This window comes from Chroicocephalus ridibundus, chromosome 14 (genome assembly GCF_963924245.1).
Source record: "Chroicocephalus ridibundus chromosome 14, bChrRid1.1, whole genome shotgun sequence".
NCBI classification, from domain to species: Eukaryota; Metazoa; Chordata; class Aves; order Charadriiformes; family Laridae; genus Chroicocephalus; species Chroicocephalus ridibundus.
Window position 1 is genome coordinate 1,985,970 of NC_086297.1, and position 67,750 is coordinate 2,053,719.

The window sequence follows — 67,750 nt, forward strand, 5'->3', positions numbered from 1 at the left end:
AACATCTGAAGGGAAGCGTTAAAGCATTTGAGCTGTTTTGTAAGCACCTACTTTACTTTTTTCCAAAACCAGTTTAGCTATTTTTAAAGATTCATTTGTCCTGTTAAGTACCTGATGTCGGCTTATCTAAAATAAGTGAAAAAGAACAGGAGGTTGCCCTTCCTTTTAATTTCAAATGGAAAAATGGTTTTGTTGTTGGGTTGTTGTTTGTTTTTTTTTAAAAAAAAGACCCCAAAACAACAAACAAACCCACTGTACAGCTTCCTTTCTGCTCCAGAAAGGACATATACCTACGGTCTGAGGGCTTTTTGTCCTTCTGCAAGCTGACCTTGTGCAATTTCCTTTATTTACATTTGGCTGGCACTGGCCTCATTGACTGCCAGAGTTTAGTCAACCACTTTTGAGAGGAATACCGAGGCTTGCAGAAGTGAGTTCTGCCCCACGTTGTCCTCTGATTTACTGGGACAAAGTAGATATACGATGCTACTGAATAAAAATAAGTATTCTTATCCTATTCTGTTCCGGCCTTGACGCCTTTGTACCAGGGTAACAGAGGAGGTCGTGGGCAATTAATTTAAACCAGGTGGGAAAAATGACTCAAAATTGTTTCTGCACCGGGAGAGATCTGATAGCATTGCAGTTTTATGTGCTTTTATTTATGCGAACAGTGTGCAGCCTTTGTAATGCTTTTCTTTTTTTTTTCTCTGGGGTTGTTTTTGAGGAAGTTGTTGCAAATAGTGTTTGTTCACTGCTGTAATTGAGCCAGAGTCAAATTTGGAGACAGATTAGCTTCCCAGGACTTTGGTATTTGCGTTAAGTCTGCGCCACTTGCATGCGCCATCACCTCTGTTCTCGGACTTTTGCAACAGGAATGAAAACAAATTGCACTTAATTACGTATCAGTGGCGTGATGATTCCTTCAAGTGGTTCATCTGCAAACCTGATACGTGCATTGATGTTTGGGATTAAGCTGCGTTTCTCCTCGGAGGGTTTGGCGATACAAAAGTTAGGGGCTAAGGAGGGAAGGGCGTATCTCAGCTGGTGTAAAAAGACATGAAGTTTGAGGGAGAGAAAATTGCCCTTCACTGGGACTACCCTGCTATTTAGTAGCTTGATTTCTGATACATGAGCTGCCTAGCCTGGCACGGAGAAAGTATTCTGCAATTCCGAGATGATAAAATAATTACATGATTGCACTGCTTCTTGAAGACGCGAGGAGAATGTTCCAAAGTGCCACCAGTTCCGTTCCCACTCAGCAGAAGAAAAGGCTCCTCCTAATCAGCCCTCCCCGGGTAAGGGTTTACGAGAGGACCCTCGAGGTCAGCACTAAGCCACCAGCTTCCAAGCAACTCCTTTAAAAGAACGCGGGGATTGCCCAATTCGCAGGGTAAACACGCTCCTCGGGGCTGAGGAAGCGGCGTGTGACGGCCAGGCTGGCGGGAGCCCCGCGGGGAGGGCAAGCGGCAGCCGGATCCTGCCACCACCCCACGGGGCCAAGGGTGGCCCAGGCCGGTCCCGGGGATGGCACAGAGGGAGAGGAGGGAAGCGCCTTCCTTGTCTTTATTGAAGAAAAAAAAAAAACACACAAAACCAAACCCCCAAAAAAAACAAAAAAAAAGTTTATTGCAAAACTCAGTGTTTTAGAGTATTTCCAGAGTCCACTAGGTACGTTACAAACAAATCAGTAAATCCCGCGTTGAACGCATTAAAGCCTGCTTCTGGGGCTCCCGCACACACACATTCGCACTCGCTCCCCTGCTCGTGCCGCGACACAGACAGGAACAGAAACGTACTGTGAGGTCAGTGACAAACGTATTATTGGATCTGTACTGGAAATCGTGGTATAAAAAAAAAAAAGTTAAATTACAGTAGAACCTCGCAAATCTGCAGAGCAGGGAGCTTCCACACACACGCAAAACCTGGAGGCCTTATTCCACTTCCAAGCAGAGTTGTAATAGCAAAGTGCTGTAGTGAGGTCTCGTATCACAAAGACTTCGATAATCTTACAATTATAGTCTACAGAACATTTACCAAAATGCTTGAAGTATCATAAATTAACAATAAATAAAAAAAAAGAAGTACATCTTAATGCAACATCGTTATTTGTTCATTTACTCACTGATTTCACAAAACTCTAGTTGTCTGTAAGGGGTCTTCCAGTCCTGGGTGCAACGCAGCGAGGTTCTGCTGGCCGTGATAAAGTGCTGAGGCAGAGGAAGGACGCGAGACCGCAGGTCCCGGGCAGTGAGGATGAATTGCTCTAGCCACTTGGTTGCAAGAGTGCCTGGTTTTCTATCTTTTTTTTTTTTTTTTTGGACATCTAAGACAGAAAAAAACAAATCAAGCACCTTCCCAGAAAGAGGGTTGTTGGGTTTTTGTTGTTTGTTTGTTTTGTTTTTTTGAAAAGATTGTCCCACATTTCTATGGCTGGTAAAATACAGACAGGTCAGCGTTAGCAGTTAATGCGTGATGCCACTTCCACTTAAATACACAGAAACGTTGGTTTGGGTTTGGTTTTTTTTTTCCCCGCCCCCAAACCAAAACAGACTTGTTGTATTTGTCCCCCTGAGTTGCCTAGAGGCGTTAGGATGCATATAGGTGGGGTGAGCAAGCTTGTGTCACCGCGAGTGGGGATCTCTCCCATTAAGACTAAACGAAGAGCGAGGGTGGTGTCTTTTGTCACTCCCTTCACGCCGTGGCTGTGCACAGACTCCAGATCATTGCTCACTGAAGTCAGCAGCTAAAAAAAAAAAACCACACACAACAAAAAAACACACACATAAAAAATAAAAGAAGCCTTTTGCGGACTTTGGGGGAGCCGGGAAAGGGGGTATGGCTCCCAGGGGCCGGGTAACGTGGGGGTTCCACGCTCACCCCGGGATGCGGCAGAGGTTTCTTGTGCACCAGTAAGGGAAGGGTTTGGGTACATTAAGACATACTGGGCCAAATCCTCCCTGTGGGGTGGGCTGGTTACAGCAGCCGAGCTGGGTCCGCTGACACCAGCTGAGGCCTTATGGAAAGAGATGCTGGATCTGTAGTTTATTATTTTTTTTTTCCTTTTAAAATAAAAACTGGGTTACCTAAGACCTACCTATTAAAAACAGCTACACTCTATGCTGTAAGATTAAGTTTCCCCAACAATTTCACAAGCTAGCAATACAAGATAGGGATTTGATGTAAAGACAGCTTTCCGTTATGCAAAAGATCGTTTTTCCTCTCCTGTTATTTAAGCTAACCTCCGTTAACAATCTTAGAATAAATTAATAAATACTAGTTAAATTAGAAACAGTACGTCAGATCTGACTATCAATAGAAAACAGTTATGAGGATACCAGTCGGGAGGAGAAAAATGATCTCATGAAATACGTGCAGTAATGACTGGCCATAAAGACATACGGAGCCTCCGATTTCCCAGCATTTGTGATGTTCAAGTTAATTAGAAGAACACTAGCAATGGTTTAAGTCAGCTGTCTAGCCTAGCCTCCTCCTCACATCGAAAACGCGAGTCCATACTCTTCCCGAAGAGGATTCGGTTGGCTACTGGTGGCGTACAAAATGCTCGTCTCCAGCTCGTGTCACCGGTTTCTTGACTGCGTGGAATTTGCGGCAGGGGGTGGGTGAGGACAGCCAGAGGCTGAGCTGCTCTTGCTGTTGCTGTTCTCAGTTTTCCTGGGATGAGCTGAACCTTTACCTACGTTTGTTATCAGGAAAGCAGGAGTGCGCATCACATCTTCATGCTAGACAGAAGTTATTCTTATGTGGCTATCCATATTTTCTGTGGAGCTTTCCGTTGTTGGTTAAAAAAAGTTCTTCCTAATAATAATAAAAAAAAAAGTTGTTGGTAGCAACTGTTCACATTTAAAATTTCACATTCCCTTTAGAATGTAGTTTTAAAACGTGGAGCAGAGCTGATGTTTTCCCCAGTCTTACGCCGAGTACATTAGATGGAGGAGGAGCAGGTTGGTTTGCCTTTTTTTTTTTATGCCACGCCGTCACAGCCTTTTCCTGAATTTTCTGCTTTTCCGATATCCATTTCAATAAAGTCATCTGGGAGGTCTGGTAGGACCTCGGGCGCGCTCTCCTCCGCGCGCTGCTGCTGGCGCTGGCACAGCCCGGCCTTGCAGGGTCTCACCAGGGCCAGGAACACGGCACCCAGGACCATGCCAGCAGCGCAGGAGTAAAAGGCTGAGCTGTAGTTCTGTGTCGTATCCACTAAGACACCTACGGAAAACACATTTACAGCAGTTAGCCAGAACCGAGTCTCCCTCGCCCATCCATCCCTCCTACAGGATTTTTAATCCTGGTACCGCTGCACCTTTTTATTTGTAACCAGAAGATACTCAGTGGCAAACAGATGTGACCTTAAAGTAAAAGCATCGTGTTCGGGGGTGTGTAGTGTCGTCTTCAGGCAAGTCAGGAACCCTTTGGGCACCGCAGGGACGCTAAGCCCGAGATGCATCCATTTATTACAGTAGAGACTTCACCTTTCCGCAGGGTGCGGCAGAAACACACGCACAGCGAGAGCGATTCGTCTCTGCCGTTCGCTAGAGCCTGAGGTGATGCCAGTTCTGGGTTTCTAACAGGAGCAGGGGAGCACTGCAGTGTTTTCCTTCCCTCTGAGGTTCCTCGGTGGAGGCTGCCTCATCGGTGGGGCTCTGCAGAGCTGCATTGCAGCAGTCTTCTGGCTCCGAGAGCCTCCTAATACTAGTTGCAGGGCTTTTCGGGTAGTACTATGCTTAGGGCTGCCAGAACGCTTTCTAGACAGAGACTGGCTGTCAAACATACCAAAAAAATACAAGATGAAAGTTTTAGAGTTACCTGCAAGGGGTGGTCCGGCCAACCCAGCTAAGCTTTGAATGAAGACGTAGACTCCAGCCGCAGAAGACATCTTTGCGATGCCAACCACGTCGTCTTCTGCCAGGAGGGGAATATGGGTGCCCGCTACCGTTCCCAGCATGAACCCAAAAAATACGCTACATGTCATCAAGCCCCAGAATTCAGAGGCAAAAGGGAAGGCAAACAACGCTACAGAGAGCAGAACAACGCAGATGAGTTCGATGTAGATCTTGCGGATAGGCTTTTTGTTGAGAACCCAGCCAGCTGAAATTCTTCCAAAGACCTCTGCGATGGCCATGGCAGACAGTATGTACGCAGAGTGGTCTTTGCCGATGCCAAGGCTGAGGCTCAGGGGAATGATGTAGAGGGAGGGAGCGAAGAAGCCCAGGGTAGCGAACAGGCCAAAGAATGCATAACAGATAAAGCTATAGTCTCTCATCACAGAAAAGTCCAGTAGTTTGGTTTTTGGTTCTGGTGGGGTGCTGTTATTTTCAACAAGGATCTGTACGTGTTCCTTTGGTTCTTCACTTTTCGGCTCTGCTTTGGTTTTTCCAGGCACATTGCTGGGTGAGGTAGTTATTTCTACTCCTGAGTCTATGGACTCTATTGAGGTGCGTGTTTGCTCATTTTCAAGCATGTACTTTGTCTCCGCGGGCTCTTCTGGAGGCTGTGCTTTCACTTCTTCTTGCTCCTTGATGACAATGGGTCTCAGCAGCGATCCGCAGATGACGATGCTCAGCTGCAGCACCCCCACAGAAAGGAGGCTGTATCTCCAGCCAATCTGCTCCTTCAGAGCAGTAATCGCTGGGGGAAGAGGGCAGAAGAGGAAGAAAGTGTAACTAGAAAAGCCTGTAGTTACGCCAAGAAGCTCTTTGAATTTATGGCTAGGGAAGTAACTGAAGCTTCACCACCGGAGGGTCCCAAGCCCTCGGCTCTTGCAGGGGCTGAGCAGGGCTCCCTCCTGCCCAGGGCCACCCAGGGGTCTGGCGCCCACGTTCCTCCCATCAGCTGCACCAGACCAGAGCCAGAAGTTGCATTTAACATCTGGCTAGCGGAAGCCATCCTCTAGGTAGCCGCTTTTGAGGTCCCAGCGACTTTGGGATGCGCGAGAACGAAGGTGGTGTTATTTTTAGTGAATGGGAGCGAACTCAACGTTGGAGTTTCCTCTCTCTGCTGACCCCACCCTGAAACCAGCTACTAGAGGAAGTCTCTTAGCTCTCCCCAAAGGTGCATGTCACTGCTTAATTACAAGCCTTCATTTGCAATCAGAGCAGCTTTGCAACGGCTACAGGCTGACAGCGTGGAGAGCAGAAGACCACCTGAACTGCAGGGGACAGGCGGTGACAGGGATGTGCTGCCTGGGGACAGGTCCCCGTAAGGCTGGAGGGGTTTGGCAGCCCGTGCTGAGCACGAGCCCACTAACCTTTAGGAGCAGTGCTGTGTACTGCCTTGTGTTTTAAATAGCTGAAGTTTCTCGGTCTTATTTTTAGCCTGCAAGATCTATATAGGGAGCCCAGCGGGCTGCGTATCAGCGAGGCACGTCCCGCTCTGGCAGGCGATGCTGGGAGAGCTCAGCCATCCTCAGACCCGTCTCTAGGATTACATGTAACCCTGCCTGCAGGGCGGGAGTGCCACGGGCATGTGAGCAACCACCCGTGGGCTTTCGCTCATGGGAAGAGCCGCAAGCACCCGGTATCGATGGCTTTTGGCTCCCATTTGCTCGGGGAAAGGGCGGGAGCAGTGCCGTGCTTTAGGCGTGCGGGTAGGGACTCGCGGCATTCGGGCACTGTACCTGGTGCAAAGGAGAAGACAGCAAAACATTCCCCTGTAGATGCCACTGCTGTGACCAGCGAACGTCTTTTGTCAAAATACTGTGATAAAATGGTGACAGTCGGTAGGAAAGAGAGGCAGTATCCAAGGCCTGTGAATAAATGCCAAAAATTGCCATAACAACAAGTAAAGGAGGGGGAAACACCGATGCGAGAACACGTTAAGTCAGGTTTCCCGGTGGCGAGATTACAGTATCATTTCGGCCAACTCGGCAAGTCACCCTGGAAGAAAATCATTGGGGAAACCAGAATGTTATTTTTTTTTAACATTGGAGGGGGGAAAAGAAAAAAAGAATGAAAAGACAAAAAACAAGAGACCCAACCTCCCAAACCTGCTAGATAATGCCTTCTGTTCCCCAGCAGCCAGCGGGGTCCACTTTGAGGACCTCATCTGCTTAAAGACTTTGAGTCGCTCCCCTAAGCGAGGCAAGCTCCTGGCCACGGATGCGAGCAGGACACCCAGGCCAGGTGGGAGAGGGGGAAAGTACCAGAAAGAAGAAGGAAAAAAAAAAAAAAAGACGAGATAGAGGAGAGGTTAGAGGATTTGACCCCATGAACAGCTTTTATCTCCCCAGCGATCCCCGTCAATCGGAAGCAATCAGTGCAGCTGCGCTAGCGCAGTGGTCTGCAGGACCAAGTCCCAAGGTGGTCCCCAGGGTGACACGGGGCAGAAAGTCAAGCCTCGAGCCCAGGTCACCACCTCCACCAGAGGGTGAGCTCAGCCCAGAAGGGGCAGCAGCATTTCCCAAGCACTCCCCGTGTCCAGGCACGTAAAACCCCCCAGGCCAGAGCCACGCTTGCAGGAAGCTGCAGGAGCGAGCGAAGCATTCGGAAGGTATGGGAACAGGACGACTCACCAGAGATGATGCCGATGGTGACATACATGTCCACAACAGTACGGGCGAAGGAGGCGGTGACCATGCCAGTGCTGATCAGCACCCCTCCGGCCATCACCACGAAGCGGTGGCCGAAGCGATTGCTGAGGACCGTCGACAGCGGAGCTGGATGGGTGGGAGAGGAAGAGAGCCATGGTCAACACCCAAGTCAGCAGCTTCACCAGCTACCATCTCCTTCAGAGGCTCTTCTCGTACCCCTGCCCATGTCCCAGAGACATGCCACCTCCCCTGCTAGTTGGCCTCATGCAGTAGAGTGTCACCCCACAGCCATCCTTGGAGCTCTGCACAGCTCACAGCATTTAGGATGTGCTAAAATAAAAACATCAGAAGAGACTGAGGTGGGCACGTGGCAGCCTGGGACAGACCTGCAGCAACATCCACAGACACCGTGGATTTCAGCGAGGCTCAAGTTATTTCTGATCCTTTTCACTACAAAGTTAGCTTACAAAACTCTGGTTTTCACCCCTTGCTGATGAGGCTGGGCCAGGCTCAGTGACACGGACCGTGTCCTTGTACCACGCAGAAGGACATGAGTTGGGGCTCAAAGGCCTGAGACAGACATTTCTTGGTCTTTCAGGAGCACGCAGCACCTGGGCTCTATGGCTGTCACTTACAGCGGAGCTATTAGACACACAGAAGTCCCAGGTCCTCGTACGCTGGGTCAGCAGCACGACTGCCCCTCGCACACACGCCAAACACCTGCTCCTCTTACCTGTGAAGGTCTGTACAAACACACATATGGATATTATCCAGGATATCCTGCTGTTGGTTTCGTCAAAGCTTTCCATCAGGTCATTAAAGAAGACACCAAACGATTTTATAATGCCGTACGTTAGAGCTTCCACAAAGAAGAAAGCAAAAGCAACTGTCCAACCCCATCCTCCGTCAGGCACTTTAGTATAAACATTTGGAGCGGTGCACGGCATTTTTACAGCTTTGACCGTCATTTTTGATCTGGAAAAGAGGGGAGAAAGAGCCAGGCATCAGTTTAAGATGAATTTTGCTGAAAGAAGCACGGCCTGGCAACTGTAGCATCCCTAAGGCACCGCCAGCCGGTCCCTGTGCTGCCGAGGGATTAAATGCAGGAGTTGGGCTGAAGTTTCTGCCTCTGTGACCGCCCGGGCTCGTTTCTGCTGGTGCCCTTTGAGCCCAGGACAAGCACTCTCCGTTCGGCGGCCGGGTGAGCTGTTCCCATCTGCAAACCCCAGCGCCCGGGAGCTGTCATCTCTGTTTTGGTGCGCGGGGGTGGATGGATGCAGCTTGTGCAGGATCCGCCACAGGACCCAGCGCGGGCTGGCGGAGCCGCAGGAACTCCCCAGGAGCGCCCATCCTCCCCGCCGCACCCTCCTGCCTGGTACAGGGTGGCCGGTGACACCTTGGTGTCACCCATTTGCTGCAGGGTTGGTCAACCCCACAACTCACCATCGCACCCTGCAGCGTCCTAAACCCCTCCAGGGGCCGCTGGCCCTCGGGGTGACGGTAACTCCTCAGGAACCTGCCCGTTCCCCAAAATGGCTGCTCCAGGGCTGCAGCCTGACAACAGGGGGTGGGGACACCCCTGCTGCCACCAGCTCCCCGTGCTGTCCCCTGCAGCCCTCGGGGGTCACCCCCCAGGGCAGGAGAAGGCTGAAGCCCCCAAGGGCTGCCGGGGGGCTCCAGGGAGCCCCCCCTAAGGCACGAGGGGGTCTCTTCATCCCTGCCCCGTGTCACCCGGGGGCCGTGGGGACAGTTTTTGTCCCGCTCCTCGCCATACTCGAGCACTGCCACACCTGCGCGGGGAGGAGGGGAAGGACGGGACACAGTCCCGGGGTTGGGCCCAGCGGCCACCCCGGCAGGGGACCGCGAGGTGGCCGTGGGCTACCGCCCCGCGGGCTGCCGGCCCCCCGCCCCGCGGGCTGCCCCCGGCCCCGCGCCCGCCCCGTCCCGGGCACAGCCCGAACCTGCGGCTCTTGCGGGCGGCGTTTCCTCCCCGCGCCGCCGTCCCCGGCAGCCACCAGGCATTTCCCTCCTCCATTTTCTCCTCCAGCTCATCGGCACCACTTTCTCGGCGGAGGAAGCCCCGGCGGCTCCGGCCGCGCTCCCCCCAGCCCACCGGGGAACTTCCCACGGAGCGGCAGCAGGCGAGTGCGTGCGCGTTCCCGGTGGCCACCGGCGCCCACCGGGGACCCGTGAGCGGCCCCGCGGGAGCCTGGCTGGGGCGGGGGGGATGCAGGGACCCACCCGAGGGATGCCCTAAAAGGGGCAGGGGGGTGTCTCAGCTCACACACACACACCCCCCCCCGCGGACCCCTCTGCGGTGCTGCATGGTGGGTGCTCCCTGCGGGGCCGAGGGATGGAGCGAGGCGTGGGCTCCTGCATCCCTCCGGTGCTGCCTGCGCCCAGGCTCTGCTGCAGCCCGGGGGGGGGGGACGGGGACGAGGGGCAGCCCGGGGGGGTCGGGGGGGGCACAGGCAGGACCACCGCCGTGTGCCCAGGCGGGAGTTGAGCCTCTGCCCAAAGTTTGTGGGAAGTGCCTGGATACCCACCACCACCCACCCCCCTCTTCGAGAGAGGCACCGGGGCTGCAATGAATTCCTGTGTCACTGCACAAGGCATGGGGGAGATTAGATTAGAAGGAAGCACGCTGTTTAGAAGCGGAAAAAAAAAAAAACCAAAAAAAAAACAACAACCAAGCCACAAACCTTGGCGTACATTATGTGCATTTAAAAAGATAAAAATTACGATGGGGGGGGAAATAAAAATTAAAATGCCAGAGCTCAGGGGCCCGGCGCGGCCGCCCCTACTCCCCCCCCCCCCCCGTTTCCCTGCATCACTTTCCGAACATTTCAGACCTGATTTCTGCATCGCCACCGCCGCACCGGCTCCTCGGCGGGCGCCGCCAGCTAAAAATAAAAGGATGCGGAAAAAAAAGGGGAGGGAAGCAAAAAGGCAGGAAAAATAATAATAATTAAAAAAAAAATTAAAAAAAAAAAACAAAAAAAAAACAAAAAAAAAAGCGAACAAAGCCCCCCCACACACCTTCCCCCTCCCCAGTCCCCGGGTGGGAGCCCACTCACCGGGCGGCGCTGGCTGCTGCGGCGGGGCTAGGGGCTGCCCATGGCCGGGGCTGGGCGACCCGGGGCGGCGAGAGGAGGCGGCCCCGCTGCCCGCCGGCCTCCGGCCGCTGCTGCTCCCCGCTGCCCGCGGCGGCGGCTGCTCGGCGCTCGCTCCCAGCCCTTTATATACCGGCTGGAGCCGGTCTCCGCCGGCGGCTCCGCAGCGCCATGTGCGCGCTGGGCCCGGCTCGCCCCAGCGCCGGCACCGCGTGTGCGGGGAGGGGCGGTGCTGCCGGCGGGGGGGTGGGCGGACACCCCCCCTCCGGTCCTACTGCCAGCCCCCCCGCCCTCCCCCCGCCTTCCCCCGCCGGGACCGGCACCTGCCGGAGCGGTCCGGGCTCCCCCCCGGTGCGGGGGCGGCCGCGGCTGGAGCGGCGCTGGGTCCCCGCCGGTTCGGCGCGGCGGGGGTGGGCGCCGTTTTCTCCCGGGGTCGGCGGGGGACAAAAACTCGGCCTGTGCAAAGGGATGATGGGGGTGAGCCCTCCCCCCCGCCCGTGCTGCCGGCGCTGCCCTCGGTGAGCGGCGCCGCGGGCGGGTTTGGCGGCGTCCCCCGTCCCCCCCCACCTCACGGCGGGGGCTCTCGGAGCCCGCTCCGGTTTGGTGCCGAAGTTTTGAAGCCCGTCGTTTGCAGAAAAGGCCTCGATCTCCTGATGGGAAAAGGGATGAGGTGGTGCAAATTTGGGCGGGGGGGCGGGGGGGGGGGGGAAAGCAAAGGGTGTCCCCCGCACGCTTTAGGCCCTTTTTTTGGGCAGCGTGGCCAGGATCCGGACACCGGCTTCCCTCCGCCTCGCCCCGCAGCAGTGGGATGCAGTGCCGCGACCGTCTCGGGTCGGGATGCAGCGCTGATGATGTACCGGGAGCATCCCGGGGTCAGGCTGGCTGCGGTCCCGTTCGCCATGTGAGGTGCTGGGGATGGGACAGGAGCAACTGGGACGGAACAGGAGCAACTGGGACGGGGCTGAGCACATGCCGAAGTCCTGCACACCATTTCTGAGGACGCTGACGTGTGCTTGTCCCTCTGTGCTCCAGTATTGCACACAGTGCGTGTTGCATTTTTAGGGGAAAACGCTTCCTTTATGTAGGGAACTTAAAAAGTAGGGATTTTTGAGTCAAACTGGAAGCAGGCGAGACCGACTAACCACGTATATGGATGAGGGAGGAAAGGAGCAGGGGGAGTCAGACATCTGTCACAGAGAGCACGGGGCACGGGTCCTTCCCAGCAGTGCCTGGCAAAGGAGGATGGAGCTAAAGCGATGAGCTCTTTAGGGTTTCCCCTAAATTTCCCTGAAATGGGAAAAACAGAGGGAGAACACTGACAGCGCTGTGTTTCCCGGCTCGCTGTGCCACTGCATCCCGGTACTGGTGACGATGTGCTGGGTGCGGACGGACTTTGCTGGGGAAGTTTCGGAGCCTCGCACCGTTGCTCGTGGGCGAGGGACTGTTGCCCACAGGTAATAGCAGAGGGCTCGGAGTTGGGGGGGGTGACCAGTCCCCTCCTCACCTGCCCTCCCGCGCTGGCCCGGGACCTCACCGCCGTTCACTGGGTCAAAGTGCAACCTGTCGATCCTGGTTCGTACCCCTGGAAAAACTACCCGGGTTAAAATGTTCCTTCGGTGCCTCACCCACCAGCAAGGGCTGCCACGTTTGATTTGGCAGGAGTCCCTTCTCGTGGGTTCATTTTTTTCTTCTTTTTTTGTTCACAATAGGAGTTGGAATTGGGGTGGCGCAGGTAAGGGTAGCGGGCAGCGGGAGTGAAATTCTGCCGACTTCTGACAAACCAGGAAAATTAGTTATTGCTTTTGCTTGGTAACTTGGAGAAAGCTGCCGCTGGTTTCTCATGGCAATGCTGGTCCAACGGCCGCTGCCTCCAGCAAGCCACTGGTGCTCTTGTCCTCACAGGGAGGTTTTGGAAGCTTCACCCCTCGCAGTCCTGTCCTAAAACAGCTAAAATCCAGGTGCTGGGCCATGGGGAGCGATGGGGACTGTGTCCTGTGTGTCCTTGGGGAGCCCCGTATCGCCCTGTCCCATGGGAAACCCCTTCCTCCGAGGGGTTATGCCTTTCCTGGGTACGGATTAAAAGGCGACCACCTTGTCTGGCCTCAAAGAGCCCATATCCCGTTACACAAGCTTTTTCTTGAGAATGGGTCACCCTCCCCGAGCTGTAATTCTTTCTGGCAGCGACAGTGCAAGTGGTTATGGGACAACAAAAGAGGTTTGTGCCTCCAGGGGAGAAATAAGAATGCAAATATCTTTGGCATGAAAAAACAAAGGCGATTTACTCCTTGGTATTTCTTGTCAGTACTTTGCATCTGTCTCTGCTTCACCTTCTCGTTCCTTTCCTTTGGGCTTTCCGATAAGGCTTTGGGGAGCGATGTGGGGCCGGAGGGGGCCCGTGGGAGGGACGGGGCTGATGGCTGGGGGCTGCAGCCTCTCTGGCCCAGCGCTTTGCAGCTCTGCTCTGAAATGCTTTTTCCCCCCATGTCGTTTGCCCATTTCAGGGGGGTTTTCCCTCGGAGAGGGTTTGGCCACGTCTGGCTGGGACGCTTTGCCCCGACACATCCGACGTGGGTCCGTCCCGTGCCTGGCAGCGACTTACACCAGGTCCTTCTTCTCCGTCTTCCCGAGAACTTTTGCACCGTTCCCAGCCCGGGTGCGTGGCCGGTGTTTGAGGGCTCTGTAAACCATAGCGAAGGAGAGCGAGCGTCCCGTCAGCGGGCATAAATCAGCCGGGAGCTGGAAAACAGGGCAGGCTGCAAACAGAAAGGGAGCGCGGGCCCCCGCTCTCCGCCGCCGGATGGGTCAGGGACTTCCAGTTCATTTATTCTGCTGGGGTTCGCCCAGCCCTGCTCGGCATGTGTAATGTTTTTTCTGAAAGACCTAGCAGTTAGATGGGTGAAAAACATTCTCCTGTCTCAGGAGCTGGCAGAAATCCTAGTAAATCTGCAGAAGTATGTTTTTGTCGGTGCTGCTTATTCTGTTAGGGGAACTAGTATAAACTATTCCAGTAGAAAACCTTTTCCTGGAATAAAGTCTTGACTCTGTTCAGAGCATTGTCAGGACAGTTGTACCGGGAATGGAGCTTTGCTGGTAAACATGCTGGGACCGAGGAGTCCTAACGGGGCAGATGCAGAGCTTGTCCACCCTCTGCCCCACGGAAAAAGCCCTCAGGAGGCACCTGCTGCCCGTTGCTGTGCTCAAATCGAAAATAAAAATCTGTGCGTGGTTAGTTTGGAAACAAAAGGAGGATTTTTTTTTTCTGTTTTTCTGTTTTCAGCTGCGCCTGCCGGGATGTGCCACCGTCCATCCCCTCCAGGCTGTGGGTCCCCGCTGGGGTTGGGGTCAGTGCCGCGGGCCATGCCATGGGGACATGTCCCCATCCAGCGTCACTCGGCAGCGTGGGGTCAGCACACAGCTCGAGTGATGGCTTCTGCCTGCCTGCCTCAGTTTCCCTGACCCCAGCTGGCAGGAGGGGTGACGCTGGGAGCCCCCAGGGTGCTGCGGGGATAACAGCGGGTGCCTGCTCCGGTTTGAATTTCCCATCCCCTGCTGTGTGTCCTTATCTCCCCGCTCCTGGCAGCCGGGACAGGGATGCCTGCCGAGGCTTTCGGCAGGAGAGCAGGGCCGGCGGCGCGGGTTTGGGCCGGAGATGAGAGCTGTGACGCCCCGGGTGGGGTGCGAGCCCCGGGTGCTGGCAGGGGACGGCTCGGCACAGCCGGCCGTGCTTCAAAGGGCGGCAGGTTTTTCTGGGCTCCGGCTGCTGCTTTGCTCTCCAGGCAGGCGTGAAAATGTGAAAGAATGTGAAAAATGTGAAAATGATCGTGCTGGCCCCAAGATTTGTAAACTTCTGGTTAATGTGTAATGAATACATGACAGATACTCCCAGCGCTGGGCTGTGGCCACTCGGTGGTGGCATGGCCCGTGGTGGCATCCCCGAGGCCAGGAGGCATCTCCCCTGCCCTGGGACCAGCCCCGAGCAGCACTGGTTGAAGAGGCTTTGGGGCTTTTCTAAACTGGTTTATCTGGTTTCGACTTATCCCTTGTCTTTCTGCAAACCGCCTTGTCTGGCTTGCAAAAATGCACTGTATTTTATTTATTTAATTGTGCCACGAAGCCCGGGTGCACAGGGTCCAGCCCGAGCGAAGCCGGTGCCCACAGCCCATCGCGGTGAGGAGCGCGGTGCCGGTGCCGGTTCTCCAGAAGCCTTGGTTCTTGGATGAGATTCTGCCCAGGCAGCTCATGGGGCTGGAACCACCGGTGCAGCATTTCCTGCTTGGCACGAAACAAGGTGCCGCAACAACCATAGGCAGTCTGGGGGAATCTCTTCTGAGTCATTTATTATTTTGGCAAAAATAGTTATAAGATGGCAGCCTCGTGCTCCGCCGTGCATCCGCTGTGGATGAGGACGGTTCTGCAGGAGCCTGGCAAGAGCCGCGCCAGCACATCCCACCTTCCGCGGGCTGTGTTCCACCTCTCCTTCAAATGGCCTCTGAGCATCAGAGATCAAGAAGTTTCGCCTGACGCTAATGCATAAATTTCAGCCCTGGGTGACTTTCCCCTGTAATTCAGAGAGAAGAGTGTGTCCTCTGAAAACGGGTTGGATTGTTTTTGTTGGCCGTGTCATCCTGGTGTCCCTCCCCAGAGCAAATGGAAAGCGCAGAGGTTTGTGGGCGAACGTGGGTTCGGCTCCCTTGGGTTCTGCTGGGCTTTCCTGGGTGGCTGCAGGTGGTGATGGGGGTCCCCAAGGCACATTGTGCGGTTCAGGGCCACCCCCTGGGGACAGGACGGGATCCAAAGGGTAGGATTATGTGGTGTGGCTTCCTGGAAAGGGTGAGCACCACCCGCCTCAGGCATGGCTCAGCTGGGATGGTTTTGTGGGGCTCAGCTGAACTTTGTCCCTTTATTTTTCCCCAAAACCCAATTCCGGTGCTGGGCGATCTCCCGCTCCATCGCCCTGCGGAGAGCCAGAGGGCTGAGACGGGGCTGGGCCGTGCCCGGGTTAATCCGTGCTGTTCCGCCCAAGTCCGTGCTTTCCTCGGTCCGACGGGGCTCAGCCCCAGCGCGGGGTGTTGGACCCAAGCAGGGCTGCTCCTTTCAAGCAGCCTCAGCCACGGCTCAGCGCACGGACCCACCGCATCCTGCCCCCCTTAATTAATGTACCGAGAGCTTCGAGGCCCTCGGATGGAAGTTCATAAATTGATGCTCTGGGCTATGAATTATGAATGGAGTCACAGCCCTGATCACTGCAGTGCTACGCCGAGAGTCCTGACGCTGCTCATCTGAGTGACAGCCCAAAGCTTTTAAAGATGTGAACGGCGAAACCTGGGAATAATTTGCTTTGCCAGCTACAAACCTCTTGGCCTACAGATGGGGCTCATCATATTCCCTCTCCCACCTCCTCCTGTCACCTTTTCCTCTTGAATTTTCCAGTATTCCCAATATTCCCTCTCCTCGCCCTCCTGGTTTGTCTTCATGATTATTTTCCTGCTTGGCTGTGTTGACCATCCCATGGGAGCTGTGTCCTCCATGGCGCGTTCCTCCCCCAAGGCTGCTGGTGCCAACGGGGGACGTCCCAGCTGGGTGCCCCTGGTCGCCTGGCTGTCCCCACCCGGGGACAGGTCCCACACCATCCGCGCAGCCAGAGCAGAGCTCCTCACGCGAGGTTTGGCAGGGTTTTGGCGGATCTCTGCAGCTCATCTCCCTTTGGCCGTAGCGCTGTGCTCAAGATGTTGTGTTTCAGGGCTCCGTCTCTGCCACCGCTCTGTGGGGTGTTTGTCCCTGAACCCCTCCACCACTGGAAGCCTCATCCTGCCCTAATGAACTGTACAGCCTTAATCCCGTAAGCCCAGGTGTTTCTGGGGTTTATTGCCTTCTGAGTTTGCCTGGATTTCTGCATTTCTGCTCCTTCCCGGTGCCCCATGGCCGGCAGCGGGGGCTGCTGCCCGCAGGGGCTCTGTCCCCTGCCCTGGCCGCCCGGCAGCGGTGGGGGGGCGTGAGCAGGACTAAATTTGAAAAAGGAGCTTTAGAAACTTGTCAGTTGTTACAGACGAAGGCAAGCCCTGCACCTTTCCCCCTCCCCGTGGTGCTGTGCGCCCCGCAGCGCTCGGGGGGGAAGGCGAGAGCGGCTCCCCGGGGGTGCCAGCACCGCGGGAAACCAGCCCGGCCCCGGCCATGGATGCGGGAAAGGGGCGCTTGTGTTCCCAGGCCTTCCCAGTTGAGCCATCTTGAGCCGGGCAGCAAAAAATGCAATTTCAAAGGCAAAGTCTCGGCGTGTGGATAAGCTGTTCTGCCCCGGGCTGGGGTGCAGGGGGGCTCCGGCAGGTCCTGATTGCGTCTGGTGTCTCTCGCACAGGGGATGCTGTCACCGTGCGAGGTGAAGGACGGTCTGAGAGTCACCAGCAGAGCCACGGCCGTTATTCATCTGCCTGAAACAAGGGTGGCCAGCGCTTCCGAGGAGCAGGTCTCCAGGGAAAGAGCTGTTTGTCGGATGCGAACATCCCCCCAGCTGCGGCGAGGGGAGAGGAGCCGCAGCTCGAGCACGCTTCTGGAGGGAAAAATACCGCTTTGGTTTGGTGTCTAATTAGATATTTACCAGGAAGGAAGGAAAGTTAAAAATAGGGTGACAGTGACTTCAAAGGGTGTTTTTGACTTCTAAGAATAACACCTTTGCTGGCGCATGTTTCAGGAATATCGGCTGTGCCTGGGTGTGAAAGGCGGAGGAGAGGTTGCAGCTCGGTCGGCAGCCAAGGGAGCGAACCGAGACCCCCCGGCCCCGCGGGGGCAGCAAGGAGGGGACGTTGGCATCGCTGCGAGGGCCCGTGGAGAGCTCAGCTGCGTCCGTGGGGACGCAGCAGAGGGAGTTTAGGGAAGACGAAGCTGCCGGTGGCCCGGCGCGGGTGGGAGGGGACGTGTGGCACCATGGGGACCCCCTCCCCGCGGGTGGTGCTAGTGCTCGCCGCGGCGCTGGCGGGGCTCTCGGCTCCCCGAGCAGCCTACGGGCAGCCCAACTTTATCGTCATTCTGGCGGATGACGTGGGCTGGGGGGATCTTGGGGCCAACTGGGCGGAGACGAAGGAGACCCCGCATTTGGATGAGTTGGCAGCCGAAGGGACAAGGTAATGTCTGTCCCCGCTCCCCCACCCTCTCCAAGCGTCCCTGGTCACTCTGTCCTGCAGCAAAGGGGGTTTCACTCCTGCGGGGACCGGCAGGCAGAGGGGGTTTCACTGATGTGGTTTTGGGTGCATGGGGGGGGGCACCCAGAGCTCAGCGCCGCGGGGTGCAGGTCCATCCATCCTACTGGGACCTGTGAGCTTCGTCCCCCGCCCCAGACCCTCATCCCTGGGGCAGAAGGGGACACATGCAGGGGAGCAGGGGGGGACAGGGCAGCGTTAGACCACGCAGGGGCTTGCGAGTGAAGGGTCCTTTTGTTTCCTAGGTTCGTGGATTTCCACTCGGCTGCCTCCACTTGCTCCCCATCCCGCGCCTCTCTGCTCACCGGGCGCCTCGGGGCGCGCAACGGGGTGACCCACAACTTCGCCGTCACATCGGTCGGCGGCCTCCCCCTGAACGAGACCACCCTGGCCGAGGTCCTGCGGGAGGCTGGGTACAGCACGGGGGCTATAGGTAACGCCTGCCGGGCCGCGGGGGCCTCCGGGGAGGGGAGACAGCGGTGGGGGGACAAAGATGCCCATGTCCCTCCCCTGCGGAGGAGGTACCGCGGGTTGTTAGGTGAAAAGCCGGTAATTAAAGGAAAGTCTAAAGGATCTAAAAAGTCTAAAATCTAAAGTCTAAAGGTGGCGAGGCGCTGGAACAGGTTGCCCAGGGAAGTTGTCAGTGCCCCATCCCCAGAGGGGTTCGAGGCCAGGCTGGATGAGGTGGTGGGAGGTGTCCCTGCCCATGGCAGCGGGGTGAGACTAGATGATCTCTAAGGTCCCTTCCAACCTGAACTGTTCTATGATTCTATGATCATGTGGGAGAGATTTTGCACCTCAAAGCTTAAAATCTTGATTTTCAATCATACGATATTGCCTATTCTCCATTTAGGCTCTAATTGCTTCACCTCATAAGGAATGCACCAGGTTTTCCTTAGCAAATGTGATGGTGCAGAGCAGGTCTGCCCTCCCGCATCCCATACTGGTGTGATGCCACTGGTACTGGTCGGGACAGTGGGTGCCGCTGGCCCCGTGGCTTTGGGCACCCTCCGGTCACTGCAGGACCCCCTTCTGCAGAGACCCCGCTGGCAGCGAGCCCTTCGCACCTGCAGCTGCTGTTGCTAGTGCACGTTGTGCTGGCGGAAGAGCCTTGGTTGCTGCGTTCCCCGTTAGTTTTTGCCGTTCTCCCTCTCCGTTCAGCGCATTCGGTGGGAGCAAGCGCGTGCCGGAGGTCAGAGAATGAAGCTGGTTGTTTGAGAGGGGTTACAAAGTCGTCTCGTCTGAACACAAACGCGTGAAAGAGCCTTTTAAGGCTGGAGACGGTCGGTTTGCACAGGCACGAGATACCTTACGCATTTTTTCTGAGTTTCTGCAAAAAAAAAAGAAAAGGCGTTCTGATAACGCGGCCAGCACAAACAAGTCGCCTTTCTTGTTGCTAGATGAAAGCCCCCGGCGCTGCGGGCACCTCATGGGGGATGGCCGGTGGCAGCTGTAGCTGCGTTAACCTCTGAAATGATGTTCTGTGGCTTCCACACAGGCAAGTGGCACCTGGGACACCACAGCCGCCATCACCCCAGCTTCCGCGGTAAGGGGCTGTGCCGGGGGGGACGAACCGAGTGTCCCACGACCACCTTGTCCCCGCCAACACCCTCGCTTGCCCTTCAGGCTTCGACTACTACTTTGGGATCCCCTATAGCCATGACATGGGCTGCACGGACACCCCCGGCTACAACTTGCCGCCCTGCCCACCCTGCCCGTGGCACGGCGCAGCTGCCAGGTACGGGGGCGCGGGGGGCATTGAGTGCTGTCACCGGGACCCCCAGCCCCGAGAGCTGCCCTTTGCTGTGGTCACCTCCCCCTATTCCCTGTGCACCCGCTTTTTCCCCCCACGGACCCCGCAGCAGGGTGCAGGTCGGGGGGGTGGGTCGGTCCCCAGAGCATCGTTCCCTTTTTGCTCCCCACCTCGGCTGCACCTCTCCGCGAAGCCAGGAGACCAGCCGGGCTCCGCGCCTGCTGCCACACCGGTCCCCGTGCCGGTGATGAGCGTGGGATGGCTTCTTCCCGGCAGGGTGGCGAGGAAGGACTGTTACACGGAGGTGGCCCTTCCTCTCTTCGAGAACCTCGCCATCGTCCAGCAGCCCGTCAACCTCAGCAGCCTGGCAGCGCGCTACGCGGAGGAGGCAGCGCGGTTCATCCGGCAGGCCAGGTGAGGTGCCACCCCCCGTCCCCCATCCCCTTCGCTGGCAGAGCTCTTGGGTCACCACAAGCGTCTTCTGCTCCTGCCGCGGGATGTCCCCAGGGCTGTTTCCCCCGGCCTGCGGAGCCAGAGGGGTTTCGTGGCTGCTTCCCGCCACAGCTGGTTTGTCCTCGAGCTCTGCCGCGTGCGAGAGCAGGATCTGGCTGTTGGATCGGGATCTGCAAGGCTCAGGCCGTGCCCGTCCCGCAGCGGATGCTGCAGGGTGGATAAAGCCAAGCAGCTCCAGCTGGGAGCCCGGCGGGGGCTGGTGTTGGTGTGATGCTGGGGGGGACAGGTGTTGCCCCGTGGTTTTGGGGAGCAGATCTGGGGGCTCCATGGCTTGGCTTCCCAGTCCACTGCGGAAGGGAGAAGCCACCGAGGCTGTCACCTGTGTCCTGCAGGGCTTGCTGTGGAAGCCTTCGGGTGCGTCTCCTCTAAAGGAGTGTGTGTTTAAAACCACCATTTACAAGGAAAGTCCAAGCCTTTGATCTGGGCTGTGCCTCCTTCCCGGGGGCAACGCGCAGCGAGATCCGGGCTAGTGGGGATGGCAGACAGGGAGGGAAACGCTGCCATCCCTCTGTCCTCCATCCCTCCGTCTTTGCGGTGGCACAGGGTGGCTCTGGCAGGCGGTGGGGTGCTGGTGGCAGCTGGTGCCCACGGCAGCTCCGGCGTTGGGACCAGGACAGCACCCGGGGGTGTTTAAACCCACCCTGTCCATGGGGTTTGCTCCATTTTGGGGATAAACTGCTGGACCCTGGGCTTCAGGGCCTGCTGTCCCCAGCCGTGCGGGGACACGAGGAGCCCGGGCGTGCTCTTCCCGAGGGGCAAAGCGGCTCCTCCGAGACAACGAGCCCGCAGCCCTGCTGATGGGTTGTGTAATTTTAATCCCTATTATCGGCGGATTATGAGCTGTGACTTTGCAAAACGCCTCCCTGCAGCGCGAGGAGGGGATGCGCTGCCGGGCAGCCGTCAGAGCCCATCCCGCACCTGCATCCAGGGATAACACAGACCCAGGGAAGGGTCATGGCGGGGGGGTCCTGTGGGTGCGCTTGAGGAGAGGTTTCGGGGGCAAACAAAGGGCTGGGCAGGGAGCAGCCTGTGCGGAAATGGCTCCTTATAAGCCTGGGTACTGTTTTGTGCACAAAATACCTGTAGTTTATCCCCTTTGGGTACCAAGAATCGGCCGCAGCGTGGCCGGGCCGCGCGGTTGGGGTGCGTGCCTGTAACGGGGCTGGAGGGCACGGGGCTGGAGGGCACCGGGCCGCGGGCTGCAGGGCAGCCGCCATCCCTCCCTGCGGGCTGCGAGGATGCTGTCAGGCTGTGAAACCAAGCGGGTGAGCTCTGGGTTAGTAGGAAAAACCTTTAAATTCCCAGTAGTGTTTTTGGGGTTATCTGCGTTCATGGAGAACAGGATTAAGCAGGTGCCTGCCTTTTCTCTCCTTCTCTTTGATGGCTTATTCCAGTTTTCCTCTGCCTGACTCATCCGTTATGGGGCAACAAAAGAACACTGGATTTGCCATCTCGGTGTTTTTTTAACCAGTCGTGTCAAGGTTGAGCAATTTGTGGCAGCGGGACTTGGCTCTGTTCGGGACACTTAGAGTGAACGTGGGAGCAAAAGTCAGGGACGTTTGTCTTAAGTTATTGATTAAATGTTTGCTCAATTTTCGGGAAAATTCTGAAATGTCGATGTGAAAAGAAAGCGGGAGCGCCGTGGTCATGAGTCTGTCTGGATGCTGGAGTCCACCCGGTGCTCCCGGTGGGATGCGTGCCGGGGGAAGCAGCGTTCCCCGCTCCAGGATCTTTGACATCCCAAAAGGAAAGGCGCTGTGTAGTCTTTTTCAGCAGCGACTTGCAAGGGATGCATCAGCGCCCCCTGACCCCCCTCACCCTGCAGGGGCTGGGCAGGGTGACAGGGGACACAGCCCTTCAAGGGCATCCAGCGCCACCGGGGAAGGATGCGGCAGCTCCGGGCGGGATGGGATTTACTCATTTTCCATCCCCAGGTGGGTGACGGGTAAAGGAAGGAAATGTCGAAACGCATGTCGGAAGGGCCCCCAAAGCTTTCTGGAGGCAGCGATGGGGCGGCCGGAGCCGGGGGCGTGCGCGGGCTGGGGCACGTCCCCGGGATCCGGCCCCTCCCCGTCGCTCGCCATCCCACCCTTCCCCTCCGAGGTCCCTGAGGAAGAGCGGGCCTCGCTGGAGGGGATAAATATAGCCGTAAACAAGAAAACAGGACATGTCCTCTGATGATTTAAAAGCAAACAGGCAGCGGGGCAGCGCGCGGCGAGCGAACGTGCCACGGTCCCTGTCTGGGGCTGCTCGGGGTCGGCGTGGGCATCCCTCTGCTGCTCATCCTTGGCTAAAATCCCCAGCGGGGACCGAGCACTCACTGGGGAGGGGGAGGAAGGGCCAAAACGGGCCCCGTGAGAGAGGGGAGGGAGGTGGGTGGGTGCCAGGGGTGCACCGACGTCGGGTGTTTGGCTGACGGCTGGCACGCCGCTGGCTGCGGGGACACCGGGAGATGGAGGAAGGGACAAGTTCATCCCAAATGGGAGGACAGTGGGCAAAGGGGAGAGGATTAAGCAGGAGCAGGGGGGGAGTGGCTCACGATGGGCCAAGCATCCCCCCTGCGAGGGGAGAGGGTCCCCGGAGGGTTTGCAGCTGAGCGATGCGCACAGGATGGTTTTTCCCCTGGGAGCTGCGGCAGAGGCAGGGGTGGCTGCAGGGCTCCTGGGAGGAAAGGCCACCGCTCTGTGTCCCCAGTGCCACCACCCTGGTGACCTTCTGCCGCCACCTTCCCCTTCCTCGACCCGGCTGAACACGATCCCCCTCTTCCCTGCGCAGCGACAGCGGACGCCCCTTCTTCCTCTACCTGGCGCTGGCCCATATGCACGTCCCACTGGGGGTCCCCCCGCCGCCCCCCGCCTCGGGCAGGGGCATCTACGGAGCTTCCCTGAGCGAGATGGATGCCCTGGTGGGACGGATAAAGCAGGTCGCCGACAGCCACGGAAAGGGCAACACGCTCCTGTGGTTCGCAGGTACAGCAGGAAAAACGGCTGCAGTGGCTGGGAATGACGCCGGTGGCGACACTGGCACCGGGCGTGCGTGGGTGGTGGGGGGCAGGACCCGTGTTTGTCCCCAGCCCTGGATGCTCCCAGCTGTTCTGTGGATGGGGAGCGATCAGCAGCCGCGGCCGAGCTGGCCGGGGCTGCCACATCGTGGGGACGGGGGTCCTGGGCTACCGCGGCCACTCAGCTGGGTGCCCACCCCACCACCCCGCTCCGGCCACGGGGCTGAACCGGCAGGGCTGTGCCTAATTAAACCACAAATCCTCATTCATTAAGAAGCCCAAATCCGCTCTCGCTGAGCAGCCTCCCTAATGAGGATGTCTTGCTCCTGACGACAGGAACTGCTCCACCGCTTATTAGCGCCCAAAGCTGGTGGCAGCCGTCCCCCCCCCGCACCCCAGCTCCACTCCAGCCCCTCACCCGGGACTCGGGCAGCCCTGGCCCTTGAAAATAAACTTTTAGAAATAAAAAGAAACAAACCCACTGCTCTTGCTAATGTGGGAAATCGTCACAGGGATGGGAAGGAGGGATGGAGGGGTCACTTGTCCTTGCTCGCCCCCCACTGCAGAGGTGCCCCCCGGTCCTGGTGTCGCTCATGGGGACATTTCTTTCTCTTGCAGGTGACAACGGTCCCTGGGCGCAGAAGTGTGACCTGGCGGGACGCCTGGGGCCGTTCGTGGGGGCCTGGCAGCGGCAGCGAGGTAACCTGGCTGCGTGGGGGACGCTCCCTGGCCCTCGGGGTGCAGGGGGGGCTGCTCCACAAAACCCTCCATTGCCCATGGCGGGGGACGTGGGGAGCATTTCACCCCCCAGCCTTTCCGCTGGCTGCTGCCCTGGGCTGTGTCACCTTGAAGACACCCCAGAATAAGTTTTGTCTTTGAAACGGTCAAGTTTAACGCTAAAACTGCTGCTGGGGGGAGCTGCCCCCCCCGAGTCTCCATTACCCCGGAGCTCGAGGCGAGTGGCTGCTGGTTTTGGAGATGGGATGCTCTAACCATCCGAGCACGGGGGCCGTGGGCTCCGGCAAGGTCTCGCAGCCCCCAGCCCCGTCCCGCCCGGAGCAGAGCACCCCCCAGCCCTCCCAGCCCTGCGCCGTGGGACTTTGCTTTTCTTTCTCTCCACCGTTTTGTTGTTGGGGTGGGTTTTTTTGGGGTTGGGTTTTTTTTTCTGCCTTTCCTCCTTTTTCCGGCCAAGCCATCTGCTCGGTGGGTTTATTTCAGCCGGAGCGGCCAGAAGCACGCATGAGTCAGGCGTTTCCCACTTCTGCTTGTATTACGCAGTGTAAACGCGCGCCGGGCTCGGTTCCCCTCTGTGCTTGGGGTCAGCGGGGGGGGGAGCGGCGGCCGAGGGGCCGCGGGTGGCAGCGCCTCTTCCCTCCTCCGCTTCCTGACACCTACCCCGGCCATGCAACCCTGGCCGCTTCCCTGGGCAAACGCTGCCGCCGGGCTGGCTCGCTTTCCCCTTCCCAGAGCCCTAGAGCCCTTCCTTCGGCTGGCCCCGCAGATGAAATCGTAACCTTAATTATTTTTTTTTTTTTTTTTTTTTTTTTAGTAAACAAACCCTGCTGACGACCTGGGTTGCTCTTGAGCAACCGACGGTCACAAGCTGGAGCAGATGGTACAGGCAGTCCAGCGTTCAGGAACAAAGCTAGGAAAACACGGCCCCTTTCCAGCATCTCGCTGCCCTGCGAAAACAGCCCCAAGCCCCGGCGATCGCGTGAGGCTGGAGGTCGGGCTGGCGGGGGCTCTCCGAGCTCTCTGTAAATACCGGCCGGGAAGGATGACTTCTGAAATCCCTCGCCCGGTTCTTGCGCGGATGTTTTGAAAGCCAGCCCAGCGTTACTGTCTGCTGCCGGCTGCTCTAACGCTGCAAACACCCGCCGGCACGGGTGCTGGGTGGGCGGGATGCTCGGCCACCCCATCCCAGGGGGAAAAGCCCTCCGAGGAGCAGGAGGGCAGGGGGGGGACAGGCTGCGCGGGGCTCTATACATTTCACGTAGCTTGGCGTTTCCGTTTAGGGTCCAACCCGAATTCCAGGGATGTTTTCCATTGATTTTGGGTGGTCACTGGGGTCGGTCCTCACTCAGAGAGAGCAGCACATCCCCCACCTGCTGACCCCCCTTCTCCGGTTGGGGACCTTCCCGCCACTCCCAGCCCTCCCCAAAAACCCGTCTCCCACCTCGGGGCCAAGAGCCCAGCAAGGGAGGTGCTGGGGTGGAGATGCGCGTTTCAGGGATGTGACGCTGGCCATGTATTAAGGCAGGTTTGGGTCTTTCCAGGGGTGTGGAATGCTCCAGACCTGGTGTCCCTGTGCCGGGGACTTGCTCTGCATGGTGGGAGTGGGACCAGGGATTTCATCCCAGCACAGGAGCGCTCAGTTCAGCTTTCCTGGAAAGCTGCAGCCTCCATGGTCCCCACAGCAGCAGGGCTGCGTCGTCCCTGCTCTGGAGAAAAAGCCCTGGTTGGGTTTGGGGTGTTTCAGCCCCGTTTACTGCCCAAAATGTCAATGTGAGCTCGTTCACAGGCAGCTCCAGCGTCCTGCCCGGCCAGAGGTACTCGGGTGGCTGGAGGGAAATACCCACCCGCTGTCCTCCGGGAGACCCCACGACAGCGCGTGGGAAAGCCCTGGAAATGCAGCTGCCTCACCGGCAGGATGAGATGGGGACTGATATTAATTGCTATAATTGCTATAATTTCCTAGGATGTCTGAAGGGAGACCCTTCAGGTGTTTAAGCCGTACGTGATGCATGTTAGAGGCACTGTCACATTTCCAATAGCCACAAGAGACCCCGGTGCTGGCAGTGTCCCACCTGTCCCACCGCTTCGGGCCCCAGAGAAATGTTCATCGGGGGAAATGCCGAAAGTTTGGGTGGGGAGTGGGAGAGATTGAGGACGTGCCTGTCCCTTGCTGCCAGGACGGGCAGCGGGGTCAAAAACCTTTTCCCTGGACTATTCCCGGTGCTGCCATCGCAGCGGCATCCGCGCCAGACGTGTCCTCCTCCGGTGTGTGTACGGCGGCATCGCTTGGGAGCGCAGGATCAGCCCAGATGGCCGTGGCACCGGGCGGTGACTGCCGGAGAGGCCGGGCTGGGATGGGGACCGGCGCAGGGGCGCGGAGGAGTGTGGGGTGGCTGCGCCGCAGCGGGGACATCGCCTCTCTCTTGGCTCTGCCCGGAGGAAATGGCTTTGGGCGAGCGGCGTTGCCATGCGCACGCTGAAAGGCGGGCGGACAAAGGCTGCGCCTGGGAAGTTTGCTCGGTGAATCGGGTTGGGATTTTCTGTTTGCCCCATTCCCAGCCCCTTCCTCCCCCGGCTGCCAGGGGCCCTTTGGGCTCCAGCCAAAGCAGAGGCTCTCTAACACCCTTCCACCCGTTTCGACGCCCAGTACTCCCATTTTGTTGCTCAGCACCCTCGTTTTGTTGCTCAGCATCCCCGTTTTGGTGCTCAGCATCCCCAGGTGGAGGAAGGAACTGGGCAGTGCTTCATGCCGTGCTTTATGCCCTGCTTTTTAAACCCAAGGGCAGAGCGTTTTGGATGATGTCAGGGAAACAACCGAACAGGTTAATTAGCCGGCAGGAGGGTTAGCAGCAGAATGGTATTTTTACTGAAGCGGGTTTGCAGCAGGCTGGGGGGCTGTTGGTGCACGGGGCTGTTCGCAGCCCCTGGCATAAATTCCTACATTTCCCACCTGCTCTGTATTCTCGCTCAACATCAAAAGTGGATGGAAATGTGGCAGCTCCAGCAGCTGGCCGTGTTTCTCGTCACTCGCTGGAGCAGAGGAGAAACACAAAGCAGTGCCAAACTTTTTCCCCACTTTTAAAATCTCCTGTAACTCTTCTCCCTCCCCTGACCCAGCTCCGTCTCCAGTGAAATCACCCTCCTTTGGGGTCATTTACTCCTCCTCTGCCTCTGAGTAGTTCCTTTCCCAGGGAAACTCCGGGGTCAGGAGTTTTTCCCGTCGATGCAAAGCTCCTGGGCAGCAGGATGCTGAGCGCTGCCCTTTTCTCTTGCAGGTGGGAGCTCGGCAAAGCAAACGACCTGGGAAGGAGGGCACCGGGTGCCGGCGCTGGCGTACTGGCCTGGCCGCATCCCTGCCAAGCGGACGAGCCGCGCTCTGCTCAGGTAGGAGCCCGGCCGCATCCCGTCGGGAATCGGGGCAGTTTGGAAGGATTCACCGTCCCCGTGCTGGGACCCAGGTGATGATGTGGATTTTGGCAGCAGGAGCTGCCCGCGCTGGTTGTTGCCTGCCATGTGCCAGACTCCGTCCTTTTGTCCTCTCCCAAGGCCGTAGGACTTAATGCTTCAGCAAAGAGGAGTTGAAAGGGCTTTTTGTGAGGCTGGAGGATTGGCGTTAGCAGGCTCCGTGTGCCTCCTGCCCGCGGTGGCTGAGTGCCTCCCGATAATTAAAAGATGACGATGTTCTCTCTCTCCACCAAGAAGCAGGCTTAGGCTTTGTGGTTTGTGAATGGCTTTATGTGGAGGAGGGTGCGGTTGTGGGAAAGGCTGGCCGGAGAGATGGCGCTTGCAATCAGCGCAGGATGCGGCCGGGCTGGGAGGCAGCACGGTGACTCCTGCTGTTTCCAGCCAGAGTGGAGGGGAAGGGCTGCTGCCTCCCGCTCCTCGCCTCGCCGGGACCCCGCGCCGCGGAGGGGTCCTTAATGCAGCCATTGCACCTCTTCTTCCAGCACTCGCACCCCTCTTTACAGCCCTCCTCTGCAGCAAACGCAGCGGCTGGGGCACAGCCAGGGCTGGGGGTGGCGTGGTGGGATGCCCCATCCCCTTTCATCCCTTGAAACACACAACGGTGGGGCTGGGAGGGTTGCTGGGCGTTGGGAAAGTCTCCCAGCTGCTGGAAGCAGGTTCTGGCTGGTGGGCCCCAGGAGGCATTGGGTGTTTCTAAGGTCCCTGAGATAAGCTGGAGCCACTTACGTGGCCTGAGGGCAGCTCTGGGAGCTGGATTTTTGCGAGCGGGGGAAGGTTCAAGGCCTGAAGTTGGGCACTGGAGGGGATGGGGCGCACGCAGCACCCCTTGGGTTTCACCTCCAAACCCTTCCCTGCCACGCCGGGCGATGGACCGACCTCTGGGACGCGGGGCAGAGCTGCCAGCCCGTGCCCGCTCGGGTGGCCGGGGCAGTACTGCAGTGACCGGCACCCAGCTCAGTGCCCGTCCCCATCCCCCTGTCCCACCAGCCTCCTCGTCCCCCCGCAGCCACAGCCAAGCCCAGGCATTCCCTTGATCTCCTCAAAGACCTTATCTCCTGCATTTCCCAGCTCCGGTCCAGCAGGTTGGACAGCTAGAAATGGAGAAAGCCAGCAGCAGCACAGGCTTTGCCGGACACTGGGCGCTCAGAAAGCGTCTCTGTAGCTCCCCAAAAGTCACAGCAAACCCAGCGTCCTCCCCAGCACAGCCTGGCACGGCCATGGGTCCATGCCCAGCTGTGCAGGGTGATGCCGGGCTGGTGCAGGATGATGCCCTGGCATCAGGGAGAGGCAGCCCTCTGTTCGGCAGGTGGCACAGAGCCATCCTGGGGGACGCGAGCGATGGCTCATGCTCAGAAGGGTGCCACCACCGTGGTCCCAGCCACAACCTGAGCTCGCGGGCAGGGGATGCAGAGGGACGTGGAGGGATGTGGAGGGCAGGGGCTGCTCGGTGCTCGCAGTGTGTCGGGGCGGGTGGCTTTTCTCTGCACCTAGAGTCACCCTTGGGGACATCCCTCAAAGGATGAGCATGTGAAATAGGGCGGTTGAAATCTTGTCCCCCCAGCTGATGGGGAAGACCAAGAAGTTGGGAAGGGAACGAAATCTGTGTGCGGATGCGGCTGGGAGTCCTCCGCATACAAGGAGGGACCCCCGTCTGGTGGGATCCCCCGGGAAGGGCAGGAGCTGGGCAAGGGCAGGTGTTAACCGCCCGTTTGAGCCTCCTTCTGCCCCTGGGGTTATGAAAATGCTGACAGCCTTTGCCACCCGGCCTGGGACAAGAGCCTGCGCCCTGCCTCTCCCGGGCATCGCTTGGCTTCGCATCCTTCCCGGCACAGGGAGCGGAGGTGAGCGAGGGTGAGCGTGCCCGGGGGCCGGGGAAGCTGAAGCCAGCAGAGAAATGCTGATGCATCGCCGCAGACCTGCACCTGCACGCTGGTTTCAGCAGAAAACTGCCGTGTCGGCTTTTCTTAATTATATTTAATTGTCGGAGCAACCCGCCGTGCTTCTGCCCTTCCTTGCCCCAACCCAAAGTAGGGCACGGAAGAAATAGGTCAGTGGGGTGGTGAAGAAGAAGCAAATGGCACCACCCCAGCTGTGCCGGCGGCGTGGGGCTGGGCGGGTTGGGCAAGCCGGTCGGGGTGTGGGGAGAGCTGGTTCAGCTGCCTGCAGCTGCCTGCACCGCGCCACCCCCGGGGAGGCCAGCGCTGCCTGCCGCCCTCCTGCCCGGGACGCTCATGGCCATCCCCGGGCAGCTCTGCCCCTCGGCAGCAGGCAGGGACCTGCCCGGCCCCGGGCGCTGCCGGACCCTTTTCCCTCGGTTTTTGGGGCGACAGCAGGACGCCGGAGTGACTTTATTTATTAAACCTCTCTTGGCCTGGACAGGGGGTTGGCAGCATGGCTTCCCTTTTTCCTGCAAGCATGGCTTCCCCCGCTTGGCTTCCAGGACCTGCCTGCTGGCGGGGCCTTTGCTTTGATGCCGACTTTGACCAAAATCCTATTTTTTCACGCCTTTTTCCACGGGGCACGTCTGCCCATGTCCAAGGGGATCTTTGAGGTCACATTGTCCTCCCACCTCAGTGACGGTCTCCGGCGATCCCGTCCTCTGGGTCGGGGACACTTGGTACAACCGTGCGAGCATCCTCGTGCGCCGTGCTGGGGGCCAGATCCCACGGGTGCTGAGCACCCCGGGACCAGGACCGCGCTGACCGGGGCCTGCCCCCGGCTGCCGTTTCGGGTGGACGCGGGCTGATCCCCCCACGAGGTGCCTGCAGGGATGTGCCAGAATTTTTTTCGGCGCCTCCCGGCTGGCCTGGCAGCGGGGGCCGTCTCTTCTAGCGTGCCGTACCGGGGCTGCCTCTCAGCAGTGTTTGTTCTTATTTGTTCTCGCTGTCTCTTAGCAGCTAAATTAAAACTCGTTGAATGGGAGAACGGGGGGCCCTTAAGCCCTGGGCTCTTTTCTCTCTCTGCTCACGCAGCCGCCATCGCGCACCGGGCGGGAGCAAGGCGGTGGCAGGACCGGGGTGGCAGGACCGCGGCAGCACCCTGGGTGCCCCCAGCTTGGGGGATCTGGTGGTTTTGCCTCCCCCAGCAATTTTCTTGCCCCAGCCGAGCCCCCGGGGTTTCAGCCCCCCCGAGCTGCCGGCACAAGGGTTTTGCAGCCGAGGGACGCGGGCTGAGTCCCCACCGGCCGCCCAGCACCGGTGGCTCTGCCGGCTCATCAGCTCCCATGCCATGGCCTCACCCCTGGGGAAGGGAGCGCGGTGGCGTGTCACTTGGCCACACTGACATCCCGCTGTCCCCCGCGGCTGTGGGACACCCCTGCTGCGAGGTGGTTCCTTTTAGAGGTGTGGGGTCACCCCGCGACCACGTCTGCGGGAGGGAGGGATGCGCTGGGTGGTGGCAGGGGGGACGGACACCTGTGCCTCGCAGCAGCGGGACAGGGGAGGTGGGGGTGAGACGTGGGGGCTGCGAGCTGGCTGTCCCCCATCCCAATGGAATCGAGCCCAGACCCTGCTGGGCAATGTGGCCCGTGCCCAGGCTCTCAAGGGGCTGGTGGCAGAGCCAGGCGGTCCCCATCGCAGCCCACTAGTGACAATGCTCGACCTGTGGTCGCTCTGCGCCGTGGGGACGTGCCGGTGCGTGGGGAATCGCTGTGGCCGAGCTCTGGCCCTGGGGCCACGGGCAGGAGGCGGCAGAGCAGAGACTCTCCCCTTCTGCACCCCTACGGGACCGGGGGGACACCGAGTCGCCCGCTCCTTCCCTGCATCCCCCCGCACCGGGTGGCAGTCGAGGGTGAGCCCCGGGCGCTCTTTTGTGGCTGAGGCCCCTGAAAAACCCGAGAGGTTTACGGTGGAAATGCTGACGGGCGTTTTGGTGGGAGCGCACAAAATAGCACCGCTCTCATTTTCCATTCTGGCTGCGACGGCTCGTGCTGCGCCATGCAAAAGCGAGACCACATTTTCCTGGGGCGACGGGATTTGCTGTCATTGGCGTAAAAAGTCCCTGTGCTAGCACTTTCTCCAGAGGGTGACCTGCTGCCTTCCCCGTGTGTCCCGGGAACCCGGGGGGGACGACCCGACGGGAGGGCGGGAGGGGGCTGCCCCGCGGGTGTGGGGTTTGGGGGGGCGGCAGATGCTGGCTGAACCCGCAGCGCCTGGCGAGCAGCCGCGCCGGGGTGGGAGGTGTGCGAGGCGAGGGCTTGCCGGGGCCGAGTTGCTGCTGGAAGCCGGTTTTAACCTTTTCCGCAGAGCTCAGCTGTTGGGATGGGTGCTGGGAAGTGGCTGGTTCCCCCCCCCACCCCTTTAAAGCACTCCCCTGCCATCAGCGCACCGAGTGCCCCCCTGAGCAAAGGGCGGCAGGGTGCAGGGAGGGGTTGGGGGGACCATCCGGGGACCTTCGCTCCTCGCTCTGATGAAAGCCACCTCTTTCCCCAGCACCCTGGACGTCTTCCCCACGCTGGCGGCCCTGGCTGGGGCGGCGCTGCCCCCGAACAGACGCTTCGACGGCGTGGACGTGTCCCCGGTTCTCTTTGGGTGGTCGGACGTGGGGCACAAGGTAAGGCAGAGCCACCCGCCCCCCCCCCGGTGACATCCCCCTCCTGAGAGCAGGTCCCACCGCCTCTGAGCTGCAGCAGGTAAGCGGGGGGCAGAAAGGCTCGGAGCTGGCGGGTGCAGATCCTCGGGAGCATCGTCCCCTGGTCCAGAGGAGGAGGAGGAGGAGGAGGAGGACAGAGACGGCCGGGTGCTGCCCCGAGGCTTGGGGTACGGGGGTAAAAGGGCCTTTGGATTAGCAAAGAGTTGTCTTAGCTAAGAGAAATGCTCCCTTCATAAATCTGGGATGAAAATGCCTGGGCATGCCCTCCCGCGCATGGCAGGGCTGTGCCCCCTGTCCCGGGGGGTGCGCACTGTGTCTCCTCTCCAACTGCAAGGGGTACACCAGCATGGGAAACGAAAGATCCCAGGCGCTCGGACCTGGTTGTATCCACTTTATTTATCTCGCCAGGTCGGGACATAACGAAACCCTCCTTCTCCCAGCTCCTTGGCTGGGGAACGTGCCCGTTACTGGTGTTCAAGCGGGGCAGCCCGCCCCGTCCCCTGCAGCTCTGCCCAGACAAAAGGAGCTGCTGACAGCTCCTTTCAGCCTAAAAAAACGCAGTTAGCAGGACAAGCAGTATGGCAATACATTTTTCTCTGAGTTGCACAAGATTTTTGCAGAACCAAAAGAACAAGAAAATAAATAAAAAAGTGGCTTTAACAGCAGTCCCACAGATAAAGCCTGATTTTGCTTTTCAAGTCCACCCTCCTGCGAGCACCACGAGCCAGCTCCCAGCGGGGATCTTGGATTTGCATTCTGCGTCCATCAGGGTTTTGGTATTTGCTTCGTATTTACGGAACCCTCGCTGAACCGTGAGATGAAGCGAGGAAGCGGATGGGGTGCGGCCAGCGCGCTCCGCTGTGCTCCTTGGATTAACCCTCTTCTCCTGCATGTGTGTGGTGCCGGCACCAGGGGATGGGCAGTTTGCTGGGAACCATGGTTTGCTGGGAGTAATGGTTCACTGGGAACCATGGTTTGCTGGCAACGATGGCTCACTGGGAGCAATGGTTTGCTGGAAACGATGGTTTGCTGGGAGTGATGGTTTCCTGGAAACCATGGTTTGCTGGGAGTGATGGTTTGCTGGGAACCATGGTTTGCTGGGAGCGATGGTTTGCTGGCAACGATGGTTTCCTGGGAACCATGGTTTGCTGGGAGCGATGGTTTGCTGGGAGCGATGGTTTCCTGGGAACCATGGTTTGCTGGCAGTGATGGTTTGCTGGGAGCGATGGTTTGCTGGCAACGATGGTTTGCTGGGAACCATGGTTTGCTGGCAGTGATGCTTTGCTGGGAACCATGGTTTGCTGGGAGTGATGGTTTGCTGGCAACGATGGTTTGCTGGCAGTGATGGTTTCCTGGGAGTGATCGTTTGCTGGGAGCGATGGTTTGCTGGCAGTGATGGTTTCCCGGGAGTGATGGTTTGCTGGGAGCGATGGTTTGCTGGCAACGATGGTTTGCTGGGAATGATGGTTTCCTGGGAACCATGGTTTGCTGGCAGTGATGGTTTGCTGGCAGTGATGGTTTCCTGGGAGCCATGGTTTGCTGGCAGTGATGGTTTCCTGGGAACCATGGTTTGCTGGCAGTGATGGTTTCCTGGGAGCGGTGGTTTGCTGGCAGTGATGGTCTGCTGGGAGCGGTGGTTTGCTGGCAGTGATGGTTTCCTGGGAGCCATGGTTTGCTGGCAGTGATGGTTTGCTGGGAACCATGGTTTGCTGGGAGCGATGGTTTGCTGGGAACCATGGTTTGCTGGGAGCGATGGTTTGCTGGGAACCATGGTTTGCTGGCAGTGATGGTTTGCTGGGCGCGGTGGTTTGCTGGCAGTGATGGTTTGCTGGGAACCATGGTTTGCCGGCAGTGATGGTTTCCTGGGAATCATGGTTTGCTGGGAGCGATGGTTTGCTGGGCGTCGAGGCGCAGTGGAGGGGCACAAGCCCATGCCAGCCATTCCCGCATGTTTCAGACCAAGGAATAACGTCCCGAGCTAAAAGCAGGCACTACCCCAGGCTTCCCCAGCATCACCCTCTGCTTTTCTGCGGGGGTTGTGCTGCTGTGGGGGTGAATTAACCCCCGCAGGGCTGGGAGCCCGGGGGCACAGCTGGGTTGTTCCTGCCCGTCCCGACACCATGAGCGGGGTGGGCATCCCCGGGGGATGCCATCCATCTGCCCACGCTGCCGGGGGACAGGGTGACCCTGGGGGGGACACACAGCGCCCGCCCACTCCAGCCCCGCGGGGCCATGGGGAGCAAGCGCCTGTCCCCGCTCCCTCCCCTCTTGGCACCTGCCTTTCGTCTCCCGATTGCGAGATGGCAACTGTGTCCCCCGCTTTGATGTTTCAGGGTTTTCCTTGACACAAACGCTCCTGAAAGCGGTTCCTTTGCTCGCCCCACCGCCACCGACGACTCCCTCCTAACGGGGGTCCCCAGGGCAGCTGAGGGTCCCCAGCCTGAGCACCCGGCAGCGGCACAACCTGGGCTGGGGCTGGGGCGATGCCAAGGTCCTGCTTGAAGCGAAGGCTGTTTACAGTAAAAATAAACACATCCTGCAAAACGTGTCAAGGGTACGAGTGTCAGAGAAACGAGCTCTTTCCATGAGCTTAACGGCAGAGGGGCCCGCGCCTGCTCCCCCTGCGCTTGCTCGCTTGTGCAAACAGCCCGGAGCACCCAGTTCAGACAGGTTTTCTGGGGAGAAGAGGCTTTTTTTCTCCCTTTTCTGTTTTTTTTTTTTATTTTTTTGTTAAATTAAAATAACAAAGTCAAAGATCATTAGGCGGCTTGCAGACCTGGGAATGTTTCTTGAAAGGGCTCAATTGAAACAAGCTCCTTAATTATGCAATAAATTATAGTAGAATTTCTCAGTGTGGGGATTTAGGAGGCGGGTTTGGGAAGGTGCTGGTTGGGAGGGAGGGGGGTTTGAGCCTTTGCACCGCGACGGCAGCATCCCAGCGGCGCTGCCGAAGGTAACACTGGCTGGCGACAGGGGGTGGGCAAAGCTCCGGGGCTGGAAGCAGAAAACTGGCTCAGTTCCTGGTACCGTGGCTCCACAGGCCCTTGAATATTTGCTGATTTCTGCTTTGGAGCTCTTTTATTCTGACCGAGGAGCATCAGCACAAGGGGACTCTGTAGCAGGGGTTTCCTCCTTGCAGCAGGCTTGCTCTGCACCACCTCTTCCACTTTACACCCTTAAGTTTTTTCCCTAGAACGTGATTTTTTAAGCAAATGCCAGAAGGAGAATTTTTTTTTTTTTTTTTAATTTACCTTGCAACGGAGGGCAATAAAGGAAACCGAGAACATTTGGAAATCACCCCTCACCTTGAATCCTGGCATTTCTTGGATGAGTTACCAACCGCCCCCCGGAGTCGGCGGCCGCATCCAGAGCAGGTGGTGCAGGATTGACCCCTGGCGGGTACAGGGGTGCCCGGGGGTGCTGCGTGCCGGAGCAGGGCTCCGCGCCGGGCACCTGCTAAGGCGTTACCGCGCTCATCAGCTGCGAACGCTGTTGCTAAACTTGGCACCGCAGCTGCCTACAACTCCGGCAGATGTTTCTGATTTTTAGCACAGTGGAAATTTCTTGAATCACTTTTAAACTCAATTCCCAGGGAGGAAACCTTGAGTGACTCATCCCTCAATGAAGCCATTGGCTCCGCGGCAGATATTATCTGACAGATGAGCCCGCTGGAACCGTCCCGCTCACTTGTCTCCTCGCTCCCGTGTGCCAAAGCAGTCGTCCTGTGTGGACCAAGTGTCCTAAATACCGAAAGGGAGAGATTCGACCCACCCTTCCCTCCTTCCCTTCCTCCTCACCCCCATTCCCCGTGCCGGGGGGGCTGTTGTCAGGGCAGGGAGCGCTCGCACAGCGGGGTGAGTCAACGGCGGAGACGGACCGGGAGGGATGTTCCAGCACCTCACCTACCCGCGCAGTCTCCGCTTCGCATGAGCTCACCCCCGGCTCGCTGCTGGCCCCGGGACACCAGTCGGCTCCCTCCGATGTCCCTGCCACCTGCTGAGCTGTGAGCGCCGAGGGAGATGGGTGTCTCTGTGCGGGGCGGCGGTGGGCGACATAGAGCACCTGAGACCATCCCGGCTCCGGAATATTCCGCCCTGCTCTGCTGAAAGCCCCCGCACCTCGGGGATCCCCTTCTCGCAGTAGAATTGGTCTGGGGAGGTAAATGCAGGGGGTCCTGCAGGCAGGGCCAGGAAGGCACGGAGAGATGCCGGTGTTTCCCGGTGCCCGTTTGCTGTCACCCCACCCTTCAGCAAGGAAAACTCGGTTGGTTGCTGAGTCCAGGGGCTAAATGGTGTCTCTGAAGGCGTGCACGGGTGGGACGTGGTCTCGTCTGAGGGGGAGCGGGTTTCACAGAGCTCTGCAATGGGCTGACGGGCACTTTTCTGTTCTTCCTTCAGGTTCTGCTGCACCCCAACAGTGGGGCGGCTGGGAAGGACGGCGAGATAGAGGCGCTCCGGCTGGCTCAGTACAAGGCGTTTTACACCACAGGTACCGTGTCCCTTACAGGGATCCTAAAGTCTGGGGAAAAAAATCTGGAATTCTTGCTTCCCTGCAGATACAGGTAAAAAGCAACTCATGTTAATTCAAGCAAGAGCAAACCCAGCGAGGTTTGTGCCCCCCTGTGTCTGTGCGATGGGCGTTGCAGCCCGGGGTTGTTGCCCTCAGAAGCACTCTCGGACACGCAGCAGGACCCGGGCTCCCAAAGCGGGGACACGGTGGGACTGGGACATCACGGATGGGTGAAGAATACAGAGGTGATCCCTGGAGAGCCTGAGACTCCGGTGTTTTTCCCTTGTTTCCTCCCTAGGAGGGGCGATGGCGTGCGATGGGAGCATTGGGCCAGCTGAGCATCACCAGCCGCCCCTCATTTTCAATCTGGATCGCGATATCCAGGAGCAGGAGCCTTTGGACGTGGCATCCAGAGAGTATCAGGCAGTGCTGCCTGCCATCAGCAGGGCTTACGCCCAGGCTCTGGAGGACATCGCAACAGACAACGTCTCGGTTGCAGATTACTCCAAAGACCCGGCCGTGACTCCCTGTTGCAACGCGCAGCACGTGGCCTGCCGATGCCAAGCGCCCGGGACTCACGCTGCCGCGTTGGACCATGGCACGGAAAGAAGAGCCGTGCGGCTTTGTCTTTAGGCAAATAATTGCTCAGGCTGCTCCTTTCCCCCAGTCTGGTTTGTGCGAATGGGACTCGTGGAGCCAACAGGCACGACAGTTGGCCACGGAGGAGAGGGCGGGAGGCTGCGGTGAAGCCGGGAGGTGAGTTAGTCGTGGGTCTGGGTGAGCAGAGGGTCCCCTCTGCTGCAGAGCAGGACCCTCAGCCTGGCAGAGCAGGGCACTGGTGGCTCTGGGCACACGGAAGGAGACAGGCTTTTTGTAGGGCTCTTTAGCTGAGAGAGAGCCAGGTCTTGGATTAAAACTACCTTCTGTGAGAGCTGCCTTTGGGAGAGAATTCCTCTGGGAAATTCGCTTGGCTTTCCTCTAAAATGAACCTTACGGGAGTGGGATGGTGGAAGCACAAGGCAGGGGAGGTCGGGGCGCCAGAGCCTCTCGGCAAACGTCCCTTCCGGGGCTGAGACCCTGGAAGTCCGCGGCTGCGGAGAGAAAATTCCTGGCCGGCGCGAGGTGAGTGCTCTGGGAAACAGCACCTGCCCCACCAGCTGCCAGGCGAGGTTTATTAGTGGGGTTGTGTTAGAGACCCAGCTGCCTGTGAAAGGTCCTGGGCTCTCCCTGGCTGCTGCCCTCCTCGTGGGCAGGATGCTGGGATCGCCCTGAGACACGCACCCAAGTCCCAGTGTTTGGAAAAGGCTTGTTTCGGGAAGGTGCAGTGCAGAACTGGGGTAGCTGCTCCCCATCAGCTCCGCGTGGAAACACCTGTGGTGTAACTGCAGGTTCTCTGGGGGGAGGTCAGGAGAGGTCCCTGCCCCGAGGCCTCTCAGCACATCAGGGCTCCAGAGAAGCTGCTCCTGCCGGTCCCAGTGCGACGCCGGGGAGGCAGATGGGGTGAAACAGCTCTTACGGGGCCATTTCTGGGCCGATGCAAAGGCCTGGGGAGCTGCGAAAGCAAAATCGAAGGTGCAACTGAAACTTAGAAACCACGGGGATTTCTCAGCAGCTGAGTGAGGGTTTTCTGAAACAATTTTGGACTCCGATTTGCGCACCCAGCTCTGTCTTTGGACGAGCCGTAAGCGGACTTGCGTGCACTGGGCCAGGTGGAAGCAGCTGTCCTCCACCAGCCCCCTGCCCGCTCTCCCACTCCTAAAACTTAATCAAGACTGACATCTTTAGGGCCCCACAAAGAACAGCAGGAGCACGGGCAGCAAGCTGCCAGGGACAAACCGTGACTTTATTCTGTCTTTAAACATGGCAAATGGCATCTTCTCTAATATCACTGCAAAAATACTTTGCCTGGGTAAAATAGTATGTATATACTGTACAAAGACATAAGTTTAATATATCTTCCTATAAGTACATTTATACACATAAAACAGCATAAATTAGAAACGGGGACAAACGGGTATATAAAATTCTGGTTACATACAAATCTGCTTAAATTAGCATTTACATTGTGGTTCTAACGTATAGTTTGTTAAATATAGCGATGTGCATACAGTACATTGACACCCCACCCGGACACGAATTAAAACAGGGGGCTAGCGGGGCCCGGTATTCACTTAAACATACCGTAGGAAAAAGCAGTGGCCCACCTTGGATTTTTTTTTTTTTTTTTTCCTCATCTTGGGGACTCACAAATCTGTTCTTCGAAATTCCTGGCTTTTCCAAAGCACTTCCCAGCAGCTGTCCTAAGCGCGGATGTTTGCTTCTCATCATGACCTCTTCGCTTTGCCCGGCTGACCTCCACGGCACAAGATTATCTACCAAAATCAAAACAGAACGGCCTTACTTTTCCCAGCAACAGGGTGTGTTTCAAGTTGGTTTTACGCACATGGGAGAAGGGGGAGGGATGTCCCGCAGTGTTTTACTTTCCATTCAAAGGCAGATTTGTGAGCGCTTTATTTATTTACTTTCCCCCTCCCCAAATTTACAGTCCTGGGAACAGGAACCATCTGGCTGGGTGATAAGGCTGCCTTGCCTCTCGCTGGCATTGGGCTGAGCACCGCCACGCTGGCAGGAGTTCGATTACTGGGGGTGAGGTCCGTTTGCCTCACCAAGTCCTCCCAAAAAGTTCAGCTCCTGGCATGGCGGGAGGGGAAAGGTGTGTGCCGTGCGTCACCGCGTCTCTCCGGGGTCTCCAGATGGAGCCCACAGTTAAAGACGTGTCCGACTGCCTTAGGGGAGGGGAAGCCTAGCCCGAGTACCAGGAAAACCTTGGTGTGAAAGAGGAAAGCAGGCGCAGAGAAGAACAGGCAGCAGCGAGGACCCTGAACCACGTCACGTCAGCTGCTCATGCCACGGGACGAGGCTGGAGACCCGGGGTAAGATGAGCACCTGCTTCTGGACGGGGCTTGGCCAGAGCTGCTGCAGCACCCGGGGCGGGTGCCTCTGCGGACACCAACCACGAGCCAAGGGACACGTCTCCCCGTTACCAGCTCCAGCCTCGCCAGGCGGGACCTGCGTCTCCCAGCGGTGCAGGTGCGATCCCCACGGCCCCAGCTGGTGTGTGCCAGCTCCTCCTCCTGGGATCTGTCTCTCCATGGCCTTCAGGACCATGAAACCTGCCTGGTTTTGAGGCGCAAGCGTTGGCACTGGATTGCACGTTTCCCTCAGATAATGTGCTGATAAACTGGGCTTAATCCTGAACGCCCCAGCTGCCCGTCTGAGCTACCAGGGCAGGAGCTGCCATGAGGAAGAAGAGGCCTGTCAGGTTCTGACAAACTTGCTCATCCCCCATGAAACAGGATTACTAGTAAAGCTTCACTGCAAAATCTATGGCCTTTCCTTTGCTAACAGCCAGCTGTTAAAAAGAAAAAATCACTTACAATCATTAGTGTCGCATATTCGCGCAACAGAACGAGCGAAACGCCAGCCAGCAAACAGCGAGGAGGAACTTGGGCAAATACCGGTCTGGCGGAGCCGAAGATGCATCTGCAGCCTGGCTGCTTGGATTGAGGTCCGTGGTTTGGAGCAGCAGGGATGCGTGCGGACCCCAGGCTGGGGCACTGATTTCTTCCCCCTGCCAGGGTGGGGACGTCGTGCTGTCGAGGGCGGCCGTGGTGCTCCTGCCCGTCTTTCCAGGGAGCAGGCAGGAGCGGGGGCTGCTGACGGCTGCTGCTCACTGCCTGGGGGGGTTTATTCCCCGCTGTGCATCCCATAACGAACCCTGCAGGCAGGAGCCACGGGCACGCACGGGCAGCAGCATCCTTCGGCAGCACAGGCAGGCTGCCCAAACAGTTTTGGAGGTAGCCAAAAATCGATGTGAAAGAGATGCTTCTAAAGACTATCTGCGTATCAGCGATGGGAAGCTGTCTGAAGAGCTGACCGCTGTATGCAATCTATCCTAGCTTAATGAAATGGCTCTCCCGACAGTCTTCACACCGGCTCTGGTCTCCAAGCTGACAAGCTTCAGTGTGCAGCCAAATGCAGGACGGATCACGTGTGCCTGGAAAAGCACCGAGCAATCTGCTGGAAGAAATCACCTGAAGCCCAGAAGCTTTAAGAAGATCCCCTGGTTGCATTCCCCAGGTCCACATGGGCCATCTTGCTTGCTGGAGCCTGTAGGATTTCTTTTGTCAAACCTCACAGCACTACCCAAAAGCTGTCCTGACCATGCCTTGGTGGGGAGAGCCACCACAGCGGCTCCTGGAAGTGAAGCTGGGCAAGCAGTGCCCTGCCTGGCCCGAAGCACACACCCCCCAACAGCTCCCAACACCACTGGAAACCTCACCGACACCGAGAAACCCGGAGAAGGGTGGCAGCCGCTCGGGCAGGTCACCAGAAAACAGCCATAATCGCTGCAACCATCTGCAGGCAGAGCTGGATTTGCTCTTCCCATCCCGCAAAGCACCACGCAGAGCAGCGTCCTCTCCAGCGCGGCACCTTCTCCTCACCCGAGGCTGTAGCCTGCTCTCCATCTCAGTAACGCCCGAGTCCTTTCTGCCTAAGAGCAACAGCGGCCCTGAAAGCGCTTAATCCACCCCATCAATGCAAGCAAGAGACGGAATTGAACTTGTTTAACCTCTTGCCGCAGGATCCCTCAGCGGTCCCGGCACCATCAGTAGCAACATCCACATTGACTCTTGTCGAGGCCACTTTTTATGAGCACTTCTTGGGCTTCTCTTCTCTGATCCGTCCCTCCTTCTGGTTAATGAAGAGGCAGTTTTCCACAATCAGCCACAGATTTTACGTTAGACTGAAGCTGCTTTTCCTCGCTCTTAACAGCTGAGCCTCTGAAGTCTTGCTTGAGGTCAGGGGAAGGCAAGATGTTTCAAAATGGAGAGGAACTGCTGGGTCTGAGCACTGCTGTTTCTCCAAAAGTATGTCTAAGTTCAAAGCCATGCTCGTGGTGTGGGCTGCGGGTGAATATTCCATTTTGTCACAAGTTTTGAGGTTTTTAAATGTCTTTTTGTTGCACACTGGAAAACAAACAAAACCCTTCCCATGTTTCTGCAAAGCAGAAATTGTCAAAACATTTTTGTTGGATAAGGTCAGGTTTTTCTCCCCTTCCTTCTCCGCACAGAAGTGACCGACGCCTGAAACCCCCCTTGACGCGTCATTGAGACCGAACATCTCAGCACTGAGCAAACAGCGCAGTTCAGTGAAATTCAGAGCATCAAAACACCCCGACCGACTCTCCGTACGCACTGCCGCAGCGGGAGCCAGCGCCGCACTAACCAGCAGAACCAGATGCAAACCACGTTCCCATCAGCAACGGAGGGGCAAAGCCCGGGCCCCGGCTGCAGAGACTTTCTCTGGAAGCTCCAATCGCTAAGCCACCGTATCAGGGAGTATTTTTGGAAAGCGCCTTCCCTCCCACACCACCTCCTCCCTAACATTACACATGTAAGTTAGTCTGTCAGGTTAATTACAGCACAGGATTTTGACAGATCAAAGTTCATTTAATAAAGCGCCTGCTGTTGCACAGCAGGGGTTTGGGGCTGCTTTTACAGGGCACGGTCCCAGCAGGAAGGCTCATTCAGGAGCAGCGGGATTCCTGCTCGCTGGCATTTGCTTGTCCCCAAACCACATGTTCGAGAGCAGGTTCAGCAGAAGGAAGCAAAGGATTTCTCTCTGGCCCTGCTGCTCCCTGCGGGGGCCTGGGCCACCGGCTTCTCCGTGGCCACGCGGCTTTGACCAGAGGAGGGACATTTTAAATATCCTTCCTGGGTAATGGAGCAGGAGAACTAGAAAACTCTTGTTCTCAGTTTGCAGCAGGTCGTGTTACAGGTGACAGAAGAGAGCTGGTCTGAGGTTTATGCCACTTGAGTTGGGTTTCGGCAGTGCTGTTTCAAAGCTAGTCACCTTTTATCTAAATAACGCTCTGCATCAGTTAATAGGGAAGTGCCTCGCAGAGGTCAGCCTCAGCACATGGAACAAATCCTGGAATCCCGATAAAGTTTTTACTTCCTCCTTCTCTGGCAAAACTCCAACAGCAGGATATGTAAAAATGGAGTAAGGGATTAAAAAATCTGCCAAGTCTACAACTTGAAATCTATTACAATATTCTGCTGTATTAGTGCATTACTATTAGGAAGACACCGCTGATTACAACCAGACCACAGCACGGTACCAACATCTGTCCATTTAGGGGTCAGATACTTAACAAATGTAACAGGAAAAGGAGCCGAGAGACACTGCCCGGCTTACGTTAGACTTCAAAAAGCCAGTATCTTCTTCCAACAGTAACTGAGAAAGTGCCATATAAAAATCATAAAACGGTTTAAAACTCTGTTATGCCTTTCATCTTTGTACTTGGAAAAGGAGTTTTCCGTTATCTTGGAAATGAAGAGACTGGTGAGGTTCAGGTATGGCCCGGTTGCATTCCGCAAGCTAATACAACTGCCTGTAAATGCAACAGGGAGTATTAAGTTTTTATTTCTAAATGATGGTATTGTTCAAATTAAAGCTATTCCTGGTAATACTAGAAATCTGTGCAAGGCACAAAGGTTAGATCTGGATCCGAACATCACTTCATTCAACAAGTTTGTGCAGACCCATCTCTAATTATTAGGTTTGACCATCTTTGCCTCATTCCCAGCTGCCATTTAGCGGGGGTGTAATTTCCCTGGCACTGTCCCTATAACTTAATTAGTTATTTCAGGCTTCACAGTGAACTGGGACAAGGTGGGGGCAAGAGTATCTCTTCTGTAAGAGGTTAATACTTTCTTCTTAGCATGAGGGCCGAATGGCAGTTTTAGGGGTCCCGAATGCTCACAGGAGGAAACTCATTCTCGTCGTCGAGACACACTGGTCCGGTTGCAAACTCATGCTCTGGGATAACCTCTCCTCGCAGGGCACCGCCGTCCTCCGAATAACCTGACAAGTGAAAATACAAAACATTATGGATAAATGGATGGAAGGAGGCTGGAAACAAACAGCAGAGATACTATTTTACCACCTTTTTAGCACAGAGCTGCTTTCTCTGGCTTTTTGGCAGAGCTCCGGGGGACTGCAGAAGAGAAAGGTATCTCCATTGACACGACAGAATAGGGAATGGGCTACATGGCTAGCTCCTGTGGCAGAGGCTTTGCTCCTCCCGCCATGAATGTAAGCACCAGTTTCAGAATAAGATCCACATCTTCAGACTTGGGAATATACTAAGATAGTCACCCAGTCTTCCCCTGCAAGAATTTAGTGCTAGCTTCCTTAGGGTAAGGTGTAACAGGCTCGGGAGAATCTGTAGCGATCTTGCTACAAAACCAGTGAGATCTGACTTCTGCACCCAGTTTCAACTCCTGGAAACCAGCCTGGCAGCAGCTGCTGTCTGACAAACTGTGGAGCTCGGATGCGGTTACTGTGGGTGAGCCCGTTTGTGGTGCAGCTCTGCACAAGGAGGAGCAGCACTGGCAAGGGCGCCCGGGAAGCAGAGCAGAAGCCTGGCCTGGTTTTGGGGCAGGGGATGAAGCGTGTGAGCTCCAGGGAGTCCTGCTGCCCCCATCTGCGTTGCACAAGCGGGGATTCTGGTTGAACCCTCGGAAGCTGGGAGACTCCGCTGTGCCCCAGGTGGCTTTCTTGCTTCTGCCTGAGGAGGGGCAGACGCGATGCTTACCTGGCATGGTCGAAGTTGAAGGCACTGTACTTTGTCTGGCTACAGTTGCTGCATAAGATTGAGGTAATGGAGGCCGAAGGTCATTTTCTTTGTTCTCCTCCATCTTTCCTGAGCCAAGCAGACTAATTGTACAGGAGCAAGAGAGGGGAGAAGAGTTAGTTCTGATCCCAACCATTCCTCCCCCGGCACTGGCTAAGACAAGCACATGTGTAGTGTCTTATCCCCGCAGGTGTTCAAGACCAGGCTGGATGAGGCTTTGAGCAACCTGGTCTAGTGGGAGGTGTCCCTGCCGAGGGCAGGGGGGTGGAACTAGGTGATCTTTAAGGTCCCTCCCAACCCGAACCATTCTGTGATTCTATGATTCTATGCATCCACGTCTCCTTGAAGCACATCACCCGTCCGCATCACCGCATCCAGGCACTGCCTGCAGCCCTAGCAGCGCTGCAGAGGAGGAGAGCATTGTGCTCTACAAGTAAAGCGGGGGGGGAAGCAGAAGATAGGGAAAGCACTATTTCGGCTAGAGGACAATGCTGGCATGAGAACAGAAGGGAACAGATTGACCACAAAAGCTTTAGGTTACAAAAGCAAACAGTGTTTCTAATCACAGAGGGGGCTCCAAAGGGCTTCCAACAGGAGTGGACTAGATGGGAAAAGCAGCCCTGGCTAGTTTAGGATGGAGTTTGAGCAGAGATATAGTATGATGTAACGTAACTCATGACCCAAGGGCCCTCTTCAGTCCTCTGACGCTAAGAGGAACCCACATACGAAGCTGGCCCGCCGGCTCTGGAGGGCTGCTGTGGGCCGGGCGCGGGCGCGCGCGGTGTCGGAGGGCGGCCGGAGCACGCTGGACAGCGCAGCTTTCAAGTGCCCTTGTTTTTGTGGCTTTTCAAAAAAAAAAAAAAAAACCAACAACAAAACTGCTGGCATTTTCCTGGCTGTCAGCCACCTCCTGGCTTCGAGCACATGTTACATCGCACCCCACCCCAAAGGCTTCACATCTGGAGCCAAGTAGCCCAGATCTGTGTGTGTGTGTGTGGCGGGGGGGGTGGTTACGTGCTTAATCAAATTTGCACACAAACTGAACAGCATCACGGAAGACTCTGCTTTGGCAGCGCATGCCTGCAGGCGTGCATCTGTGTGGGTTTTTATTTACAGAAACTCCCAGTGTCACGCCACGCCATCCTACCCCCAAAATCAGCTCTCCAGCACCTACTCATCCCTGGAGAAGGTGCTCTGCTCTCTGGCCACCACGGTGGTCAGTGCTCTGCTGCTGGAGGCACCTCCTAAGGCACAGCCTGCCCACCTCTGCTCTGTAAGCTGAGATGTCCCACAACTGCCTAGGGACTGGAGATGTCTCTGGTTTCTTCTGCAAGAAGCCCCATGTCCCTGCCTGCTGACATGGTTCCCACCCACGTCTGTCAGATCAGGCGGCTCAAATCACAAAGTCAGTTCTAATGTTCTTGCTCCTACAGCTCCGTTTTGTGCTTTCAGGTGAAACTTCCCTTAATTTTTTAAAAGATCAGCCTCTGTATCAGATGTGTCTGGAGGCATAGTTACCTGTGTTTCTTAATTAAGACACACTCCCCTCCATCTTGCGGGTCCAAGTTATAGATATAGAGATGTCCATCTGACGTAGTCACCAACAGTCGAGGCAGCTTCTGAATCCTGATGAGAAAAGCAGAAGCATCGTGAGTCCAAACAGATCTGCGCTGGCACACAGATGCAGCACGCACCCGCACTGCGTGCTCTGCAGGCACGGCTGCAAGATAAGGGGCCGCAGTGGGGGTGTTCTGTGGAGATAGTTGTGTCTGCTTACAGGATGGCGTGGCAGAGGGGACACAGATGTCAATACATACGTGGAAAGGGCGCAGATGTTCCTTTGTCCGGAGATGTTCAGGCGGACAGTGGCAAAGGCTCGATCCTGGTTCATCATGCCCGATACCTGAGCAGGGAGGTAGTTGGTAGCAGCCTGGAACATCTTTCCCATGTAACCACTCCAGGTTGGAGGCTCTTCTGGCCGGCTGAGGGGGTCACAAAGCAGCTTCAGTGGGAATACCGCAATCAGCCGTGGCAAAACAGATCAGGAACAGCCAAAATGATCCTGATCTCAGATACGCAAAGGCTTTCTTTGGAGCACCTGCACTCATTGCACAGCAGCCTAGCTGGATACAGGGGACGGTGGCAGCTAATAAACCCAGAGAAGGCCTGGAAAGGCTGACAGCAGGGATGCAGTGTGTAGCTTTTCCAAGGAGTGAATCCCGCAGGACACAAAGCCAAAGAGATGGTTTGCAGCTGGTATAGCTCATGAAGAGTATGTGGTGAGGAAATGGAAGCCAGCTGCATAAAGGCAGACGTCTGAAGCAGAGACACCCGTGGGGCAGGCAGGTTAACCCACGCTAAACCCCTCACCTGTCAGTGAGATGCTCCAGTTTAAAGATGTGCACGGTCTCCGTGTTGCTGGAAGCACAGAGGAACTGGGAATCCATGCTGAACACGAGAGAGCTGATGTTCACATACCTAAGGCCAAGCAAACACAGGACTGGTCACTTCATGGCGTACTGTTCAAGGGGAACTGCTAAGTTTTGCTCACAGAGACCCACGTACATGGAGGAGCACCCTGCCTTGCTGCCGCCGAGCCTGCAGGCTGACTGCCGAGCATTTCCCTCATCCCTTTGCTCAGCACAGCTGGGGGTATCCTCCAGTTAGTGACTAACAGCCGGAGGGGTGGAAATGTCCTTGCTCGCAGAGCTGTCTGTGGAGTGAACATCTGTGCTGGCCTCACTACAGCAGCTAAAACTTCTGGTACTGCAAAGGCCAGGGAGGACATGCAAAGCTCTGCGTAGCTGCATCCATGCGGCATTTCCTGCACAGGCCGGCAGGGCCAGGTGCCTCAGTCACGGCAGTTTGTGTACTTGCAGAAGTAGGTGTAAAATCACAGGCAGGTCAGGGATGGGGAAGAAGGAAAAGTCAGGGAAAGAGCTACTGAAAACATTTGAGGGAGCCTGCAGAAGAGCAGCAACAGCCGATCCCTGCCATCGAGACTTGGGCTCTGTGGAAATCACTTCGTAGCTTCAAAACACCTCCTTTGAGAGGGTAAGAGTTGGGCTAATAACTTTGGGGACTTCATTATTTCAAGTAAGAAACAAGAAAGGACAGAGTAAATGGAGAGAATCTACCTCTGTTCTCTGCAATCACCCTGTTCTGCGACACACTGAATGGAATCACTAAACTTGCCGGAGGCAGCTGGGCGCAGCGTGGCTGTCTGGCACAATGACATTTCTATCTGATACGCTCGCTCTTGTTTTCTTTCTGCAAAAGATGCCACAGCCACCAGGATCTGACGTTGCTCTGTCCCTGTGTTTATGTTTCTGCTCCGGGAGCCCTCTGTGTATTTGTCACCGACAGAAGAATGAACTGACCTTTTCATCCCTCGCCGGAATTCATAGAGCTTTTGCCCACCAGGAATGGAAAATACACGAATGACTGTGCCCTGCAAAAAATGCAAATGGAAAGATCATGCAGGAGCAAGGCAAAGTCAGAGTCCTTTCAGTGCCCCTCCTCTGTTGGCTGTGCTTAAGAACAGGCAGTTTGAGGTCCTCTCTCCATGCTCCAGGCAGCCGAGCTGGCTGGGACCCCCCTGCCAGCCGCGGGCAGAGAGCATGGGCAGCAGGGAGGGTGCTCGCAGCAGCGCTCACTCACTTTTTCGGAAGCACTTGCCAACTTCGAGCCGGTGGAGTTGAAGGCAAGAGCAGCCAGAGGCCCGTCATGGGCAGGAATCGTGCAGGCTGTTTTCTGTAGGGCAGAAGGTAATGTGAGTGCAAAGAGACACGTTGCTCCTCGAACTGCGTAAGGGCAGGGTGTTCCCTGCCTCGCACCCTATCCAGGCCTGCCGATATGGACTCAAGGGATCATATCGCACTTATGGTACCCCTTCAACATCCTCAGCATTTCTTATCTTTGCCCTGCCTTGAGCTCACTCTCCACCTACTATGGCCACTGTGATTACAGAAAGCTCATTTCAGGGGCAGAGGTCCTCAGCTCCCCACCTCTCCAGGCCGTGGGATGGACTGCACCGTCTCTGAAGCCTGGCATCTCTTTGAGCAGACAGAGCTGGCCTCCCTGCAATTCGCTCGGCTGTACAGCAAATCCTGCTGCAGCGACACCACCCTGATGCCTGCAGGGAGCCCAGGCCCTTGCTAGTACCTCTCACAGCAGCAGCGTGTTTTCCCCTTGTGCTCTGCTCCTCCCCTGTGCAGATCCTCGGCTCCCGCTGCACGTACAGAGCGACAGCCTTATGTAATCCAAAGCCCTGGCATAAACAGCAGATAATCATGACCCTGCTTCCAGCCAGGGACAGATTTCCTGATCGGGCTTTGGACTCCTCACCCTCTCCGTGACTTTGGGTCCGGCATCCCTTCCAGCCCGCGGCACGGCAAAGCAGCTGCTCCAGGTCCTGCGCTGCGCCCGGAGCAGCTCCAGCCCTCCCTGAGCCACCCTGGTCACATAAATCCCATGGGATATGCTGCCGAAGCCCCTACAGGAACGCCCTATAGGAAGCCCTGTGCCAGCCTGGCAGCGTCCCTCGGGCTGTAGGGTAAAGGGTCACGTTTTCCTCAATATCCCATACTGGAAGATGGATGCCCTGATGTCAAGAAGGCTATCATCTGCTTTGCATGGCATCCAAGCAAGGGGGACGGGGAACGTGCCTGCCCCGGGCAATTCCCTCGCAGTCTAGCTCGGTGGAGTGTTATTTATTCATCCTTCCCAAAGGCCCTGTTGGCTTTGCTGTGGTTCTGTTTGTTTTCAGTCCCTGCCGGTATCCAAATGGGCGAGCTTCACACTTACCAAAGTATTTCCGTCGTAAAGTGCGATCTCTCCGCTGGTCGCACTGCCGGGATAAGCCAAGTAGGAGTTGGCGTGGTTGATCGAAAGAGCACACAGACCTGGCAAGGCAAGAAGGACAGAGCTGAGGTTGTTTGCTGGTGGAGGACGAAAAGCAGAAACGCAGCCAGGGACACCGCAGGGGGTTCAGGCTCATTTTGGGGCAGTGGCCGGCACCAGGCGCACGCCGGCTGTGTGCTGGCAATGGCTCGGCCATGGGGACACCTGCTGGTACGGGACAGTACGGCTCCCTTCTCCCAGCCACCATCCTCCCCAAACCCTGCTCGGTAGGAGCCCAGGTCCTGCTTTTCAGCACACGCTTGGCTTCTCCTCCTTAATCATCTCCTTTGAGAAGGCAAGAATAGGTGTGTGAAACACAGCAAGGGACATCTTGGGCTCAGGGCTAACAAGGACTCCTGTCCGGGCACATCTGGGCACCTCCAGATGTGCGCAGGGTGTAGGTGCTGGGTCAGAAGCTCAGAGGAGCAGTGCAGTGTGGACACAGCCCCCGTATGAACCTGGCATGTGAAGGCTGGCACGGCAAGGCAACAGCTGTGGAGCTGGGCAGCGCCGTTTCCTTTTTCTCTGAATGGAAAAGGGAAGCAGAGAAAGACAAAGGAAATGCCACAGTGCAGGGAGTTTCCGGCTTGAACCTAGCTAAATTTTAACCACAGGAGGAATTCTTCCCCATAATAGCCATCTGTTTTTATGCCAACATGAGCATTTGAGCAGGAATTACGTGATGAGACAGGGATGGATGGATGTTTTCATCCGCCTGTCCCCCAGGTGACCTCGGAAAAGAGCATCTCTTCCTGCCTCTCATTTCTGCCGCTGGCTGAGGACCCATTCCGGTGAATCCTGTCACATACAGAAATGGGTCTCAGTTGCCTCCTGCACAACGTCTGCGTGCTCACAGTCCTCCCAAATCCAGCTCAAGGCTTCAGCATGACCTGAGCTTCCTGGCCCCTGCCGGGGAGTCCCAGCTAGTCTCCCACGGGGAGGAAGCCGCGGGGTTAAAGGCTGCCGAGGATGCTGCCAGACTCCCCAAACAGGACGCCCGCACGCGTGCACGTATATGCACGGATGTGCGCACACATGCCATGCAACCCGTCGTGTCAGGACACGGCCCTGGCCCAGGCCCAGCAGCGGGGAAGGATCGGCTGAAGCTCTCATTTTAGGTCATTGTTTATAACTAAACAAAGAGACCGCAGCGGAGCCAGGAGCTGCAGGATCGGCCAGGGGCCCCAGGGGTCCACTCCCTATCAATCAGAGGCATTTACATCGTGCCAGCGACGGCACGCACCGCACCAGGGAGAAGAGGCACAGCAGCAGCAAAGTGCAGGCAATCAGAAGACCTAAAGAGGGAGGGATGGAAGGAAGGCAGCGACAGCCCAGAGATTTTGATTGTGATGAGCAAGGGTGTCTTTTCAGGACGGTCTCCCCCCCAGCCCAGGCAGCACGGGGGGATCAGCGAAGCCCTTTCTCTAAGTGGAGGATCTAGAGAATGCTGGAGCTAAACAAAGCAAGCTCTGAGCGGCTGGGGTGAGTCACCCGCTCCCTCTGCTCTGCGCCTGGCTGGGAGAGGCGGATGGGAAACCAGGCCAGGGGAAAACACAGATGTGAGTGTACTGGGCTGACCTCAGGGACGCACAAAGAACTAGGATCACAAGGGAGACGGGCAGCCTTTGAAGATGCTCCTCTGCTCTTGGCAGCCCCACAGCCCTGAGGAGGGTGGGTGCGTGCAGTGGCGGGCTCAGGAGGGAGGAGGCAGGCTGGTGCTGCTCAGGATGGCACCTCTGGGAACGTCACATCGCAGGTGGCTTCCTCAAGCAGCATGGGAAAAAGCTACTGCATCTGAGAAGCCTGGCCTTGCCCTCAAGCCAGCAGGTCCAGGCAGATCTGGGGCTTGGGGAAGCCACGTGAGGTGGTTTCCAAAGCTGCAGTCATCCCCGAGATGTGCCCTTGTGGCACAGGCGTCAGCGCGAGCACTGCAGCCTCCTCAGTGCAAATCCTGCCCCTGACACGAGCCACATGAAAAACAACATGGTTGAGCATACGTGAAAAACAACAGGCTCGCCCACCGTGGGCATCTTCCTCTCCTGCATGGAAGAGGATGGACTGGGAGCCAGGTCCTAGCTGGGAACAGCCAGGGATCTCACTGCGACTGGCTGGTGGGTGTGCCGCAAATCCCAGTCCTCGTCGTGCTGGTGTTACCGTGCCCATGGTGCCCACTTTGCAGTGTGATCCTACACCCCATCACCACAGATCCCCGCTCTGAAAAGGGTTGTCTAAAGAGCGGTGAGGCTGGACTGCCTCGACCTCCTGGACATGCTGTCCTCGAGGTCACGCTTGGGACCAAAGCAGATGGTTCAGGGACAAAGGGAGCACGCGTGGCACAGCGCTTGTCACTCGGCTCATTTCAACGACAGCTGCTGTGATAAAGGGGTTTTAAAAAATTAAGCCCGTATGAAGTCCTGTGATCTGCAGCAGCCTAGTCCTGTCCCGGTGAGCGCTGATTGCTGTTGCTCTTAAACCGTGACATGATCATTCAGCCCCGCTGCAGAACAGCTTCAGGCCTGGGTCTCCCTGCCCTTCCTGTCGCTGCTGGGCTTTCTCGGGAAGGTTTTAAACTTTAATTATATTTGCAGTATTTAGTATGTTTAATCCACATGGAGGGGCCATCTGTTGAGACCTGAAGTAGGTCAGGGGAGCCACCAGAAAAGCATCCCTTGAAAGCCCAGAAGGCAGGCGTGAGCACATCAGCAACTTCCCGATTAACCACCCGTGAAACGATGCTGCAGCCTGCGACCGACCGGGATATCACAGCAACACACGGCAGCGCTGCCGCAGGCGCTCGGCCAAGTTTCCCTATCCGCGGCTAAAAATAGCTCCTCTCCGATGAGCAGGAAAGCTGGATTCACCCTACGCTGCACAGAGAGGATCTGTTCTGCAGCCACCTGCCCTGCCCTGCCCCTTGGGTTTGCAGCGTATATGGAATAATATCAGGTGGCAGCCTGAGCTCCTGGGAACTCCCTGGCAGGGAATTAGTGCTGTGCCTGGCTGCGTTTTCTGCCCCGGGTGATCTTCACAGCGCTAATCACTTTGGGAGCTGACCCCAAACCCATAAGTAATCACAGGAGCTTTCTACCTTAGCGGAGCAGTGCATGTCCACGGCCAAAAGAGAACCTGGGTTAACCGCAGGTCTGCAGGGAGTGCCGAGCTCCGCAGCACAGCGTGACGCCGCAGAGCTGACTCATGCCGGCAGCACGGGGAAGCGGGGCTCCTTTGTCCGGAAAGCAAAAACACCGCCGGACTCTCTGACGCAGGGCACGGTGAAGGAAGGGCAGGGAGCCCCGGAGGGAGAGTCTCAAGCTGTCCTATATGGGGAGGGAAACTTGCGGTCCTGAGCTGTCTTACAGCTTTCCGCTTGTGAAAGAGAATAAAGGCACACTGCGGGAAACTGGGAGCTGCACAGACATCCCCCACAAGGACAGGAAGGGACCGAACCTGGGGGTGAAATCAAACCACGCTGACCTTTTCTGCTCTCCTGTGATGAATTTGCTTGGGACAGATCATGGTTTTGCTCAGGACAGAGCAGGGTTTCTGCTCTCCCAAGCACAACTGAGTGACTCCATGCATTTCTGGGTCCCCAGTGTTAAATTAGGATACACAAGCCACAGGCTGGTTTAAATTCTAACATGAGTGTTGTGTTGTGGCTTTACAAAGCTCCTGCAGAGCTGATCTCTCCCTTTCACACAGTTCTCCCATGCTTACCTGTTGTATTTGGAGGCGTATCCAGAATAGTCTTCAAAAGCTTCATGTCCTTAATGTTATGGATGTAAATTGACTCCTCCAGGCAAACAACCAGCCTCTGCAAGGACACAAGGGACATGCACAGAACCTCGCCAGCGTGGGCACGGTGCCTCTGTCTGCTGCTCCCACAGCTCGCACACCCAAATCTTCACTGGCAGAAAAACTCAACAGGAATTTCACACGCACTGAAATGTAACAGGAACATGATCTCTTCTGCTTCTCCATCCCCTCTCACTGGACAACCTTTGGTTTTGTATGACTCTGCTTTTGAGAGCTGCCTGCACCGGGTCTTGCTTTAGAAAGCAGCTAAAATGTCATGACTGCTTCTCTGCTACTCTGCTACGACCTGATCTTCCACATCCCCAGACCCCGTCAGGGCTATAACCTAGCCATGGCGCCTTGATTGCCATCCATTCCTACCCTAACTTTTCCTTGCAGTTCTTTTCATAGCAAATTACTTTTTGATCATGAAGACCAGGCAGCAGAAAGGCTGCCAATCCTGCTTGTCAGTATACCTACAGATGGGAGTACGTGCCTCTTGCCCTGACTTTTTCCCTGATTTGGGAGCGAATATTTAGGTGATGGGCCTCCTACTGCTGCTAACCCTAAAGCATCTGTTCAGCCAATTAATGTTTCTTTTACCGTTCTGCATCAGCAGGCAAGACTCTGCTTTACGTGGCCTGAGTTGTGCAGCAGAATCGCTTAAAAACTGGGCAGAGAAACATTTGTTCAGGGACAGTGACAGCAGTTAGTGTTTCACACCAAGCATTTACACCATCTTGGCAGATGGGCAGGGCATTTCCAAGTTCATGTGCTTGTACCGCTTCTGCTGACCTCGTCAGGAACACCCACCTACCCACCCAGCCAAGAGGCAGGTGCTAAGAGAGGAGCTGCCAAGTGATGGGGAGGAAAGGCAGAAAGGAAAAAGGAAGCCCTAACGCTGTAACCGTAGCACTGGGCCACCATCTCCATGACCACTCAGCTCTGCGTCTCCGCTTGGTCCAGATCTCTGTGTGTTACCACGGAGGCATTTTGCAGAGAGGCTTTTTTTGGGACCAAGCTTTGGATCCGGCTGAAGGGTTGTGCTTTCTAAGTCCAGCGAGTGCACAGTTCCACCTACGTTAGTGCCAAATGTTCGGAAGGACTGAAAACCTCCCAATAAAAATGTAAGGCCAGACTCCATCCAGGCTCCTGAAGTTGGAGCACCCGAACCCATGTACAGGAAGCCTCCACCTCTTTAGAAATGAGGCCACTGATTTAGTATCTAAATGTGGAGCTTAGTCACTAACTTAAAACACCCACATTAGAAAATCTTTGCCTTGCTCCACCATTACTCTCGGATCAAACTCTTTCCCACTTCTATTCCTGCTAACCACAGCATCTGGGGCTGTGTCAGAGCCATTCTGCATTTCCAGGAAGACTTTGCCATTTCTACAGTAACAGCCATCAACTTGCTAGCAGAGACCGTCAGAGTAATATTTATACAGCTGATTTCGGCAAAGCCACCATGTGTTTTCCCAGAACTGCAAAACGCGCTGCTATTGATGTACAGGTGAAGGGAGGTTTCCAGATGACGGCAAAGCAACAGCCAGAGCTGCAGCAAGAGATGTTGGCACTGACAGGGACGAAATCCAGGAAAGTGACGGGGTTTGGAGGTGAACAGGCGAAGGAGGCCTGGACAAGCTCAGTAGGGGTTGGAAGGGGCTGGTTCTCTGCCTCCTGCCCTCCATGCAGCCCTGTAGCCCATGCTAACGTCAGTGCAAACCCCGCTGAGACGAGCAACGGGTTTTATCCTCACTGTGCATGCAGACGGAGCCTGACAGAAGGTGCCTGGTGTTGTGATGGCTACACAGGATCCAAGGCACTGCGTCTTGTACAAAATGTCACTGTTCACCAGGATTTTTCTCTAGTATTTCAGTTTGACCTGAATCAGGTTAGATAACTGAGTTGTGTGTCGAGGACTTAAATGTGCTGGGTACGGACACAGCCAGGGAAGAGTATCAAACCTCTCCAAAGGGCTCAGCAGGGTTTCAGTGGTGAATGAAAACCCAGGGAGGCTGCAGGAGAGCTCCTCATCAGTCCCACAGCACAGCCTTATTCCCCGCTTTGAGACAAATCATGATCTACTTTAACACACTTGAGAGTCATGATGGAGCTTGGAACAAAGAATTCCCATGGATCAACAACAACGGAGGGACTGGCTCGGTTACACAACAAGGACTTTTTCAGAGAGAGATCAAATCGAAACACGCACCATTTGTTTGAGACCTGTTGCTGTTTTATTTGCCACCATTTTCCTGTGTTAATGCCTTGTATGGGATTTGTCCTTCTATGGACTTTTAACGAAGTAAAGCGTTCATACAGAAGTCCAGGCAAGGGGTTCAAGTGTCACAGCATGTGCGGAACCTGATGCCAGCAGTTTACATGGTGAACATAGATTGAAACAGTGATTTCTGTCTACCCAACTATCTGTAGCATCTTCAAACCTCTCCACACTTGTCTGTGTTACGGCTGGAGGATAAGCTCAGCCCAGGATTTGAACCCAAGCTCATAAAGCAGACGAGGAACGCGGCTGCAAAGCTGGGCCTATGCATCACCTTCAGGCAATCTCCAGAGCAGCACGTGGGGAAAAGCCTGAACTTATTTTATTCTCACACTAATCTCCTAGAGCTGCTAAGCAGAACCTCCCAGTTTATTTTTACACATATACATCTATCTCCAATTCAAAGGAAGTCCTTATTTTGCCAGCTCCATTGTAAGTTTAAGTGAAAAAAATCAATTTAGGACAGATTTAATTGTAGTACAGGAACTTCTGGTCAAACACAGCTTTACTGGAAACTCAACCCAGAGTTTCCTTATGGCAGAGCCTTACTGCAGGACTCTCTGTTGCTAACTGAGGAGAGGCTGATTATATACAATTACACAGACTGCTTATTTCTTCATTGTAAAATGTCCTCTGCTTCTTAAGGCATATACTTTGAAAATAATTATGGACAAAAAGAAAAGATGATTTAAAATCCTCCAAAAGGGCCCAGGGCTGCATGAGGCTGTGTCAGTTCAGAGAATAAATAACACTCTAAAAGCCTTCTTCTAAGCGGTCTGAATGTTTTCTATACCTTTAAAAATAAAACAAAGCTGCTAGCAGTACTTGAGAAGCAGTCTTTCACCTCATCCACGGAGTTCAAGTTACTCCTGGGTTTTGTTACCAACTTTGAAGGTCTCATTTGCAACCAAGATGGCAGAGGTGGGCCTGAACTCAGGATGTGGAATCCAAGGGAGGGAGAAAGATGAAAAGGTGTTTTTTTGGCAGAGCTGCATGCTGAATAGGCAAGAAGGCAGACAACAAAAAGCCTTTGTGTCACTGCTACGAAAACAAGGACTTAGCTTCATTTTACTGAAGCAAACAGTTGTGGCAGATGATACCCGCAGCAATCCTGCTCCTCTCTCAGAGGTCACCAAGCCTGAGGTGGAGCTGGCAGGAGATGATCGGTATCTGCCCCTCCAGTCCCAATTCACAGTCTCCATGCAGACCTGCCCAGGCTACCGCCGCTCTACTAGGCAGTAGCATCCCAACTGGAAAGTCAATACCAGCAAAGAGACAGAGTAGGACAATTCCGGCTAACCCCTTTCCCCAGCCTCTTACCTGACGATTCAGCCGGATGGACAGTATGTTACTGGAATAGCTGTAGTTGCAGATCTCTGTCCCTTTCTTGAAGTGGTAGACATTCATTTGCTGTGGCTTGGCATGACTGACCACAACCACAAGGCTGCTGGAGAACAGACGCTCCACGATGTAAACATCTGGGATTTCATCTGGGCACAGAAGGAAAGCAAGACAGAGTCTTTAGCTTGGCTTATGGTTGGTTTGAGCGCAGCAACAAGGAAGACTCTAAGAGGGAATCAGGTCGGAATGCTCAGTGCTAAGGTGTTCAACATCTGCTTTTGCTAAAAATTTCTCATACCTGGCACAAAACATTTAGGTCAGAGCAGGAAGGGATTAATGAACCTTGCCCTGAAGGCAGAATTTAAGCCAGCCCCCTTTGACAGTGCTGTTGTGCCTCTCCTGGGCAGGGCCCTCCAGCTGAAGCTAATCCTTGGGAAGAGGATATAAAAAGGAGGAGCTCCTCAAGCTTGGTTGGGTGTTTTTTTGGAGGGGGTGAATAAGCTAGGACTTGTTGAGGTAAGGAGCAAGCTGTGTGTAACTGTTTATTCTGCAGCATGTCTGGCTTCTCCCAGCCTCCTTGGGGAAGGATGACATGTTTAAACTCCCCCTGTTGCTGGGGTTGTGGTCTCTAGAGAGCTCCAGTGTGGCTGTGGTGAATAGTAGTGTGGTATGTCTTGCAGAGACCATGTTTGGAATGATTCTTCTTGTGTTGAGAAGGCACCATTACAGTGGTCTTGCTGGACCTGTACCTAAATCATCGGGCACACTTCTAGTCGGAGGTACAAGGACTGCTCCACAGCTCATGTCTCAGTCCATCACCTTGACCATGTCATCAGCAGGGACCTGCTTCCCTTTGGCCTGACTCTGGGGGCAATCTAAACTCCTAAGTACTTTTAAATATAAGTGTAAGTCTATGGCTTGCTGCTGCATAGCAACTTAGTTACCCTGTGAGGCAAAGAGGAAAGGAGTCTGCACATTGTTCCAGACAATGCAGCCATGTCTGTTGCTGAGGGTCCTTCTATAGCCAGTGGAGAGAGAGTAGTGTATCCCAGCTGTGAAGTGTATCTCTAGTGCATCTCAGCTGAAATACTTCTGGCTGTGGCCTGAACCAGACTAGAGTACACACTCCATGAGGCCTGACTTGTTTCGGGCTGTTAAGTGCACTGCATGCTGCTCTGAGCACAGCTAATAACTGAAAGCCTGCTGTGAATGACCTTCTTACATGGAAAACCTGTTAAAAACATATTGCTTGTAAATGCCACATTGGACTAAAAGCCTGCAAGCTATCCAGCATCTGTGCTGGGAGTCTGCAGACTCCTGTCCATGTATCTGAAACATGCCAGTGGTAAACTACCTCTGAATGTTGTTTTGCAGGATAAACTGCTGCTGACAGACTGACAGCAGTGAAAAAGAACCTGGACTCTAAGCTTGTGGGAGTCCTTCAACTTTGTTAATGTAGCACTGACTGTTCAGAAGCTTCTCCAAGGCTGTAGCTCACTCTTACGGCTGCTGTGCACAGGGCAATAACCAGAGCTGTTCCTCTCCTGATATGGGTACAGCAGAAACAGATGCCATCTCTGCAACAGCAGTGAGCAGGATCACCCCCTCGAGGCAGATATTCCACTGCAGCGAAACAGGAGACTTACTGCTTTCGTGGACCTGGTCCAGTTGCTCCACAGAACTTAAGGAGAAAAGCCTGTATCCAGTTGTGGTTCCAATTGCCAGGGAGCTGCAGAGACAAGACAAAAACCTGCTAGTTCAGCTCTTAAGGCCTCCAGGTGACAGCAAGAGTCTCTACAGATAGCGAAAATGTGCAGTTCCTGGTACAGTGATCTGTGAAGGCACAACTTCGGTTTCCACTCTCAACCTAAAGCATATAAAGTAACAAACTCAAGAATATGGCTTTCCATCTGAGGCTATTGCAGCCTACAGAAGGCAAGTATCCCTGTGGGAGAGCAAACTGTCATCCATTTAGATGTTCCCGTGGCTGCTGGAGGAACGAACAGGCATATCTCTACCTAGGAGGCTGCAGACAGGACCCTTGGGACATAAAAAGGGGGCTGTTTCCTAAGCTGATCCACCCACGTTGACACACTGACTTGTGAGGGCTGTGGAAGCTTTACTCTAGCTGCTAATGGCAGCAAGTCATGCCAAGAGCTGGCTCTGCTCAGTTCCAGATATAGTAAGCAGCAACATCTAGGTCTTAAATCAGCAGCCAGCCCGAATACCAACACACAGCATTTGTGCTGGTGGCGGTGGCCAGCAGGTTCACGTCAGCAGCACATCGCCACCCATCAAAGCGCTCTTTGTTTAGACACAGCAAATGCAAAGCAGTGCTGCAAAGGTAACGATATTTCCAGGTGTGAGGCTGGTATCTGTGATTCTTATCTTGTTCCCCGTGATCTGGGGTGATCTTGGCTCTGGGCTACGACTGCCGGACACTGTGTGTGGCTTCAGGATGTTTGTTGGAAACCCGCTTGGAAATGGTTCTTAAATGATTGGCTTTGAAGCAGGTAAACCACAGGTTGGAAACGGTGTAAGGGTGAGAGGCTCCAAGGAAACCCTCTGTTGCCTTGAGGCGGCGGTGGTGGGGCTGTACGGGAGCACGGGCTCCTCACCCAGAGCCTGCTCAGAGCCCTGGGCAACTCTGCCATCTACGAAGTGGCCACAGCACAGGCCGGCTGACACAGCCCTCACAGCCAGCCACGTCTCTGACCACCCAAAAATGCTGCCCAAACTGCCGGGGAGGTAAAAACGGGTGATTCCTCTTGAATTTGCTGCCCCAGAGACCTAACCTGGGGCTATGCGCGGGTGTCTACCGAGAGCCAGCTGCCCCCCGAGCAGGGCCTTGTGGGGCCGGGGATCCCACGGCGCCGGGCCGCGGCGGGGAGGGGGGGGGGGGAGTTGGGGGGAGAACCTCGCCCAGGGCCTCACGGAGCCAGATCCGTGGCGGAGGCGGGGGGGGTCGCCCCTGTAGGTCCAGCTCCGCTCCGGGCCCTCATGCCCGGTGGGGGCCGTGAGGCCCGGCCGCCGCCGCGCTGCTATCGCCCTCCCCGCCACCGCCCGCATCCCCGCGGCTCCCGCCCCGCTTACGTGCAGTCCTGGTTGTAGGAGAAGCAGCTGAGCGCCGCCGGCCCCCCCGGGGCCTCGGCCGCGGCCTCCATGGAGCGGGCGCGGCGGCTCGGCCCGCTCCGGCCCCCGCGGCGGCGGCGCCTCCCCCGCGCCGGGCCCGGCCCCGGCCCGCTCCGTCGCGGCCAGGGGCGGTGCCGCCTGCCATTGGCCCGCGCCCCGCCGGAGGGCCCACCCCGCCTGCAGATGGATTGGCGGATCGACCTATCGGCGAGGGGCAGACGGGATGGCCCCGCCTCCCAGTGTAGCGGAGCCGGCTGCTATTGGCTGGCGGCGGGGAACAGCTGTGCGTGGCCACGTGGTGATGTTGTGGTTGCATCAGACGCTCCCGGGCAGATGTTGCGGGGGGGGGGGGGCACATCTGGGGGCTCCTCGCTGGCCACAGCGGCTTCAGCGGCGTCACGAAGCTGGGGATGACGCCGCGGCCTCGCTGACCGGCAAACAGGCCAGCCCTCCCTCCGCCTCCTTGGCTAAATAGAGCCTTGAAGAGTTCAGTTTTTCTCTCTTTTTACAAAATTTAGACTCTAAATTTACGCTCTGAACTTACATTCTACTGCACTTGTGCACAGAACAGCTTTCTTCATGTGATTAATGTCACTGCTACCTTGTGTGTGCCCCAGTGGGGGAGAAAATACAAAGAAAAAGCAACCCCAGAGCCAGTCGCGAAATGACAAATGTTCTAGAAGTCGGTGCAACGACAGTAACGGTGCGCAGAAACGCGGGGGCCGAGCTGCAAACCCCCTCATTAGATGAGTAATCCTCATGTGAGTGCTGAAGTCATCGGCCCTGGATCACTTGATGCACACCACAGGACTTCTGGAAAAAGAGCCACATGCAATACCATCTAAATGAGGCAGATTCCATGTGGACACATATATCTGCCTGGATTAATCCCCCTTTGCAGCACGCGGGCCTTCAAGTGTCTGTAATATTCCCCTGTTATAGAGTTTAAGACCTGCAACTGTGAAGATCATTGATTTTTGGGGAGGAATTATGAAAACACGCAGCTTCAAAACAGCATTAGCTTGGGGTGAGGCTGATGGCAGATCGTCCCTAGGACACAGAGAACATGAGCGATACTGCAAAGGCAGCAGGGCAATAATTTTTAAATTCATCAGGTTTTGGGGAAAAACTTCTTCTATTCATAAAGGCCTAGTGGGAAGCTTTAATAAAACCCCAAAATGAAACAGAAAAGCTGTTTTTGAACATCCTGAGGCAGTCCCTGTGGATCAGCATAGTTTGATTTTGAAATAGGGATGGCAGATGGAAAACAGGGTTGCAGAGCAGGAAAAAGTTTAAAAAAAAATAATCCACAAAACAAAAAAAACCCCAACAAACAAAACAAAAACAATCAGGGAATCAGTGCCTTATATTTTGAAAAAAACAATTTCTGAGCAACTGCTACAGTTGGGTGTTTGCTGCTTGGGTAATCACCATGAGCTGGTTTTAAAATGAAGCCTTGATAAAGCAGAGCCACAGAAGCATCTGAGACTTGGGCAACACAATTATTTTGTAGCCTGATTGATGCAACCGTGTTGGTCAATCTTCCTTTCAGCCAGCTGCCTACAGTGGCTATTTAAGTACCAGAGGTGGGAGAAACAAATGGTTCTTGTCCTCTGCTACAGCATGATAACCTTTGGTGGCCCTTGGAATGGGTGCTGCGGTTGAGTACAGCTGTGCCACGGCAACGGTAGTGGCTGTAAGACCGGGGCCAGCTCAGGACAAGCTGTTCCTCCGGCTGAAATAGCTTCTGTGTGTTGGTGAAGCTCAGCCTCACGAGAGCCTTTGGAGATGTCAGGATCGCTGGCAAATCGGGGCACTTGGGCTTTGGGTGTGAAGTAGAAGCTGAGGTGCTGTGTGTAGAAATTCATTTCTGGTAACGAAATGAGGCGTCTCTGTCTCAAATGTAAAGAAATAGCTAAACTGTGATTTTTCTTCGGGAACACAGCTTTGGAAGGAGGTAGTAGGATAGTAGTTAGATCCCCAGATCTTTCTCAGGATCTGGGTATATGTCACACCTGGGGAGGATGGTCTGGCAGAGACGGCAGAGACAACAGAGTCACACCAGACATCAGGACAGGTCTTGCTCTGATGCATGCGTGTGCTGGGAAGAACATATCAGGAGCTGGCTTTCCTTTCCTGACAATCCTGTGATTGCAGTTACTCTACTCGATGTGCGAGTAACCATGGAGTAACAACCTCAACTCAGTCATTAACTCTAAAACCAGTCCGGAGTGTGGCCATCTGGTCACGAATATTTTCCAATGCAGAAGACCTTGTATGACAGACGTTGGTTTGCGTTCTCCACCCCGGGTGTGTGCATTCAAGCCTGAAAGAGGAAAGGGAGTTGAGGAAGCTGGGAAACCTCTCCCAGCCACGGCATCCTGCGTGTGGCCATGCGGGAAGCGTTAGGCACCTTTTGCTGGTTTTTAGGCTTTTCCTTGGCGCAGTGTTTAAATTCCAGCCAAGCTCTTCCCTCTCAGAAAAAAAGCCTGCTCCTACTGATACGTCTGATATTTGAATGAAATCTGCTACAGCAAGGAAAAAAAAAAGGTCTTGGCAGGGGCTAAACCTGCTAAATATCCTTCACTGGTATTCATGGTCACCAGGAGCCTGGTGAGGGTCTGGAGCTTCCAGGGGGAAAACAGGCAAAAGGGAACAGGCAAAAGGTGAATGTTTAATGACAGCAAGTGTTTCTCATAGCAAGGAAACCGTATTTTGCACGTGAAAGGAGCAGGGAGAGGTGGCACGTACACGTTCGCTTTGCTCTTATCTATTCCCCTCATCAAGCAGTATCATGATCATTGAAGCAGAGGAAGAAGGGGCTGCAGACCAACGTTTTGGGGCTTTAATAGCATGAACTGTCAAGCAGTAACCCGCTGCTCCCGGCTGCTCGGGGACCTCCAGACAATAAATGCTGCCACCTGGTGCCCCGGGCCCGGCTGCGCACATCGGTCCCGCTCCGGCGGCAGCAGCGGGGTCCCGGTGTTTCTGCACAGCACCTGCGAAACGCAAAGAGCAGTCTTGGCTTCTCTTTGGATTATCCAGTGGATTACCTGCGCCTCCACTAGTTTTCAGTACTGATGTAGGAAAAAAACCCCAACGCCTGGCTTCAGTGAGAGTTGAGTATTCCTGCTAATAAAATGCTCTAGGAAGGCATGCGGAATTTATACCTTGCACTCTCCTCTTGCTCTGATAAGTTACTTCTTGTTATGTCAGGACAGATTTTTTTTTTCTCTTATACAGTGGAAAAGTGAGAAGAAAGCAGAGAGCTGGACTGTACAGAGGCCAACCTGAGTTTGGATGAACCCTGATCACAAGATCTAGACACCATAGAAGTCATCAGTTCAAAGCCACCTTTTTTGGTTTGATATCATGATTCCCATATCAAATATAAAAATATGGGAAAGAAAAACAACGGACAGAATGTATTTGTAACAGTCCCCAGCAGACTGGCTTGTCTTGCTAATTTGTCTGGACAGAAGTAACCCGGTGTGGGGAGGGGAAGGGGTACAGAGTGAAGCGTGTGTGCCACGCGCATACGAGAGTTTCATTGCACTGTGTTTAGGTACAGAAATCAGGAAGGATGCACTGAGACCTCGAGAGCCGTCTGTCAGCACTTACATCAACCAGGGTGACAGAAGGACAAGAGCGGTTGTGCCCAACTCCACAGCCAGTCTGAATGTCACCAAAGTTTGGAGAGCTTTGCTGCTTGTTTTCCCTTTTCAGTTTTCAATCTGAGCCAGGTCCTGCCATTTAATAAGCTGTCGGTTGTGAGCAGCGCCTTCAGAACGGTTTGTGAAGGTCAGGGAAGAGCTTGCGACCTAATGCTGCGTTTCCTTGTCAGGTGGATTAATGCTCCTTTATCTTGTCCTCACTCTGGCAAACATCCCATTTCCCTAACCAGGATTAGGACATCGCACGTACCTTGGTAACGGATTATCTCCCTGGAGGCTTTCACGAATGGGTTTTGACACCCTGCCCACAGGAGTGGCACAGGCTGAGGGGGGCTGATCTTCACGTCTTTTTGGGGTGAAGAGACTTTTTTGGAGTCTCTTCAGCTGAGAACCCTAAGACCTGCACCGCAGAGAGCAAAGGGGTTAAAACTGGCAGGGGGGAGAGAGAAACTTTTGCCTTCCCTTTAACTCTTGGATACAGCACTAATTGTAAATTCCTCTGTAATTATCTAAAGATCAAAGAAAGCTCTAACATGAGAGATCAGAAGAGGAAACATTGTGAGAGGGAGGCTGGGAGCAGACAGTGGTCCCGACAGACAGGGGAACGTCGGGTTCCTGCACAGCCTTGTGGGACCATTCCAGAGGAGCAGCTCCGCTTGGCGAGGCTGTGGAGGGACAACACTGGGAGACACACACTCCCTGCCCGAGCTCCTCGCCGTAAGTCTGTCTCATGACCTGGGTGACTTTCTCCCCTTTCATGCTAGAGGATACAAGGAGGGGCTTTGAGGAGAAATGGCACAAAGCATTGGTATAATAAATACATTCATAGCAGAAACAACTCGGTTCTTGTTGAAGGAGAGAATGCAGGGAGGCAACTACACTGCCCACGGGACTGTGGCGTGCACGGAGCCGAGGTAACCGCAGCCATTGCCTCCAAGTTCATCTCGATGCTGCTTCACGGCTTCCTTTGCAAACCATACTGAATCAGTTCTCTTGTGACGGCCTTAAACCTTGTCCAAGGAATTCAATTACTGATGCCCATTACTGGAGCATGCAAACATCGCGTGGGCTTGGCTCCATCCTCATCCCAGAAAGCACTTTTACCCACGCCCCGCTGGGGGAAGCGGAGACGGAGCGAGGCTAACAAACTTCCATAGCAAAGGCTGGAAATCGGTAGCAGAGGAGGAAATTAGACCCGCACCTCTTAATAATCTCGCCGCTTCCGTTTTGAGGGTTACAGTTGGAGAATGAAAAAGGCTGTATCGTATTTCTACGGCACAAGCCTTAGCTGACATTTCAAAGACCTATTGTTTTTAAAGTGGGTTCCTTCCATCTGGGAAAACGTTTTATTATCTTTGCGGGGGGGGGCAGGGAGGCAGAAACTTGCATCAGAAATCACTTGATTCTGTAGCCAGCTTGTTAGATGTTGGTCCAGACATTGTTTGGATGTCAGTCCAGGCCAAGAGTAGTGGATCTGACCGACTGCATGATGTGTTTACTTTGCCACCTGCTTTCAGAGACAAGCACATAAGCAAATGGCTGTTTTGAAGGCTTTTATGTGTCCATTTATCTTGCAACAGAAGTGTGTCAGAGATGACGCTCAGCTGGGGAGGTCTCCCCAGACTGCTTCTATGTTAAAAGCACGGGAACTGAGGATTCTTTTCAATGGGGGTATTTACATTCTATTACAAAACAAACACTGGTAGTATTTCACATGGGTTCCCAGAAAAGAAGTCCACAGTAGCCGCACACTATCGCATTGCTCTTTAATTCAGTTTGCGTCAGAGAGGTCTTAAAGTCAAGCATCACATTTGTAGATGTTTGGGCTGTTCATGGACCGCTGGAGCTGCCCAGAGGTGGTATAAAGTTATAGGTGCAAAGCAAAGACCTGCTGCTCTCCCTTCTCCTTCCTTCTCTCTGGAGGACTCAGCCTCGCAGGGGTTTTTTTGCGGTGTTTGGATGCTGTTTTCTCTCTCCCAGCTCCGGCGAGGCAGCTGAGCACCCTGACTTGCATCCACGCTAGTCCCTGTCCTCACCCAGGGTTGAGGAGAAGGAGAGTCCCTGAAGTCCTTCGTAACTGTGCACAGCCATCTAAGCAAGGAGTTTCCGATAAACATTTCCAGGAGGGTGCTTCGAAACTCCTTGCCCCGCTGTTGAAGTGCAGGTTAATTGTGGGCACAACTCCTTCGGTCAGAAGAAAGAGAGAACATCGCGTTCAGGTTAAGCGCGGTTGGATAGCAGGCGGAACACCATTATCTGTGTTAGAATTCAATCAGGGTATCGTGGCTTTTTCAAAGTGTCATTGAGCCTGTCCTTAAGCAAACACAGGAGAGCTATGTGACATACCTCAGATAGTGAGGGCACCCCGGCTGGCTGCGCTGCCTGAGCTATGGAGCATTTACTCAGGAGGGAAAATGTTCCCAACGTTGCCCCTTGGTGTTGGGAACCTTCCAGCTGGGAACCACGCTGTGTGTGAAGGGCTGTGCTGCAGCAGGCACGTCTCGCAGATGGAAACGGATTCCCCCGACTGGCCTGTTGTAAAGATCTGGGCGCTTCAGGGCACTTTTTTTTTTCTTGGCGCTTGGTTGCTCTGTTTTGAGTCTTACCAGCCATTTTCTTCTTCAAAGTAACATATGGCAATGATTTGAGATCTGCTGCTCCAAGCAAACTCATTCGGCACTGGGGACCGTTTCACACAACTGTCTGCCCAGTTGCAGCAAGACCAAAGCCAGCTTCTGTGCGCCGTCTTTTGGGGTCCAGAGTGGTTTTTAGCCCACGGCACAGGTCGTGATGGGGTTAGAGAGGGAAGCTCAAGTGCTGTCTTTCAGACTGCATGGTTTTTGATCGCATCAGTTCCTTACTTTTTCCTTTATCGCCTTTCGTGCGGGGAAATTACAGATGTGGACCCCATATTTATTTATGCTGCAGCTCCTCCCGAGGCTCAGACTGCTTGGCAAGCACCGTGCTCTGCTGGGCACTGTGTGGCAAGTGCCCGTTTCCTCTCCTTTGCCTGCAGGTAAACTGAAGCGTCACACTGAAAGCTGTCAAGTTCATACAGTCAGCTCCAGAGTTTGGCCTCCAGAAGCCCTCAAATGGCTTATTGTTAAACAGGAATATGTTTTTTCTCTTTTTTGGCTCCTAATCTATGGACCTTCCTATGAATCACACTGGACAGTCTCAGTGAGACGTGGTGTGCAGCAGCAACTGGCAGTTATTTTTTCTGCTAGTTAAAGCTTAAACAAAATACAAGAAGACATGTCGAAAGGACACAGCATGAACTCTACCTCTGACATCGTCATGGTCCACAGTGAGCTCACAGGTCTTGGTTTCACTGAGTGATTGCTGGTCATTGTGGATTTTAGGGCGGTTGGGGCTAAGGGCATCTTCTGTTGGTAGAAGAAACCTTTCTGTCCCACTAAGGCTTCCTCATTCCCCATTCCCCCCACCCCAGGGCAGTAGTCATCCCCGTCAGGACAGTGTGGCGTGTTGGGCTGTGCCTCTCTGGACCCTGCTTGTACGTCAAGGGTGATAGACTTGCATGATTTAACAGTTAAAACTGGGGGGGGGAGACACAAACATTGGGTGTTTCGGTCCAACGCTTGTTTGACTCGTTTGCTTTCAACCCCAGTGGCTTGTCCGAGATGGTGGTACCTCATGGGCAGAAGATGGTACTAAGTTGGGATGGTATCTTCCAGCAGAAAGTCCTGCTGTTGTAACTAGTGTGCAGCGCAGCAGATACCCACAGGAGCTGCTAATTTTGCTGCCACGAAAGTACCTCTCAGGAAGCTTTTTTTGTTCTGTGCACACAGCAGGGGTAGACGACTTCTGTGCTCTTATTTCTCATCTGGGGCAACACAACTTTTTTCCCCTGAGCTCCCCAATCACCGTCCCGCTGTTATTCCTGGCAGAGTGCGATTGCTCGTGGAGGTATTTTTTCTGGCCTTGCCCTGGATCTCCTTCCCCTCGCCTAACCCGCTGTGCCCTCATTTACTTCCTCGGCGGATGCTGCAAGGCTTTATGCTTGCAGGATAATACTGAGCCAGTCGGTATCTCCGTGGGGTTTATATGACTGCCTGGTGGTAAGCAGAATAGAAAGCCTTGACTTCTTTCCTTCCCAGTGACCATTCTTAGCTTCTATTACTGTTGATCACCACGTTGATAAATAGCACCATAAAAATTAGAGTAATAAATTTAGTCTTTGTAAGAACTTCTGGGAAGCTTTGTTAAAAAGCAAACAAATTATCTTCCCACATGGGATATTTCAGATGCTTTTTACAGACAAATTTATTGGTCTGTTATGAGACCAGGAATATGTATCCTACACGACTTAATGCAGAACAGAGAAGAGCCAAATGCTTAAGAATGATGAGGTGGCATTATCACTCGGTTGATGAAGGAATTGCGATGATCTTGAAGAGGGATGCTGGTTTTAATCATGAAAATAGTGCTTTTGACTCTTCCTTATGAGGCTGAAGCAGAAGTGGCTAAATACATAAACCTCACAGCAGAGTAAT

At 55.4% G+C, this 67,750-nt stretch overlaps 3 protein-coding genes across 8 annotated transcripts; 1 reads left to right on the forward strand and 2 right to left on the reverse strand.

The window, feature by feature from the left end:
- Positions 1–1,599: 1,599 nt before the first annotated feature.
- SLC16A6 (solute carrier family 16 member 6) lies at positions 1,600–10,837 on the reverse strand. 3 transcript variants are annotated; one of them, XM_063352315.1, is made up of 6 exons: positions 10,618–10,837; positions 8,274–8,515; positions 7,523–7,666; positions 6,629–6,757; positions 4,819–5,640; positions 1,600–4,221 (listed from the first exon to the last, which is right to left on the reverse strand). In XM_063352315.1, the coding sequence occupies exons 2-6, from the start codon at positions 8,506–8,508 to the stop codon at positions 3,980–3,982; spliced, it is 1,572 nt and encodes a 523-aa protein (XP_063208385.1). In that variant the 5' UTR covers positions 8,509–8,515; positions 10,618–10,837; the 3' UTR covers positions 1,600–3,979. The 3 variants fall into 3 exon arrangements, with proteins under 3 accessions (XP_063208385.1, XP_063208386.1, XP_063208384.1); XM_063352316.1 differs by lacking the exon at positions 10,618–10,837 and adding an exon at positions 10,393–10,411; XM_063352314.1 differs by lacking the exon at positions 10,618–10,837 and adding an exon at positions 9,502–9,633.
- ARSG (arylsulfatase G) lies at positions 9,551–38,195 on the forward strand. 2 transcript variants are annotated; one of them, XM_063352317.1, is made up of 12 exons: positions 9,551–9,685; positions 17,006–17,768; positions 18,089–18,276; positions 19,342–19,389; positions 19,470–19,581; positions 19,873–20,010; positions 22,885–23,078; positions 23,729–23,809; positions 27,121–27,229; positions 31,741–31,861; positions 36,298–36,388; positions 36,708–38,195. In XM_063352317.1, exons 2-12 carry the CDS (start codon positions 17,572–17,574, stop codon positions 37,040–37,042), a joined length of 1,614 nt encoding a protein of 537 aa, XP_063208387.1. In that variant the 5' UTR covers positions 9,551–9,685; positions 17,006–17,571; the 3' UTR covers positions 37,043–38,195. The 2 variants fall into 2 exon arrangements, with proteins under 2 accessions (XP_063208387.1, XP_063208388.1); XM_063352318.1 differs by lacking the exon at positions 9,551–9,685 and adding an exon at positions 11,009–11,171.
- A 140-nt stretch (positions 38,196–38,335) lies between these two features.
- On the reverse strand, positions 38,336–59,669 carry WIPI1 (WD repeat domain, phosphoinositide interacting 1). Of its 3 annotated transcripts, XR_010073316.1 has the most exons (14): positions 59,524–59,669; positions 58,077–58,159; positions 56,410–56,579; positions 52,728–52,824; positions 48,918–49,015; positions 47,772–47,864; positions 47,492–47,562; positions 46,482–46,589; positions 45,929–46,093; positions 45,630–45,737; positions 44,073–44,194; positions 43,239–43,339; positions 39,847–42,866; positions 38,336–38,781 (listed from the first exon to the last, which is right to left on the reverse strand). XR_010073316.1 is itself a non-coding variant. In XM_063352319.1 (13 exons), the coding sequence occupies exons 1-13, from the start codon at positions 59,592–59,594 to the stop codon at positions 38,734–38,736; spliced, it is 1,335 nt and encodes a 444-aa protein (XP_063208389.1). In that variant the 5' UTR covers positions 59,595–59,669; the 3' UTR covers positions 38,336–38,733. The 3 variants fall into 3 exon arrangements, 2 of the variants coding, with proteins under 2 accessions (XP_063208389.1, XP_063208390.1); XM_063352319.1 differs by lacking the exon at positions 39,847–42,866; XM_063352320.1 differs by having other exon boundaries at positions 38,336–42,866.
- Between the last annotated feature and the right edge of the window lie 8,081 nt (positions 59,670–67,750).

What these genes read in the sequence shown, in the direction of transcription:
- SLC16A6 (XM_063352314.1), bottom strand. Translation starts at nt 9,575, where the DNA reads ATGGAGGAGGGAAATGCCTGGTGGCTGCCGGGGACGGCGGCGCGGGGA. An exon ending in GTTTGTACAGACCTTCACAG is followed by an intron (nt 7,667 to 8,273) that starts GTAAGAGGAGCA and finishes CCACCCATCCAG; the next exon opens with CTCCGCTGTCGACGGTCCTC. An exon ending in GGCCGGACCACCCCTTGCAG is followed by an intron (nt 4,222 to 4,818) that starts GTAACTCTAAAA and finishes TGTTTTCCGTAG; the next exon opens with GTGTCTTAGTGGATACGACA.
- ARSG (XM_063352317.1), top strand. Translation starts at nt 17,572, where the DNA reads ATGGGGACCCCCTCCCCGCGGGTGGTGCTAGTGCTCGCCGCGGCGCTG. An exon ending in CCATCACCCCAGCTTCCGCG is followed by an intron (nt 19,390 to 19,469) that starts GTAAGGGGCTGT and finishes CTTGCCCTTCAG; the next exon opens with GCTTCGACTACTACTTTGGG. An exon ending in CACGCTCCTGTGGTTCGCAG is followed by an intron (nt 23,079 to 23,728) that starts GTACAGCAGGAA and finishes TTTCTCTTGCAG; the next exon opens with GTGACAACGGTCCCTGGGCG.
- WIPI1 (XM_063352319.1), bottom strand. Translation starts at nt 59,594, where the DNA reads ATGGAGGCCGCGGCCGAGGCCCCGGGGGGGCCGGCGGCGCTCAGCTGC. An exon ending in TCCTACAACCAGGACTGCAC is followed by an intron (nt 58,160 to 59,523) that starts GTAAGCGGGGCG and finishes TTGTCTCTGCAG; the next exon opens with CTCCCTGGCAATTGGAACCA. An exon ending in AACATCTGCGCCCTTTCCAC is followed by an intron (nt 45,738 to 45,928) that starts GTATGTATTGAC and finishes TTTTCTCATCAG; the next exon opens with GATTCAGAAGCTGCCTCGAC.